The sequence below is a fragment of the Gopherus evgoodei genome, chromosome 5 (genome assembly GCF_007399415.2).
Source record: "Gopherus evgoodei ecotype Sinaloan lineage chromosome 5, rGopEvg1_v1.p, whole genome shotgun sequence".
Classification (NCBI taxonomy): Eukaryota; Metazoa; Chordata; order Testudines; family Testudinidae; genus Gopherus; species Gopherus evgoodei.
In genome coordinates, this window is record NC_044326.1 from 41,647,112 (window position 1) to 41,719,200 (window position 72,089).

Genomic DNA, 72,089 nt, shown 5'->3' on the forward strand with positions numbered 1-72,089 from the left:
ACATGTATGTTCCATGCAAATTCAAAGGTCTCAGTTCTATAAAGATCTACAGAAGTGGAGTCTTTTGCCCTTAACATCAGTGAATATCTGAACAGGCATAAGGGTCTCTCTACATGTTTTTTTCCCCCAAGATCCAGCCTAAGACTGTTAGAGGAATAGTAATTGAAGCTATAATTTGTGCTGGGCCTGCCTGTGTTTTTGAGAGATTTGTGATCTAGCATATCCACTATAAAATGTGTAAATGCAGTACCTATTAGGAATGATATTGCAATGAAAAATCATTCCTCTCTGAATACACACAACCCTCAATTTCTTAGTTGATACATTCCAAGCTCCCTTTAGTTTTGTTACATGTTCAATCTATGACCAGGTATACACTAGAAACGCTACATCAGTGCAGCTGCAGTGATTAAGCTGTAGCACATCTGGTGAAGATACTCTATTCAAATGGGAGAACACTCCTCCATCAGCATAATTACTGTATTGGTGGGAGAGCTTCTCCTGCCAACATGGTGCTGGTGTGGACAGTGCGTAGGTCATTCTTTCTTGCGTTGCTTGGGGGTGTGTGTCTTTTTTGCACTTTGAGTGATGTAAATTATTTATTTATATTTTAAAATACACAAAATGGCAAACAATTGTGTTTAATGCACTTGCTGGATAGAGTGATACATTGTTCCTGAAACGTATGCAAAGTAGTAAGACACAGTGATCAACTTGCATACATTTGAAAATGAGTGAAATGTGTGGGCATAATTCTCCCGCAACCCCATTTTTTTAAATACCTGACACTAACAGAGGGGGAAAAATGCTCTTCAAAAATATTTTTATGAGCCCAGGGATAAAAGCAATCTTTGGTATGATGATTTAGCTGTATCCAGAATGGATGTGACCTCCCTAAGAGACTAGGAAATCATTTAAACCCTTCCTTCAGTTTGCTGATGGAATTTTAACAAGGTGTTTCTAAAAGCACTCTCCAGCTGAGAAATGAGAGGAAACTGTTTGGCCAATGGGCTCTCTGAAGTTCTTTTTGTTCTGATTTTAAATTCCTTGATTGAATGTCTTAAATTAGTCCATCCAGAATGATAAAGAGCCTAACTGTATCTGATTAGAATGTTACTGATTATTTGGTAAGTAATAGTAATAAATAATTGTTTATAAGGGACATGAACATGTATAATAATCTTTGTGAAATACCGAGAGAATGGTTATGAAAGACTATGGAAATAAAAGCACTAATTGATCTTAATGGATTTTCATAGAACAGAGAAACAGTATGTTCTGTGTTTTAACAAAGTACTTGCTGTTTTGAAGATTCTGAAGTGTTGAGGCAGATGTATAAGCCCGTAGAGCATGGCAAATTTAAATATAATTTCTTGATGAAATACCATGGGTCTCTTCGAGGGAATATTCTACAGTGACAAAGCTATTGCCTTCATGATTATTATAGAAATTGCAATTAGAAGTCCAATTGACATAATTTATACAACTTATAAAGATCACTGTTATGCTGTCTGGAGTGGCTCACAACCACAAGGGCTTACCTCAGAGAAGATGGTCAGAAACAATACAGATACCCCAAAATTGGTGGCATGTTCTATAATTAGATTTCACCAACTAAGTAACAAATGTGAACTCCTGGATCACAGTAATGGGCTTATCCCTGGAGTCACAGAGTCCCCTTAGTCCCACTTGCCTGGGTGGAAAGATTGTCTGTCTGTACATGACCATTTATCAGATAGACTGGAGAGCCTATCCGATAAATGGTCACGTACAGACAGACAGACACACACAAAATCATAACACATTGAGGTTGTTTCCAGTCCCAAGAGACCAGTCACTTATCCCAGATCTAAATCCTACACCAAAGACAATGCCAGTAGCCAATCCTGTCATAAACAAACTACAGACTTATCTATGAGAAAGGAATGAGAATTACAGGTGCAAGGAAGCAAATAAACACATGAGTTACCATAAAGATGACAAATGTAGTAATCTGTCAATTCAAAATGCCTTGCAAGGTGGACACCCAGATGTAACCCTTGGAGATGTCTATCTTAGTTTAGAGTCTCTGGTCCCCTGAGAGTTCAAAGAGATGAAATTTTTTCTTCTGACCCAGTTTAATCTTTTAGATTTAGCCTTCCAGTCCATGAGACAAGCTCCCTTGCACATAGGATTGTCAAAGTGTGATAGGGCCATTCAGCAATCATTTGTACCATGATCCTTAAGGACTAGTTTAATCTTGATAGTCCTCCTTAATGGGCTGGAGGGGAAGAAGAATTCCCATGCCTGGATTCACAAGTTCAGAGCAAACATTTTCAAAGCTATAAATCAAAATTTACATATTTCTTTATACCATGGAATACAGACATTATAAAAGTGAGATTAATTCATGCAGCATTTTAAAAGCATTTCATAGAGTAAATACTAAATACATTCCTATAAGACTTCTTCTGAACAAAACTAACATACATTCGAGCTGGGGGTTATTCCAGCCTTGAGTTCGTCATTTTTTTATCTGGCACCAATTACGGAAGAATTGGCTTCTACTCTTGGTCACATTTGGGGGTAAAATCTAGACCAATGATAGTTGGTGTCACTGTAATGCTGGGTGCATTAAAATGCTTGCTGCTGTGACTCCCTTATCTGGATGCTCCCAGCAAGCATACAAGGTGCACTGAGTGCCTGTGCGATAAGCAGCCCTGGTTCAGTAGCTGTGACTCCAGCAGTCTGCTTGTTACACCACAGGCATATACTGTTCTCCACCAGCCTTGGTTACTACTAGCCAAGTGACTCCAACACACCTCCAGTCCCAAATTTCCCCAAACTGTCTACCCTGAAGCATCAAACCTTCTCCTGGACCACTCAGAGAAATAAAGTTTATTTGCTCCTTTAGAGATACAATACTGAGGAGTTTGCCACATTAATTGGAGTTAACAATTACTTCAATTCAAATACAGCACTGGGTTGGTTTAAATTTAAATGAAACAAGTTTATTAACAAGAGGACATAGGTTAAGTGATGTCAAGTAAAAAAATAAAAGGTAGAGATGGTTACAAGCAAATTAAAGTGTAAAAAGCTAAAGTCTAAAGCAATCTAGCAAGGAACAGTCTTTGTTTTAGATTTTGCTCACCAGTATTCTTGGTCCAGCCTGAGTGGCCATCTTTCAATCTGGACCTTCCACTGAAGTAGAAGGCATTTTGCCTTTTCTTTTTAGGTTCACTGCCCCCCTTTTTGAAGTCCTATAAACCTTTGAAAAGCAGCTCTCAAAGCTGATTGACCCTGCTTCAAGAAGCAGGAAGGTTTCTTGGTGGTGCAGTATGCATCACCTTTGATAGCTGAGTTACCACCACTTCTCCTTGTTGATCGCTCTGTTTATCTTTTATGTAAATGTACCCTCATTGTCACTGCCTGACAACCTGGCTGGTTAGACAAGCAAATACAAATTCTTTATAATCCAGCCATGCTGACGCCTCAATTACTTGTGAGCTTTGATGGTTCTGTTTACCACATATATAAACTGCATTTCCATACTCACTGGTCACCCTGCTTCATTTGTATTCAAGACCTGGGCAGACCTGTTTCTACTTTGTTCAAATACAGACTTTGAAACATAATATCAGAGGACATCCATAACTCCACCTGCAGCATTGTCACATATTCTACAATGATATTGACCAGTGTGTTAGTTTTTAAATTATACCTCACAAGGTAAAGTTAGTAAAAATATAATTGCAGTAGTGTAGACATAACAACCCACAGAGGCTGTGCGGCTTCCCACCATAGTCATGCCCTGGAAAAAAATCCTGGATCTGCCCCAAATCCCTCTTAGCTTTAATCATCAAGTCCATCCCCTTACACGCTCCCAAATCGTTTTCACTGAGGTGAAAAATGATCACATCCAGCACCTGCTACTGGGCTGCTAAAGAGCGTACAAAGGGATCAGCTGGTCCTGATACCCGAGAAATTCTCCAGGTTCCATTTTGTCTGCCTGATCTCTATTCTGAATACACAAGGGCCACTCCAACCTTGTGGAATATGCAGATCTTGACCATGATTGGTACTAACATAGAATGAAAAGTTCAGTTAATTGACAGAAAGCCAAGAATTTCTAAGACACCCAGCAGCTATTAGAGCACTCGAGTGAAGACGGACAAAGAAATTGGAAACCAACAAAAGAGCTGCTGGAAGAACTGCTGGAGAGAGAGACCAGAGGACTGACCAAGAGAACAGAAGATCTGCTGGAAAGACAGTTTAGAATTCAGAGGAGAGGTCTCTTAAAGAAAGCACCTTAGAAAACAGCAGACAGCAGCAGTAATATCAGCAGCAGGCACAACATTGGCAACACTGAAACCAGGGCCGGTGCTTCCACTTAGGCGACCTAGGCGGTTACCTAGCGCACCAGAATTTGGGAGAGCAGCATTTTGTGGCTCTCGGTGGCAATTCAGCGGTGGGGGTCCTTCCGCGCTCCATGTCTTCCGCAGCAATTCGGTGGTGGGGGTTCCTTCTGCGCTCCGGGTCTTCAGCGGCAATTCTGCGGTGGGTCCTTCACTTGCTCCGGGACCCACCACTGAAGTGCCCCGAAGACCAGGAGCGTGGAAGGACACCCCCCACTGCCGAATTGCCACCGACTGGGAGCGCAGAAGGGCCCCCGCCTAATGCACCAAAAACCCTGGCGTCGCTCCTGACTGAAACAAAATAACTAAGGAACAAAATGACAGAGCCAGAGAAACTGTTGGGAGTGAGCTGCAATACAGATGCTCCCTGGGTTACACAAACCGGATTTATGCAAATCCGCATTTACTGAAAAAGTTCCGTAAGTTCTGTAAGCTTTTTCGGGTGGGGTGGGGGAGGGGAGCACACATAATTATTGGGTATATGTTCCTGATTTATGCAAAATTCAACTTGCGTAAGTCGGGAAGCATCTGTAGTAAGAACTGGAAACAGAACTGACTGAGAATAAACTGAAAATAGCAGCAGCAACATTTGTAAGAATGCAGCAGAATCAAGGAATAGTGTAAATATAATAGTTTAACTATAAATTTACTGTATAGTATAGATGTGTATGCTTGACATGTGCCTGTTTTAATTATATTTTATGTAAAACTTAAAGTATAAATTAAGAATTGCTGCCAGCAATCTATTGTAGACCAGCCATCTACAATGGAGCACCTCGCTTAGAATTTAAAGTGTATACTATTGTAGTTTAGATGCTCTTTAATTTGCAATAAAAGATTTGTGTTTTAGTTAGGATTTTAGATTATACTGTATTAGGGATAATTAGTTACATCAAAAAAAAGATAATACTTTTTCCAAAACAAAGTGTGAGAGAGAATCAGTTTATCAGAAGATTATATCAGTGTCCTTCATGTGTTTCCTTAATACCCTTGAGACCCAAATCCCAGGAAAAGCAGATTAAGGGGGTGATAGGCAGGTTATTCAAATCCTAAATTTGGGGTAACAGCCCCAGTGCATGCCCCTCTGTGATATGCTCTTTTGCTCCCTGTGGAGTGCCCGTCCAACCATACTGACTCAGAACTGCCTCACTGTTGAGGTGAGCCTGTGAGCCAAATGCCCAATATTATGCCCATGCATCCAGTCACCCACTCGGGTACCCATTCACATGATCCTGAAGGAGGGAATAAATGCAAATTAGTACATAAGCCACTGAATTATCCTCCTTAACAATGGGCTCCAACCTTGTATGCATTCAAATGATAGGCTTGATTTGGAAGATTCCCATTCCAAGCTATACTGTGGATGTCACCAATGCATTCCTGAATGACTTCTCCAGGAGAACTTCAACAATGTGTGTTCTTTGATGTTGCCATGAACTGAAATTTCCTTCCTAGAGGTAACTCCTTTCCCTGAGAACAAATAGTGGCATCTACACTAAATCAGTCTGTACTGCTTAGATTTGGCCAATCTCATCCTCCCCTCCACTCTTCTATTATTTTGGTGCTACTTGCCATTCCTTAATTGGTTTGGTGACACATTATGAGTCAGGATGTCAGGTCCCTCTTTCCCCTATTGCAGATCCCCAATTTCAAAGCCCTATCTAAATCCTTGCTGTCATTAATCCCAGCAGCAACCATCCCTTCAACTAATCCCAGTTCACACACCCTCTTGTAGCATTAGGACACCTCATTGCTATCCTTTAATTGCTTTTTGACTCTCTGAAAGTCATGGGGTCAGATCTCTCTGAAAGATCCCCAAATTCCAAAGCCCTATCTAAATCTTCCCTTCTCTAACCCCTTGTTAACTTAAATAGTGAAGTGGAGTAAATTCCCTCACGTTCCCAATATATATATACTTGAACTTTCAAGATGCTAGTTGCTTTGCATTAAGACAAAATTGGTCAGTAAAGAACCAAGCTTCCAAAGGTATCACGACACCCAAATGGGCTCCTTTCTGGTTCCCTACACCAACTTTCAATTTCCACTTCTCTTACATTCTGATCGACTTAAAAAATGGCTTTTACCAATGTGGGCCCCTGCCTAATTCACCTCCTTCACCCCTGATTTATTGTAGAGGTGCTAGGACTGAAAAGCACTCTCATAGGATTATGTTCCCATCCCTTCCCAGATGGCACAAAAACTAAGGGAGTGGTAAATAATGAAGAGGACATCCAAGTCACTTGGTAAACTGTGTGCAAGCAAACATGCATTTTAATGCAGGTAAATGTGTACATTTAGGAACCAAAATGTAGGTCTTATTTACATGATGGGGGACTCTATCCTGGGAAACCGTGACTCAGAAAAAGATTTGGGAGTCAAAGTGGATAATCAGCTGAACACCCACAGTATGACACTGTGTCCAAAAGAGCTAATTTGATCCTGGGATACATAAATGGGGGAATCTTGAGTAGAAGTATCCCTATATATTTGGGACTAGTGCAAACACTGCTAAAATACTGTATCAAGTTCTGTTGCTCACAATTCAAGAAGGCTGTTGGAAAATTGGGGAAGGTTCAGTGAAGAGCCACGAGAATGATTAAAGAATTAGAAAACATACCTTCTAGTGATAAACTTAAAGAGCTCATTTTCTTTAGCTTAACAAAGTGAATGTTAAGTTATGTCTTGATCACAGTCTATAAGTATATATAAACTTACTTAAGGGGCTCTTCAATCTGGAAGAGAAAGGTATAATTCTGTAGTTTCAGAAAGCCTTTGATAACATCCCACACCAAAGGTTCTTAAGTAAAGTAAACAGTCGTGAGATCAGAGGGGAGGTCCTCTCAGTGATTAGTAGTTGATTAAATACAGGAAACAGAAGGAAAAAACTGTCAGTTTTCACAATGGAGAGATAGTGGGGTCCCTTCCCCCAGGATCTGTATGGGGACAAGGGTATTCTATATATAAGTTATCTGGAAAATGGAGTAAATAGGGAGGTGGCAAAGCTTGCAGATGATACAAAACTTATTCAAGATAGTTAAGTCCAAAGCAGACCACATAAAGTTACAAAGGGATCTCATGAAGCTGGGTAACTGGGAAACAAATGGCAAATGTATTTATCAACAATGAATTTCAAGTAATGAATATTGGAAAATATAATCCCAACTATACATACAAAATCATGGAGTCTAAATAAGCTGTCACCACTCAAGAGAGACATGGATAGTTCTTTGACAATATCTGTTCAAAAAAAAGCTAACAGAATATTGGGAAGCATTAGGAAGGGGATAAATTATAAAACAGAAAATATCATAATGCCATTCTATAAATCCATAGTATGCCCACACCTTCAATACTGTGTGCAGTTCTGGTCACTCCATCTCAAAAAGAGATATATTAGAAATGGAAAAGGTACACAAAAGGACAACAAATGATTATGAGTAAGGAACAGCTTCCATGTGAACACAGATTAAAAATATGTACTGTTCATTTTAGAAAAGAGATGACTAAATGGGGATATGATAGAGGTATGGTATGGAGAAGATAAATGTAATTTATTTACCCCTTCTGTCATGGGGTCTGACTCATGGCTGTGGCACCTCCTACTGGGCATTTCAGGAATAAGCTCAGTCCCAGCAGGTGCACACCCAGGTGTTGGTGGCTCTTCCATCCTTGCCTCAGCCTGCAGATCCATTATGGCTGCTTTCTCTCCATGTCTGCTTTGTGGCACTGCCCCCCAGCCATGTCACCATTTTGGTCCTCCCCTGCACAGCTTCCAGGGGACTCCTCCAACAAGAGTCCAGCCGCTGCTCATAGTTGCTTGACAGTCCATAGTCAGGCCACTCCTTCCCTGCTAGGACCTGCCCTTCCCCAGGTGCTGGTCTCTCTGTAGCTATCTAGGAAGCCAGTCTTCTCCCTAGGGCTCCCTGCAGCACACTAACTCAGGTTGCTTTGCAGCTTCCTTTTATATGAGCCAGCTGGGCCCTGACTTACTGGTCCAGACGCTGCCCTAATTGTCTGCAGCTGCTGACCTAATTGTCTGTTTCCCCTGCAGCCACTCCTTTGGCTGCCTGCTGCTCAGCCTCTCTAGGCTGGTTTTAACCCTTTCAGGACAGTGCGGGCATCACACCTCCACATAACACAAGAAGTAGGGATCACCCAATGAAATTAATAGGCAGAAGGTTTAAAACTAACAGGAAATACTTCACACAAAGCACAATCAACTAGTGGAACTTGTTGCCAGCGGGTAATGTGAAGGCCAAAAATATAGACCAGTGGTTCTCAACCAGGGGTACACATACCTCTGAGGTTACACAGAGGTCCTCCAGGGGGTTATCAACTCATCTAGATATTTGCCTTATTTTACAACATGCTATGTAAAAAGCATTAGCAAAGTCAGCACAAACTAAAAATTCATACATTGATTTGTTTATACTGCTTTATATGCTTTACACTGAAATGTAAGTACACATTTATATTCCAATTGATTTATTTTATAATTATATGGTAAAAATGAGAAAGTAAGTTATTTTTCTGTAATAGTGTGCTGTGACTCTTCTGAATTTTTATGTCTGATTTTGTAAGCAAGTAGTTTTTAAGTGAGGTGAAACTTGCGGGTAGGCAAGACAAATCAGACTCCTGAAAGGGTACAATAGTCTGGAAATGTTAAGAGCCACTGGTATAGATAAGTTCATGGAGGACAGGTCCATCAGTGGTTGTTAGCCAAGATGATCAGGGACACAATTCCACTATCTGGGTATTCCAAAACCTCTGACTGCTAGAAACTCAGACTGTCAGCAACTGTGATGGGGACGGTCATGCCTCGTGGTTGGAGCTAGGGCCAGAGCCAGAATCAGGAGTCCAGAGCAGGGCTGAACTGAGAGCAGGACTGGAGTGAAAGTATGGCTAGGAACAGAGCTGGAATGAGAGCAAAGCTATAACAGGCTAAGGCTTGGGGAGACTGTGACCACCATCAGGCAGGAAAGAGTTCCAAATCTTGGAGTGACATTGAGGAAACTGAGCTGCTGTTCCTCCTGTGGGGCTTATTTACCTGCTCTGGGAGTGATCAGACCAGTTCTTGGCTTATGGAGTGCCTAAGGCAGGGGTCAGCAACCTCTGGCACACGGTTTGCCAGGGTAGCACCCTGGCGGGCTGGGCCAGTTTGTTTACCTGCCGCATCAGCAGGTTCAGCAGACCGCAGCTCCCACTAGAGCCCAGCACAGGACTGACTAATTACCTTACAGGGACTGCATGACAGGGGATGGATCATTCAATAATTGCCCTGTTCTGTTCATTCCCTCTGAAGCATCTGTCACTGGCCACTGTTGGAAGACAGGATATTGGGTGAGTATGGCCTCTCTGATGTTCTTATTTTCATATTACAATTCAATATCTGAAAGTTGAAGCTGCACAAATTCAGACTGGAAATAAGATGCAATTTTTAACAATGAGAATAATTAACCATTGGGAACAATTTACCCATTATTTCTTAGCATTTCAGTTTGGTGTAGAATTGTGCTTCAGAATGTAAACTTCTTCTTAAGTCCATTTGTTCAGCCTCCCACACAGAGTTGAGAAGGAACCAGATTTTTTTTTTCAGGAAATTCCACAATTTCATATTTTTTTCCATTTTGAAATGGAACAAAACTAAACAAAATAATAAGAAAAACTTTCTCACAAAATGAAATTCCAAATAAAACAATAATAAATAATAAATAATAATAATGATAAATAATAATATTTGGGGATGATTAAAATATTTCATTTAGAAAAATAAGAAATGTGCTAATTTTGACTTTTTGAAAGTTTTTAAATATTTTGAAACATAAAAACCAATAATTTAAAATTATTTTAAAACAAAAAGTTCAACATATTTAATTTAGTTATTTTAATGAAATGTCAATAAAATCAACATTTTTTAAAAAAAAATCTTTTTTTGCCAGAAAACTGTTTCAGTAGGATACTTCTGAGAAATTCCATTTCCAAATGCAAAGCTGTGTAACCTTTCTCAGTCTACAGACTACTCAAAATAATAGATTGGAGTATTTTGCACTGCTACTACACATGACAATGAGTACTCTAAACTGGAGGTTTTTCTAAAAAGATATGCTCTAGTTCAAATAAGAAATTGAAGTCAAATGGCTTATGTAACAAATAATCACAATAATTGTTTCTGGCCTTGAAATTGATTAAGCTCTCCCTATCTGTGATTCAAAGTTGCAGGCCAATGGGGGCTGCAGGAAGCAGCAGCCAGCACATCCCTTGGCCCATGCTGTTTCCCGCAGCCCTCATTGGCCTGAAATGGTGAACCATGGCCAGTGGGAGCTGCAATCAGCTGAGCCTATTAATGCTGCAAGTAAATAAACCATCCTGGCCCACCAGCGGAATTCCCTGATGGGCCACATGTATAGTATAGTGAATGCTTACGGGAAGAGGGTAGGTTTAGAAGAGAAAATAAGGAAAGAGCAAGTAAAAAATCACTTAGAAAAGTTAGATGCCTGCAAGTCACCAGGGCCTGATGAAATGCATCCTAGAATACTCAAGGAGTTAATAGAGGAGGTCTCTGAGCCTCTAGCTATTATCTTTGGGAAATCATGGGAGATGGGGGAGATTCCAGAAGACTGGAAGGGGGCAAATATAGTGCCCATCTATAAAAAGGGAAATAAAAACAACCCAGGAAACTACAGACCAGTTAGTTTAACTTCTGTGCCAGGGAAGATAATGGAGCAGGTAATCAAAGAAATCATCTGCAAACACTTGGAAGGTGGTAAGGTGATAGGGAATAGCCAGCATGGATTTGTAAAGAACAAATCATGTCAAACTAATCTGATAGCATTCTTTGATAGGATAACGAGCCTTGTGGATAAGGGAGAAGCGGTGGATGTGATATACCTAGACTTTAGTAAGGCATTTGATACGGTTTCGCATGATATTCTTATAGATAAGCTAGGAAAGTACAATTTAGATGGGGCTACTATAAGGTGGGTGCATAACTGGCTGGATAACCGTACTCAGAGAGTAGTTGTTAATGGCTCCCAATCCTGCTGGAAAGGTATAACAAGTGGGGTTCCGCAGGGGTCTGTTTTGGGACCGGTTCTGTTCAATATCTTCATCAACGATTTAGATGTTGGCATAGAAAGTACGCTTATTAAGTTTGCGGACGATACCAAACTGGGAGGGATTGCAACTGCTCTGGAGGACAGGGTCAAAATTCAAAATGATCTGGACAAATTGGAGAAATGGTCTGAGGTAAACAGGATGAATTTCAATAAAGATAAATGCAAAGTGCTCCACTTAGGAAGGAACAATCAGTTTCACACATACAGAATGGGAAGAGACTGTCTAGGAAGGAGTATGGCAGAAAGAGATCTAGGGGTCATAGTGGACCACAAGCTTAATATGAGTGAACAGTGTGATACTGTTGCAAAAAAAGCAAACATGATTCTGGGATGCATTAACAGGTGTGTTGTAAACAAGACACGAGAAGTCATTCTTCCGCTTTACTCTGCGCTGGTTAGGCCTCAACTGGAGTATTGTGTCCAGTTCTGGGCACCGCATTTCAAGAAAGATGTGGAGAAATTGGAGAGGGTCCAGAGAAGAGCAACAAGAATGATTAAAGGTCTTGAGAACATGACCTATGAAGGAAGGCTGAAGGAATTGGGTTTGTTTAGTTTGGAAAAGAGAAGACTGAGAGGGGACCTGATAGCAGTTTTCAGGTATCTAAAAGGGTGTCATCAGGAGGAGGGAGAAAACTTGTTCACCTTAGCCTCCAATGATAGAACAAGAAGCAATGGACTTAAACTGCAGCAAGGGAGATTTAGGTTGGACATTAGGAAAAAGTTCCTAACTGTCAGGGTAGTTAAACACTGGAATAGATTGCCTAGGGAAGTTATGGAATCTCCATCGCTGGAGATATTTAAGAGTAGGTTAGATAAAAGTCTATCAGGGATGGTCTAGACAGTATTTGGTCCTGCCATGAGGGCAGGGGACTGGACTCGATGACCTCTCGAGGTCCCTTCCAGTCCTAGAGTCTGATTCTATGATTCTGATTCTGATTCTGATTCTAAGGTTGCCGATCCCTGCTATAACCTAATTGAACATCACATTCAAATCAGTATTACAAGGAACACCATACTGATAGTATTATTCAGTAAAACCCTCTGTTTTCAATATATTTTAAGATGCTGCAGAATTTCCAGCTTGCTGCACTGGAGTGCTGCACAGTTGGATTTCAATAGAACTTAGGTAAGCTTAATGTATAGTTCAGAGGACTTTAGTTATTCTGTCTGACTTCAATAAAAGCTATTCCTTTTCTGCTATTCTGAGTTTCAATACTTCCAGGGTAAGTGGAAAAGAGGATACGAGCTTCTGTTTAATTTTTTAATTTGAATAATTAAATTAAATTATTTATTTATTAATTATTTGATTTGATTAAGAGATAACAGAGTGATGCAACAAATAGATGGGCAACTTAGATCAGCTCTAAATTGTGCTAGGAGTGAATCACACTTTAGACTCAGGACTGGGGACCCGTATCATTGTTTTCATGCTCTCTTGCAGACTGGATCTTGTGTTGAACAGAACCTAGCCAGACCTGGGAATAGTGTCCTTGCTTTTCTATCAGTTTTTTGTTGCTCTTTAGCTGCTTGGGAAAGACTGGTACTATAAAGAGAAAAGTGTATCCATGGCAATGATCAGGCAATAACATTTCACAACACAAAGTAATTATTTTTATTTTTATATTTTCTGTTTCATAACAACAATAATGGTTTCTGGGCCTGGCAGATAATGACTGTTTGGGTCAAGTGGATTTCAGACTTTATCTTGGGCTTTCAATTCCCATACTCATTTGTTGGCAGGAAATGACTTTCCCATCAGTTATTATTGTCTAAATGAACTATTTCATTTTATGTTACTTGCAAAGTGAATGAAGCAATTTGTTTACATCGGTCAAATAAAGTAAAGTGAACAATAAACTCAGTGCTAACTTCACTCAATAGTCTAATGCAAGTTTTGTTCTTTGTGCCCACTTCACTACAACTTCAAACTTTCATTGGGACCAATGCAGCTAGATTGAGTTTCAGCATGTGCTTAAATCACTTCTCTGGTTGGAAGGTAGTAAATATTTATGATTGATTTAAAAGAATTAACTGTTTCTGTAAGATGAATTGTATGATTATCTGATTTGTTAAAAGTCTCTTCTCAAGTAGCTAAGAGTTGCAATAATGAAAAAAACTATTAAGTTAAGCAGTTTGTTCTTGCACATTTCCTTTTTGTGTCACTTATTCTTTGGTCAATATGTATGTCTTCCGCTACCGAATTGTTACTAGTATCATGAGTGGCATGAAGTTAGAACTTCACATGACTCTTTACCACTGACATACAAAGTTATTTGACAAAGGAAGAATAATTCCAAGTCAACACACCTATCTGATTGCTGATAGCCACTAATGTAACAAGTTACTAATGGACTGGGCATTCAACAATAGAAAAAGTATTTGAAATACACCATTTTTATGAAATTTGTAGTAAAACTCCTGAGTAAATCTGTGCAAATAATGATTTTTTTTTGGTTTGGACACAAATTTTTAAAAAAATTGGACTAAATCCAAAACCAAAACACTGTCTAAAATTTGATTTTAAAATGTTTTGGATATTTTTAAAATAAAATCAGGGGTTGAGCTCAGTCCTGAAAATTCAATATAATTTGAACTGAGTTGCAGGAAGGATGAATTTGTTCCTTTATGTTGCAGCATCTTTATATTGTGTGTATGTATGTATAATTATTTTAGCCTCTGCTTACTAAGTCTGCTTATGTTCATTGTATGAGAGCACTATGTCTCATTTCTTAGAGTTTAGTTATTTCTCGGGTTAATATTTCTACATTTAGCACTTTATCCCAAGCAGACACTGAGAGACAATCTGAGGGTAAAAAGGGAATACATCTGAGAGCCCTGATGATCTTGACAGTTGTCAGGATTTTTTTCCCTCATGAACAAAATACTTAGCCTGAGAGCAGAGAACCTCTACTGAGTGACAGTAAAGACAAGTATGCTGTTGCTTCTGAAAATGTTTTTCTCCAGTTGAATACTTAAACCTTAAAGGTCCCCGTGCTTTTCAGTTCTCCCACTACATTTTTTCATACTTCTAATACCGAAGTTTGTGAAGAACCATAGCAACTCTTTGTTTCTGCTGTACACAGGAGCTCTATTATCTTACTCCAGTATTTGATAAGCATTGCTGACATGTTAGAAACAGCAGTTTCTGCTGGTGTTGGGTATTTTCAGAAGGTTTGGATAAGCACCTGGAGGATTTTGACAGCATTGAAAACAATGGCAAAACTGCTGTAGGGGTCAGGAAAGGAAGAAATCTGTGAACTAGCCAGACTTTTTGAGAACCCCACTCAACTGGCAGCAGGACTCCTTTGAAGAAATTTAGCAATCTTCTCCCTTCTGCTGTTAGGACACATTGTAGCAAGGTTTGGATGCCACTGCCTACTAACAGCAGTTTTTGAGGGAAGGAATAACTTAGCAGGTCTCCTCCCCATAATAGGAGTTCTCAGAGGGAGGTTCCATGTACCACAAGGCAGCAGAAGCTCACTGCAACTCATTTTGCAGTTGGCATATTTGGTAGTTTCTTCAGAAATAACACTACAGTGTGCATATGGGAACCCAAAGTATGAGAGATTTGGCCCTTACTAGATGTACTCTGCTCTCTGGGATGCCATTACTAACCCTACAAATGACAACAGCATCTCACCAATGGGGCAAGGAGACAAACACATTGTTCAGCTTAGCTTGGTAATATCAGAATTCACATTGGGAGGAAGAGAGTAGAGGTACTTCCCCAAGCTCCAAACATAAACCAAGATCTGCTTGTTTGAGTGTGATACCAAAATTATATTATATACCCCTGGACTCTGCTGAGCTCAGCTCAGATGGGACCTTGTGCTTGGCTCGGCTAAGATCACCTTTAGTGAGGCCCAGATGTCTTCCTTGGATTGTAGTACCCTTCTTGGGACTCAGCTAATCTCCAGGCTTTGGTCGATTTGTCTCATGCAGAATAGCTGTGTAGAACACATACCATACAAGTAGCTGTGACAGCATCTCTCTCCTTCTGTTCTCCACAGCTTTCTGATTTAATGCCCAGCTGTGTGTATTTATTTAGCACCAGTGGACATCTCATTGGCCAGTATACTAGATGACTGCTAAATGACATCCAGTCAAGGGGGACGAGCACAACAACAAAATCAAAAAGGTGTCCAGGCAGCACCACTACCACAATGGCTTACTAGTGTAGCCGGACATGCCCCTCAGCCCCCATTTGCTCTTTCAAGTGCAGTCTGCACAGTTTCTTTTTCAAGTGCAGTCTGCACAATTTTCTGTTATGCTGTTACAAAGCCACAAGCAGCAGAAACTCCCCATTGATGTTAGGTGCTTGCTTAAAGCTGCATTGCTCTATATTACCAATTGTATTCATGCTTATCAATATGTAATCAATTAATGTAAGGAATGAACAGAGAGAGAGAAAGAGTGACAACCAATGGCAAAACAAAGAACCAAATATCCCCTTTTATGGAACCATGGTATTATCTTGGTAAAGGTATAAATCTCAAGATGGGTGACCAGGACAGTTACCAATAAGAAAATGTAACAGCACACTAAGCTTGGGACCAGACTGAAAGCAGTAGAGCCCTCCAATGGATCCAAAAGGACTTCAGGGACTCTCGTTGCCTCTCAGCCGATCTCCAGACAGCTGTTGCTTGGCCAGTCTAAGCTACCTGTAAAATCAAAAGCAATCAATGCCTGCGCCTGCAGCATGAATGTGTGTGTGTGTGAGTATAATTGCACAAGTAAGGGATGCCAATAAATCAACCCTCAGTGCTGCTCTAGTTCGACCTCTGTTTATGGTTATTTCTTGGTTGGTTGTCAGGACAGGCAACAGCCAGAAACTGGTTCATTCGAGTCTTACATACCATATTTCCTCTCCTACATCCTAGCTCCCCTCAAAAGGTTCAGACATGGTTTGAAGAATGTGAGAAGTTTCTAAACAGTTGGAACCAGTTGGTCTGTCCCTGCTTTCTTCCTGCCAGCTAAAAAAATGAAATATATTTTGCATTTATCATCTACTTACCTAATGTAGCTATCTTACTATTTATCTGTGTTTCAATATTGTATTCCTCTCTGTGGTATTTGAACATCTCACCTTGTACAAAGTTGGCTAAATACCAGAAACAAATTATTTGATTAATATTACTGCTATTAATGATATAAAGTATTCACTAAACCAATTAATACTATTCAGCCAGCAAAATAGGCTGAAGACTATACAAATTATTTGACTAATAAATGATTTAATGGAAAACTATAATATTCACTGAATAATTCATTTATCTAGAATTTGTCTAGTACTTAACCAGTTTTGTTCAGGAGAGTTCAAGTGTGTCAGTTCCTATCTGACTACATTACTTTATTATTCTCAGAAATGTAGTCACTTTTTAAAAATTATTAAAAACCATACTTTACCTTAATACAGTCAGAATGCAAGTCCTCTTTTTTAAAAAATAGAAAAAGAACCAACATATATGAGGTTGGATACAGAAAGAATAGTTACTACTACATGTTAGTGTGATATATACAAGAAAGAAAAAGAGAGTATGTAATCGGCTACAATAGTGTGACATCTCCAACCTCATGGAGATACTGCTCTCTCTGATCCTCCTTAACTCTTCCTAAGAAAGTCATTGGCTCCTCATCCTGAACCACCGATAACAATGGGAGTTTTATCATTCACTTCAACAGGACCAGGATTGTGCCCTCAGGAGAACATGGCAAGCTCATCAAGTATGAATGAGGAGGCTCAGGTAAAAACAAATTTCTACATTACACACCCTTCATTTCCATGTGACAAATTAATAAAAATCAAGCAACTACAAGAACTATCCCCTTCTGACATAAATGACATAAATGGTGATACTTATTTACAAGTTTGTGACAGAGTATACCTACCCCGTACCAGTCGCAAAGGGGTTAATTATATGTTGCAGGCTGAGGAAGCCCCGCTTTTCTTACCCTGCTATGCATGCTCAGTTTGGAGGTAGAGTATAAAAGGAAACAGCCCATCTTGTTTCGGAGGCTGCCAAAGCGGGAGGCTAGCAGGGAGCTGCTACAGGCCCCGACCCAAGAACCTAGGCATGTAGAGCCTCAGATGGATACCCAACTAACCCAGAGAAGGGACCATGCCATCAGGAGTTGCACCTGAAGGAGGATCCCAGAGGGCCCAGAGAACCATGGACCTCCACTGAGGAAGACAGGGTAGGAAGCAGCCATGAGGACTTAGATATTGCCCCAGTGGGAGAACCAGGGAACTGGTCAGTGTGTTTCAGGAGAATCCCTGTTGACCCAGTGGCAGACCACTCTGCCACTGTTAGAGCCCTGGGCTGGGACTCAGAGTAGCAGGGAGGGATTGAGCCCCCTACCCTGGGTTCTCTACACCTCTAAGTGGCCATGCAATCCCATAGGTGAGGTATTTTATTGACTCTGGCCATTAAGCCAGGCTAACAGGGTGGAAGGGCCACTTATTGACTCTGGCCATTGGGCCACGCTACCCTGAGAGGAAGGGTGTCATCACCTGCCTTGTAGGTGGGAAATTTCCTGTGATGTGGAACCATAATTGGTGAAGGGTTGTTAGGATTGGCTGGCGCATTCAGCCCAGCTTGCGCTAAGTCCAGTTCATGTTTTCTCTGTTTTTCCTTCTCTTCACTTTCTTTTTGTTGTTTTTCCATTTCTTTTTGTTGTTTTTCCATTTCTCGGCGGTAGGCTACCTCTTCTTCTGCTTGTTTCATTTTGTGGGCCACTTCTTCTTCTTGTAGTTTTCTGTGGTGGGCTGCATTTTTGGCTTCTTCTTGTTTTTGTAGCCTTTCCATCTCTTGTTTGTGAGTTGCCTCATCTCTGGCCATCTGTGTTCTGAGCAGTTCTATCTGTTTTTCCATTGCTTCGAGCTGTACTGCGTCTGGTTTTTGTGACATCCTGTTTTCTTGTGTTGGGGTGCCCTCCGGTGTTTGTTGTCTGAACTGAAGGTTCTCTGTTGCCTCCTGGGGTCTGCCTAGCAACAGTGCCTTTTTCCCTTTCTTCGTCTAGCTAATTTTTTCAATGTAAAGTAAACCAGAAAAAACACTTTATTTGCATGTATATAGTGCTGGTATTTGACTCCTAATGGGAGTGCTATTGTGTGACAAAAGACCCGTAACAGCTCCTTAATGGTTTCTTGCTTAATATGCAAGCCACAACTGCCAGAGAGAGCAGAAAAAAAAATTCTCTCTGGTTCCCTTTTAAAACCAAACTGTTTCTCTCTGCTAAAAAGCCCCTAGCAGAGAAAAGAAAAATATAATATTCCTACTGGCTTCTGGATTCTATCTTTCCCACAACGCTGCCACTCATGTCATAAACCTGTCCCAGATTTGGACCTTAGCATCCAAAATATGGGGGTTAGCATGAAAACCTCCAAGTGTAGTTACCAGCTTGGACCTGGTACTGCTGCCACCACCCAAAAATTTAGAGTGTTTTGGGGAACTCTGGTCCCCAAATAAACCTTCCCTGGGGACCCCAAGACCCAAATCCCTTGAGTTTCACAACAAAGGGAAATAAACCTTTTCCCTTCCCCCCTCCAGGTGTTCCTGGAGAGATACACAGACACAAGCTCAGTGAATCTAAACAGAGGGAGTCCACCCTCTCTAATTCAAGTCCTGGAAACAAAAGCACTTCCCTCTTCACCCAGAGGGAATGCAAAGTCAGGCTAGTAAATCTAACACACACAGATTTCCACTTGACTTCTTCCTCCCACCAGTTCCCTGGTGAGCTGCAGACTCAATTCCCTGGAGTTCCCCACTAAAGAAAAACTCCAACAGGTCTTAAAAGAAAGTTTTATATAAAAAGAAAGAAAAATACATAAAAATGGTCTCTCTGTATTAAGGTGACAAATACAGGGTCATTTGCTTAAAAGAATATTGAATAAACAGCCTTATTCAAAAAGAATACAATTCAAAGCACTCCAGCAACTATAGACATGTAAATACAAAACAACAAACCATCTTTGTACTCACAACTTGGAAACAGAAGATTAGAAAGCAGGAAATAGAAAAAATCACTCCTCATAGCCGAGAGAGTACAGGCAGAAGACCCAAGAACAAAGGACTCCCACACAAAGTTCCCTCCACCCAGATTTGAAAAAGTCTTGTTTCCTGATTGGTCCTCTGGTCAGGTGTTTCAAGTACTTTTTTCCAGGTGTAAGAGACATTAACCCTTAGCTATCTGTTTATGACAAACGGCCACTGGCTACTGACCATACTACAACGTTTTGTTGTTTGGGTCACAAACGTAGGACCTAAATGGATGCTATACTGTTTTTTTCCCTTCTTTTCACCGTACCTACTCCTCAACTACATTAAAATTTAAAATTATATATTGCAACTGAGGCTGGTAATATCAGAGAGCAGAGATTGACTCATGTCAATATCCTGGATACAGTTTACTTCACTCTTCAGGAAACTTCAATCTGGACTTTAACTTTGAAGTTTGGGCTTATCTGTTGCTGAAAGCATGTAGACAATACTGAAATAAAGGCACCACTCTATTTTACAACATTTTGACCCAAAGTAAGTTAATCTAAGGCTACCCTAGAAGCCCTCCTGTACCCAATTGTCAGCGCCATTAAATGCTAATTTCTGAATTAGGGTTACAGATCAGACAACACACACTTCTTGGTTAGAAAGGAAATTTGAGAAAAGGTGTTGCATTCAAATCCACTCGGTCTTATAGATGTCATATCCATATCCCTCTGTCTATGAATCTAGCCATTTGTAATATCATGAATCCAAATGTGCATGTCTCAGAGGAAAAGTTGAAAAATAAATACAACTTATTATTAATTTTGAGTGCACTGACCCCAATCAGAATTGCAGGGAGGGGAGGAAGGGAGAATGGTTCAAGCCTTGTTCATGAGTTATCAAATCTTAAAACTGGCACCACTTCAGAACTTGCTATAGTCACTGAAGGAATCATCCTGCATGGACACTCCAGGTGACTACTTGGGGCAATACGTAACTTATGTGGGTTCCACATAGACACCAGAGTCTTCCCAAGTTGGTCTCAAGGCAGGTTTGGGTCCATGTTTTCCCTGATCCACATTTGGGGAGAAGGACAAAAATATGTTTGGGTCAATCATTTTTAAAAAACAAAATTACCACCTACACAAAAGCTGCTCAGAAGTTCAGAATGGAGGAGGAGATGGATTAAGGGGCAGTGAACCGGTGAAGAGTCAAAAGTGGAAGAGAGATGTAGTATAGTTAGCCTTGGAAAGATTGAATTTTTAGCAATAAATATTGATAAATGTCGATTTCACCTTACACACAAACCAACAAAAAAAATTCCATGACTAATAATTGAAATTTACCAATAGACAAAGAAAAAAATGTTGCTTGAGAATGTAGAGTTTGATTTAATGCTATCCATTTGTATTTTGACTTATGATACTTAACAATTTGTGTTTTAAGATCTAATAGTTTGACTCTCAGCATCTACTATCATTAAATAATTATAGTCTGACCTCCATAATTTCTCACAACTGGGGAAATTTAAATCAATACAAATTAAAAAATGCTTAAAATCCATAATTGTGTGGAACTATGGCAATTTAAAAAGATAAAGAAATAAAATAATGCTTAAAATAAACATTGATATTATCTGCGAACATCATAAAAATAAATGGAATTTTGCCAACCCTGAGTTTATTACTCTATGACTCTACAGGTTATTCTTCCATAGTGGCAGATGAAAACAAATAGAATCCGTTGGAAATTTTCCAGTGGAACATTTTTCCATTGGAAAGAGCCAATTTTTCAAAAGGGAACATTTGCAGAAACATTAAAGTTTACCATTTCATTTTGAAAAAAAAAATCAAGACAAAGTGCTTAGAAAATGTTGAAACCTCTCATTTCAAAATGGCCTTCCATTTCAAAATTGATGTTTCTTCATTTTTTTAAGTAAACCTTTTAAAAATGTCAAAATTATATCAAAAATTTTCCAGTTCTTTCAGAATTTTTTTTCAAGGGAAATGTATTTATTTATTTAGTTAATAGGTATTGTTCTGTTTCAAAGCATTTTTTTTAATCCTGGAATTTAACACAGAACAAAAAATATCTATTTCCTGTCCTAATTAACTTATTCCATAGATGATGACTGGCTTCTGCCTGATTCTTTTCCTGTTCTTGAATTTATTTGGCCAGTTTGCTAATTATGATAATTATCATCTTTAAATATTTTTCTTATATAGTTAAGGTGCCTAGAGGCTTCCAAAGATAAGTGCTTAATATATTAAGTTTATTATCGTCTTCAATTTACACAAGAGAACATCAAGACACATTGCCAGTCTTCAGTGTGCTGTAACACCGCTGGATAATAAATATTATTGAGACATTCTTGGAAAATTACACAAACATAATTATAATTTAGAAGTGAATGATTGAATGCTGTGAAGGATAACTGCCCAAAATTGAAACAATTTTGGGCAATCATTTTAGCTTGAATTGCATTAAATTTTTGCTTATTATTCTTTCTTTTTTCAATCTTAAGGAGAGAACTATTCCCTGCCAAAGGCAAAAAGAAAATCTTTACTGTGAAAATTGCTTTCACACATGGAAAGATATTAGAGACACTGGTAACAACTGCATAGTTAAGACTGCTGAATTTATAGTAGGGGAAAACTCCTTGTTATCTGTGCAAAATAATGTATATCAGCACCACCAATCAAAAGCACCTACACTTAGAATTTCACATCCTCGCTGATTACTGGTTCCACTACACAAGATGCATCCTTGCCTCTCCGATCTTGATCCATTACCATAGTCCCTACCCCAACCTTCCCTATATGACCCTGCCTGCTTCCCCCAGCAACCCACAAACACTGTAAGCATCACTAGTGCTTTATCCATCTCACTGACCTTTGGACATGGATGAATGTGCCCCCAATGAGGCTGCAGGCACTAAGGAAAATTTGAGGTGAAATTCTTCCTTCTTCCTGGTGCTTGAAAGAACAGGTGAGGAGAGATGACGACTTGCAGCAAAAATGCCCTAGGAAGAAGAGATTTTTAGGTTTGCTAGGAAGGTGCTCTTTCTGACGGAGGATCTCAGCAGCATTCCCATTAGCTCACCAGTACAGGCTCAATGGAGCACCCCACAAACTGTCCCTGACCCTGTCACTTTGTATGGCCCTCTAGTTCCATGTATTCCCCTCCTTTCTCTGCTCTCTTCCGTGCCTAATCAGCCACTCACCCATTCCACTTCAAAGTATTTGAAAATAAACATTCTTCCTGTGATATCATTGTGATATTGCAGCCTATGTGGTTTTATAAAAATATGTTAATGAGTGAACATAATGTAACTGGAATATGCTTTATGCAAAATGTCTCTTGTAAGGTATCATTACAAAGCTTATAATCTACTAAGTGTGATCATTCTATTTGTATAAATGTACCACATTTGTATCTGAAACTAGAAATATGAAATGTAACTCTGAGGGCCTATTGTAATTATGCAAAGTATGGGCCATTAATGGTGGTTTGGAACCTTGATGACTCCCATTAACCAGGACAATTGTCTGCAGATGGATGTTTTTTACCTGTAAGTCTTCCTATACACGTATGTGCTGGCAAGTGGGCAATGAAGTCTTGCAGTGCCATGTGATCATGTCACCTGAACTGGAATCCATCTTTAACCTGGTGTCTTTCCATTGAGAATGAGGAGGTGAAAACCCAGAGAGGGACAAAGGATTCCTGCCTTATGCAAAAGATATATAAAGGGGTGGAAAAGAACAAAGTGAGGAGAGGAGCCATCATAAAGAATCCCCTAGCTACCACCTGAGCTGGAACAAGAGCTGTACCAGGGGAAAGAATGGTGCCCAGGCCTGGAAGGGGTCCATTTTGAGGAAAAAAATTACTGAAGCATCTCTGAGGGTGAGATTATCTGTATTCAGTTTGATTAGACGTAGATTTGCATGTTTTATTTTATTTTTCTTGGTGACTTACTTTGTTCTGTCTGTTACTACTTGGAACCACCTAAATCCTACTTTATGTGTTTAATTAAATCATTTTTACTTATTAATTAACTCAGAGTATGTATTATCATAGGGGGAGAAAACAACTGTGGATATCTCTCTATCAGTATTATAGAGGACGAACAATTTATGAGTTTACCCTGTATAAGCTTTTTACAGGGTAAAATGGATTTATTTGAATTTAGACCCCATTGGGAGTTGGGCATCTGAGTGTTAAAGACAGGAACACTTCTGTTTGCTTCCCTCACCCTTGTCCCCCAAGCTAACCTGAGTCTATTCTGGAACTACCCAATGAGAATCTTCCTCTAGGAACTGCCCCAGTGGCTGACTTTTAAAACTGGACAACCTAAGAGTTGTACACTTCAAATCCAGGCCACACCTCACAATCCCACTTAGGCTGATAAAGCCATTGTGCATTTTAAGCCAACCTGGTCATTCATTCATTCATCTACTCTGATGCTACAACACAAATACTTTCCAAAAGTTACTTTCCCATGTATTGCCAGAGGGATGGTATTTGATTGTGGATGAGAGAGGAGGTGATTCACAGAGCAAATTCTCTATTAAGATGTAATTCATGCTAAGAAAATATTTGAGAATCCCCTGCTTTGAAGATTTTATTAGTAATGATCTTTGAGAATACAGTAAAACAATGAAGTGCTAAATATGGGAGCCCTTTTATATTGTATATGAGTCTTGCACTGTTTATACAGTGATTTGAGATCTGTGGATTAAAAGAGCTATATGTGTACTAAGTATTAATATAATGTCCTTAATCTCCCTTTTCTAAGGTGAATGCTTTAACAGTTTCAAGAAACAGAGGTAGAAATTTATGATTCAAATGTCAAACACTTCGATACAAATGCTTTGTGTGTTTGTGAAAATGGACCAAAATGAAACATTACCACCAGTACCTGAGGCACAAGGGAGAAAATATCTTTTTAGCTTTGTTGGTACATTAAATCATGACCAAATTGTGGACTGGGAGACATAGTTCTTTCAAAAACAGAATGGTTATCAAGGAAAAAAAAATCAAGCTTGCTTTTTCATGCAAAAGGTGCCTGGTCTGATTTAGCAACTTGCCAGTAGCTTCTCCAAACTTCTTTGTTTTTTTAAGCCTTATGGTGTAGGCTCTAGAAAATGGAATAGCATATCAATATAGTCAAGGCTTATCACAAAGCTTCCTTTTCTACAATTTGATATAAAAGCAGTTAGCCTATTGAACTGAACAAATGACATGCAAGGTACATATTAATCAACCCCTGCTTATTAATAATTGGCAACTATGTAGCTTTTGGGAAAGAAGCGAAATATGCTGTTTATGTGAATATTCAAAGAGTTGATTCACATAGCATCAATGGGGAAAATTCCCCCTACAACTTATGAAGTACCTAGGAAGAGTTTTATTGTTTCCTTGTTGTATTCCATTTTAGCTCTAGAAAACTCACACAATGTGTAACATAAAATTCAGTGTTATTTATGATTTCCACTGTTTTAGCACTTACAGTCAAGACCATCATAGGTGAAACTCCATTTCTTATACTTCTGTCTCCAATAACCTCTTTGTATTTTATATTCCTTTCTCTGTGAGAGTTTATTATTTCAGAGTGTGGTAGAGCAAGACTCCCTGGAAAGCAAGGTTAACTTGATTAAGAATAGCTATGTGAAGCTGTATGTTTAATGGCACTTAATCTGGCCAAATGAAATAGGAAATATTATATCCATAGCCCTGATAAAATGAAGTTTAGTTTTCCTTCTTGGTCTTAAACAATGGATTTAAGAAAGTTTGTCAGTTCATGGTGGAATAATGCTAAATACAAATTGGAACAGTTGAATCTAAATGAATGTAGCTAGAGAAAAACTATAAAGAAATGTTATTTCCCAGACCACTGAAAAGTAAACCAGCAACCATTATAGGCTTGGTGAAATCCTTTGCAGCCATAGAGAGTCCCAAGGCTACACCACTCAGAGCAGGGTGTAATGGAATATCCAAACCCCACACTGGGCCCCAAAAAGTTTAAAAAGACACTGCTGGCTCCAGGATTCCTGAATATTCTCCAGCTGGAGAGTGGGTTAAAAGGGAGCTCAGGTGTCGAGGCAAAAGGTGGTAGATGTGCTGTAGGAGAAAGGAATCTTTATCTGGGAAGCCAGCCAGAAGGTTGAGTCTGAGAGGGGACCACTGAGTGGGTAAAGATCATAGGCAACATCTTCTCCAACAAATACCCCCTTTGATAACCAGCAGGATTTCAGGCCCCTGCTCATTTGGATTTTTTTCAGGGGGGGCATGACTGGATAGTAAGGACCATGCCACACACTAAAGGGACCGATAAGTAGGAAGTAGCCCTGGGATGTGAACTTAGACCTATGGTTCTCAACCTATTTATCATGGTGGACCACATATGTAGCTTTCTGTATGTTATATGGGCCACATCCTCATACAATATATACTACCTGTATGGCCCTAAGTATGTCACATAACTGTGTGTTGATTGGGCTGCAAGTGGCCCATTGGCTGAGAACCACTGACTTAGACCGACTGCAAGAAGGATCTGCTGATGATGCTTCCCAAAGAACCCTGGACTGGGACCTGGTAGAGAAGGAGTGTCTTGGTTCCCTACTACACCCCCATAAAGACTGAGGCCCAGATGTGGGTGGAAGGTGGAAGATTTTTGGCTTAAGGTTAGGAACTGGCACTCTCACCACCCTGAATGAGGCTGAGGGGGCTGAAGTTGGGTGTACTAACCACTAGGTTGCCTGGACTTCCAAGCCCTTATCACACATGGGTTCTCAATATTGTTCATAACGTAGATCACCTCTTACTGGAAAAATTGACTCATGCACACTTCCCCTACCATTCATAATTATTGCTTTTTTCTGTGATGAGTATAACTTCCTTAGAACATAAGAATGGCCATACTGGGTCAGACCAAAGGTCCATCTAGCCCTCTATCCTGTGTTCTGACTGTGACCAATGCCAGGTGCCCCAGAAGGAATGAACAGAACAGGTAGTTATCAAGTGATCTATCTCTGTTGTCCATTCCCAGCTTATGGCAAACAGCGGCTAGAGACACCATTGCTGCCCATTCTGGCTAATAGGCATTGATGGACCTATCCTCCATGAATTTATCTAGTTCTTTTTTGAACTCTTATAGGCTTGGCCTTCACAACATCCTCTGGCAAAGAATTCCACAGGTTGACTGACCAGTGTGTGAAGAGATACTTCCTTTTATTTGTTTAAACCTGCTGCCGATTAATTTCATGTTGCTGACCCTAGTTCTTGTGTAATGAGAAGGGCTAACACTTCCTTATTTACTTTCTCCACACAAGTCATGCTTTTATAGACTTCTATCATATTCCCCCTTCACCGTCTCTTTCCCAAGTCCCACTCTTTGAAAAGTCCATGTCTTATTAATCTCTCCTCATAAGGAAGCTGTTCCTTATCTCTAATAATTTTATTACCCTTTTCTGAACCTTTTCCAATTCCAATATATCTTTTTTGAGATGGGGCGATCACATCTGCATGCAGTATTCAAGATATGGGCATACCAGGAGTTTTATTTCAAGCAGTGTGATATTTTCTGTCTTATTATCTATACCTTTCTTAATGATTCCCAACATTCTGTTTGCTTTTTTGACTGGCATTGCACATTGAGTGGATGTTTTCAGAGAACTATCCGCAATGACTCTTTCTTGAGTGGTAACAGCTAATTTAGACCACATCATTTAAAATATATAGTTGAGATTATGTTTTCCAGTGTGAAATACTTTGCATTTATCAACACTGAATTCCATCTGCCATTTTGTTACTCAGTCTCCTAGTTTTGAGAGATCCTTTTGTAGCTCTTTGCAGTCTCCCTGGGACTTAACTATCTTGAGTAATTTTGTGTCATCTACAAATTTTGCCACCTCACTGTTTACCCCTTTTTCCAGATCATTTATGAATACAGTATGTTGAATAGGACTGGTCCTCGTACAGACCCCCTGGGAGACACCACTACTTAGCTCTCAGCTTAGCTTTGCAATGCAGCTTCGCTACTCAACACTCAAACCTAATCCCTACCAACTCAGGAAGCCTGGACCATCAATTCCTCAGGCATGCCAGAGACAAGGCTGGTCCTTTGTATCCTATTACCAGGTCTGCAGAAAAGAGTGTGAGTATGTTAGCTGAAGTAGTCTTTTAGAAGAGAGATGTTATCACCAGGAGTCATAGACTTGTCTTACTTCTTTGTGACTCTGTGTTTTGTACCATTTATTCTGCTTTCATTTATTTTAATAAAGATCTTAACAAGTTGGTATTGTCCTCAGTATGTGTCCTTGGCATAGACCCCAAGAGTCCTCTTATGATATTGAACTATGTTCTCTATCCCTGTAGTCTGAAGTGGGACAAGAACCTAAAATATCTTCTGATCAGATCAGTGGTGAGCCATAGTAAAACTAGACCATAAATTCAGGTCAACAGCGTGGAACTGGAAGCATTTCAGAGAATGCTACCACAGAGGTCCTGGTCTTCACTTTCTTACCTAGCACCCTACATTTGGTCTCCAGGACCTCTCTCATATCCTTCCTTATGTCACTGGCACCTACATGTACCACAACCACCAGCTCCTCCTCAGCACTACACATAAGTCTTTCTAGATGTCTCGAGAGATTTGCAACCTTCACACCAGGCAGGCAAGACACCATGCAGTCCTCCAAGACATTTCAAAGCCAGCTATCTATGTTTCTAATGATCAAATCACCCACTATTAATACCTGTTTCTTTCTAATAACTGGAGTTCCCTGCCCTGAAGAGGTATCCTCAGTGTGAGAGGATACTAAATCATCATCTGGAAAGAGGGTCCCAACTATGGGAGCATTTCCCTCTGCTTCAGCTGAATGTCCTCCTTCCCTGAGACTTTCACTCTCCTCAACAGCACAGAGGCTGTCAGACTGGGGGTGGGACCAGTCTACTGTGTTCCGGAAAGTCTCATCTATGTACCTCTGTCTTCCTAAGTTCTTCCAGTTCAGCCACTCTGGTCTCCAAAGCCTATACACAGTCTCTGTGGGCCAAGAGCTCCTTGCACCGAATGCACATATACTCCATCTGCCCATAGGGCAGGTAATCAAACATGCTGCACTGGGTGCAATAAACTGTATAGACCTCACTTTCTTGCTGGACTTCTGGTTACATTCTCTTTATTCCTGAAGCTCATTCCTTTGCTGTTGTTTTGTTTTTATCAAGAGGTGTTTTGGGTTTTAAGTTTAAAGAATATTAAGTACATCTAGCCCCCCCTCACACTTCCCCCTGTAAACTCCTTTGCCAAACTCCTGTTAGCTGTTCCTATTCAGTAGCTGCTTGTGGCAACTTCAACAATTGTTTTCCTAGAAAAAAATAAACATTAGTATTCTGAAATGTCTTAATTTGATGAATGGTTTTTAATGAATTAATCATTATCTAGCTTTCTTTATTTAAACTCTCCCATCCATCTATTCTGATTCAGTAAACGGAAACAAAACAGAGCCAGCAGAATGTGTACAGATAGCTTATTGAACTACTAGCAAGTGCGCTAGTGGATCACAGTTTTACCCCTCTGGGCTCACCTCCTGTCATAACTTTAGTCCCAGATTTGGACCTTAGCGTCCAAAATATGGGGGTTACCATGAAACCCTCCAAGCTTAGTTACCAGCTTGGAGTTGGTACTGCTGCCACCACCCAAAAAATTAGAGTGTTTTGGGGCATTCTGGTCCCCACAAAAACCTTCCCTGGGGACCTCAAGACCCAAATCCCTTGAGTCTCACAACAAAGGGAAATAATCCTTTTCCCCTTCCCCCCTCCAGGTGCTCCTGGAGAGATACACAGACACAAGCTCTGTGAATCTAAACAGAGGGAGTCCACCCTCTGTAATTCCAATCCTGGAAACAAAAGCACTTTCCTCTTCACCCAGAGGGAATGCAAAATTAGACTAGTAAATCTAACACACACAGATCTTCCTCTGACTTCTTCCTCCCACCAATTCCTTGGTGAGTACAGACTCAATTTTCCTGAAGTTTTCCAATAAAGAAAAAACTCCAATAGGTCTCAAAAAGAAAGCTTTATATAAAAAAAAAGAAAGAAAAATACATACAAATGGTCTCTCTGTATTAAGGTGACAAATACAGGGTCAATTGCTTAAAAGACTATTGAATAAACAGCCTTATTAAAAAAGAATACAAATTAAAGCACTCCAGCACTATATTTATGTAAATACAAAAGAAACAAACTCTTTGGTACTCACGACTTGGAAACAGAAGATTAGAAAACAGAAATACTTCTCCAAAGCTCAGAGAAAGCAGGCAGACAGAAAACAAAGACTCAGACACAAACTTCCCTCCACCCAGAGTTGAAAAAAAAATCCTGTTTCCTGATTGGTCCTCTGGTCAGGTGCTTCAGGTGAAAGAGACATTAACCCTTAGCTATCTGTTTATGACACCTCCACATCTGTAATATGGGAATGGTAACACTAACCCTTCCATGTGTGTTGTATCTCATAGAAGCTCAGGACTATGTTCAAAGTGCCTGCCTTGGGGGACGGGCACAGCTGGCAGGATCAGTTGGAGTCAATTTTGAAGTCTGTGAGAGGATTCTACTTCTTTTGGATGGATTGTACCCTTACAATCCAGAGTGCTGTGGGAGCACATCATTTCACTGTCCGAGGAGAAATCCAGGTACGAGACAATGACTGAGTTACAGCTTGGCCCTAGCATCTCCCTTTTTCCAGAGATGAAGTAAATAGTGCAGTTTTCTTCCCTCTCTACGACACTTGAACTACTTTGGTTTTATAGAGGCAGCAGGAACAGAAAGGAGACTTGGCTCCACCAATACCTCACCCTTGCATACTCAGGTCCTTGCTTACTTTTTTCTGGAATGGGAACAGGAATGCCATGGCCAGTTACTTCTTTATCTCACCTGGGTAGGGATAGGTAATGCAGGTTACTCATGGTGGGCGTGGGGGTTATGATAAAGTTCCTCCTCTACCTTGGTGGATCCTGCACTTATTGGCAGAGTTTCTCACCTCAGTGATCTTCCCTACAGTCTAGATCAACTCCTCCTGTATCTGATCAGGAGTTGGGAGGTTTGGGGGAAACTTGGGCCCAACCTCTACTCCGGGTTCCAGCCCAGAGCCCTGTGGATTGCAGCTGTCTATACTGCCTCTTGAAACCGTTGCATGACAGCTACAACTCCCTGGGCTACTTCCCCATGGCCTCCTCCAAACACCTTCTTCATCCTCACCACAGGACCTTCCTCCTGGTGTCTGATAACACTTGTACTCCTTAGTCCTCCAGCAGCACAGCCTCTCACTCTCACTCCCAGCTCCTTGTGCCTCTTGCTCCCAGCTCCTCACACACACTTCCTCTCCTCTGGCTCCTCCCTCCCTGACTGGAGTGAGCTCCTTTTTAAACCCAGGTGCCCTGATTAGCCTGCCTTGATTAGCTGCAGGTGATCTAATCAGCCTGTCTTCCTTAATTGGTTCTAGCAGGTTCCTGATTACTCTAGTGCAGCCCCTGCTCTGGTCATTCAGGGAACAGAAACCTGCTTCTTCAGTGGTCAGTAGATCTCCCTTCTCTTCCTCTGCTGTAGAGGGGAGGAAGGAGAGCGCTGCTGCTGCTGTTCCTGCTGAGCACTGGGCCCTCCCTACTGCTCCTGCCGCTGCTCTTCCTGGTGCTCCCTTGGCTGGGCCAGACACCCCCACTTCCATCCCTGACTCCCCCCTTCTCTGCTACCCTCTAGTTGGCTGGCTGCTGATCCCCTTACCCCCCCACCCTCAACTACTGCTGTTGCTCCACCTACAGCCCTGGGGGTGGGGGAGGAAGGCTGCTGGCCTGCTTCCCAGAGAAGAACGGGAGTGAGGGACCCCAGCTCTTGTCACTGAGGACACCATCTGAGCGGGGTCCCTCCTGCCTGGACACCAGACCACCACCACCTGGAGCTGCTAGGACTACTGTGGCTGTTGCTGGGGAGCTGTTGGAGCCCCGAGGAGAAGGAGGAGGAGAAGAGGACCACCCGCTGCTGGAAGACCACGTGAAGACCGCTGTGGAGGGGGCTTTACTGGACTGAGTCTTTTTTGAACTGTGCTGTTGTGGTGGGGGTTTGGACTGTATCTGTTGGAACAGTGGGGGTGTGGCATGGAGCCTGCCCCCGGTCCATCCGTGCTCCCCTTCACCCCCACCACCATTGTTGCCCCCTCCACCATCCCCTCTGGCTGTTTTCCTTCTGCTTCAGACTCCTGCCTCTGGGACTGAGCTTCTCGCCTGGCTCACCACGCCCACTTCCACCATTTGAGCCTGCAGCAGCGGCAGCAGACAAGCATTGACTTTTGCACAAGTACCCGTGGGTGCACCACCTCCCCCCACCCCCTGGACTGACCCCCTTTCCTTTGCCACATTTGTCCGCCCCACCTGTTTCCCTCTGTGGCCCTGATAGTCCTGCTCCAGCCCTGCAGCTAGTCCTGTGGTCCCTCCATCCCATTCCCAGCTCTCCCTCACCCCCCCACCCTGTGATCCCCCAGCCCTGATTGGTCCCTTCCCTTGTGCGCCCATTTCCCCTCCCATGTGCTTGTGCCCTTCCCCATTTGAGTTTGCCCATGTTCACTGCACTCCCCTATGCCGTTGGCACCCCATATCCCCTAGTGCAACTGGAGGAGCCGGAATCCCCTCTGAATCGGTGACCTGAGACCCTCCCACCCCTAGGTCCTTGGTTGCTCCCCATGCCCCTTTAGACTTTCCTTTTTGGCACCCTCCTCCCCTGCCTGCAGCCTAGCATGGAGGGGTGGTCGCCTCCTCTCCCTCCCCTCCCCTCACTGCTTGTCCCCCTCCCCGCTCTCATTATGGCAGGGGACGCGGCGGGGGAGACCCCTCGCGATGCTCCCACCGCCCCTCCTCCACCTACCCATGTCCATTCCCCAGGCCTCTACCTCGACTGCCGCTGCTGGTCCACCTGCCACCGCCCCCACTGAGACACCGGTGGCTGCGAGTACCGGGGAGACCTCCACTGCTGCCATGTCCCTTGACTCTTCTGATTTGGGGGAGCCCCCCCCAGCCAGTGGGAAAGGTCGGGGTGGGAAGAAGGGTAAAGGCCCCACTAAAAAGGCCTTCATGGCAGAGACTGCCTCTGCTGCTGCAGCCCCGCTACCGGCTGCGGCGTCCCTCCCTGCTGCTCCCTCCACCAGCTCCGTCGGCATCCCTCCCCCGGCCCCGAAGGCATACACCCATGTGGCGGCGGCCCCCCCGCCTGCCGCTGCTCCTCCGACCACTGCTTCCCCTACCATCTATAGCGGCTGGGGCCCCTTCCCCACCTTGACCAGGAAGCACGGCGTCCATTGCCTCCTGGTGCCCGCCTTGCCCCATGTGGAGACCTACATGCAGGCGTTGGCTAGGGTGGTCAGGCTCATGACCATCGTGGCAGAGGGTGGTCTTCTTCCTGGCATCAGAGGCCGCCGCCCAGGAGGCGGTAGAGACGGGCCTGGTAATGGGGGGCGTGTTCATCCCCCTGGAGCCGTTGGAAGACCTAGGGGTCCTCTTGATCCTAACCTCTGTTCCTCCCTTCCTGCCCAATGCCTCCCTGTTGCCCGCCCTTTCTGCCCTGGGGAGCCCCACCTCTGTCATCAGCCCTCTCCTGTTGGGCTGGAAGGACCCCGCCCTTCGTCACGTCCTCTCGTTCCGCTGGCAAGTGCGGCTTCAACTGCCGCCTGCGGCACATGGCGGAGAGGCGCTCGAGGGTCCTTTCTGGTCCCCTACCAGGGAGCCCACTACTGGGTGCATTATTCAATGGGGGACGCCCGGTGCTACCTCTGCCGGGTGATGGGGCATGTCCGGAGGGACTGCCCGTTGGCCCGGCATGGAGGAGCGTCTGGGACCCCCGAGCCCCAGCAAGGCACCGGCCCTGTCACCGCCAATACCCCTGGATGCCCGGCACCCGAAGCTGCCTCTCCTCCTTCTCGGTCCACCACTGAGGACGAGGGTGCGGCGGAAATACCACCAGGCATGGGAGAGGGATCGCCCCAGGGGGAATCCTCCTTCATTCCTGCTACCCCACCATTGCCCCCCTGAGTCCTTGAGCCATTGCCCTTGCCCCCCAACCCGACCCCTGCTAGCCAGGCCCCGGATGATGCCATGGAGGGCTGGTCCTTAGTGCAGGGGATGTGGGGCAAGTGGAAGACTTGGGCCCTGTTACATCCTTTAGATTCGGAGACCCTCCGGAAGAGCAGAATGGGGGGCACCGATGACAAGCTTTCTGCCTTGCCCCCTGATGACTCCTGTGGTGCTGGCTGAGGACACAGTGGCAGCACTGGAAGGTGACATTGCCCCTCCTCCTGGGTCCCTTCCCCTGGAAGCCCCCAAGGGAGCCTCTCGCCCCCTTCCCATCCGACGCCCCTGCGAGCACCGAGGTGGGCGTCCCCTTGAGTGCTGGCGAGGAGGACCCTGGGGTGGTGGACCATGATCTTTCTTCCATCTACGAGGAGAAGGAGGGCCTGGGTCTGACCCCGGTCACGCAGGGAGAGGACGACCCTCTGCCGGCGGTCCTCAATCTGGGCTACCTCACCCTGGTCCCCTTGTCCCCATGTTCCCTTCCCCTGACTGCTGCTTCTGCTCCCATCTCTGAATGTCCCCTGGAATCTTCCATCAGCCCGGCTGCAGGTGGCACTCTGCTGATGGCCACCGAGCCCATTGTGGCAACGGCTGGTGCCCCACTGCCGGGACCTGGTTCCCAGGGGGTGTCCCTCTTGGGTATGGAGCACTCGACCTCCTTCCCGGGTAGGGATCCCACTGATGACCATCTATCTCTGGATGCCGGGGCCACCGCACAACCTATGTGGCTGATCTCGGCATCGTTAGGGGTCTCCTTCCCACTCCCCAGATCCCTGAGCCTAACCAGGAGGGGCCACCTTCCAGTGGCCCAACTATTGAGGCTCTGGATCCTACTTCTGTCTCCCTCCCCAGTTCTCTTCCTGTTCCCCACCCTACTCCTGTCCCCTGCCCTATCCCTGATGCCAGCCCCTTCCTTGTCCGCTCCACCTCCCGTGATGCCATTGCCGCCCCTGGGGATACCCCGCAGGGAGCAGCTTTAGATGTTTTTCCCTGTCCCCACCCATCAGGGGCTGCTGTTTTCCTTCCACCACCCATTGTTGAACCGGGGAGAGGGGCAGGTCGCATGGTGTCAGTCCATCAGACGCCATGTCGGGGGTCTGCCCCCTGCCTGCCCACCTCGGTGGGCCACGAGGCTGTGACAGGGACCCCCTTAGGGGACGGTCATAGATCAGTGACCCCACCCCACCATGCGCTGAAGGAGGAGCTGTGAGAGTTCCTTGAGGACGTCTGTAGCTCCTGTAACAAAGTCCAACTTGTGCTCCAGCGATGGGAGGATTTCCATCAGGTCCTCCGGGCCACAAGGCCCCTCATGGGGGAGGGTAAGGGGACCAGGAAGCAGGCCGCCATGGCCTACCAGCGGATCCGCCTCTTCTGCTACTCTTTACTCACCTACGGGGTAGGTCACGGATTGCTGCGCGGCCAAACGGAGGCTCTCTCACAGCCCTCCTCATGGCACCAATCAAGTTTGCCAAATTAAACACTCGGGGCTGTAGGATGGGTCTCCGCAGGGGCCAGGTGCTCTCCTTCCTTCGGGAGGGCGGGTACTCTGTGGTTTTCCTGCAGGATACCCATACGGATCCTGCTGCTGAAGCTAGCTGGTGGCTGGAGTGGGGAGACAGGGTCTACTTTAGCCACTCTTGGTCCGCACGGCTGGAGTGGCGACCCTGTTCTCCCCCGATCTACGGCCCTAGGTGCTGGGGGTCGCTGAGGCTGTACCGGGCTGCCTGCTGCACCTCCGGGTCCGTATGGAGGGGTTTGTGGTCAATCTTGTCAACATTTACGCCCTGATGTCAGGCCCGGAGAGGTTGAGATTTTATCAGCAGGCATCTGCCTTCCTCGGCTCCCTGGATCCTCGTAAGTGCCTGGTCCTGGGAGGGGACTTTAACACCACCCTCGAGGAACGGGACCTCTCGGAGACCGAGCGGTGCCCAGCCGCAGTGGATGTCCTACAGGGGATCGTTGATCGCCATTCCCTGGTGGACGTCTGGAGCGACCACCACCCGGACGACGTCTCAACGTTCACCTTCGTCTGGGTGTAGGCCCATTGGCCGCGCCACTCCCGGCTGGACTGCTTTTACCTGTCGCGATTTCACCTTTCACGGGCCCACTCCTCCAGCGTTTGGCTGGCCCCCTTTTCAGATCACCACCTTGCCACCATGACAGCCTCTCTCTGCACAGAGAGGCCTGGGCCAGCCTATTGGCACTTTAATAATAGTTTGCTGGAGGATGCAGGCTTCGTGGCGTCCTTCCAGGAGTTCTGGCTGGCCTGGCAAAGGCAGAGGCATGCCTTTCCCTCGGCGTGGCAGTGGTGGGATCCAGGGAAGGTGCGCACCCGGCTCTTCTGCCGTGACTACACCCGGGGCGCCAGCCGACGAAGGGATGCGGTGATAGGGCAGTTGGAATGGGAGGTCTTGGAGCTGGTTAGGCGTCTGGCTGCCAGCCTCGAGGATCCATCCCTCTGCGGAGCATGCCGGGAGAAGTGGGAGGAGCTCCGGGCCCTCGAAGACCATCGATCCCACAGCCGCCTCCTTCGAGAGATAGATCGCTGCTCCTGCTTCTTCTATGCCCTGGAGAAAAGGAAGGGTGCCAAGAAGCATGTCACCTGCCTCCTGGCAGAGGATGGCACCCCCCTCACGGATCCAGCGGAGATGTGCAAGAGGGCAAGGGCCTTCTACGTGACTCTTTTCTCTCTGGATCCGACCGATCCTAACGCTTGCAGAGTGCTCTGGGACGGTCTCCCGATGGTCAGCACAGGCGACCGAGACCGGCTAGAGCTGCCTCTCACTCTGGCTGAGTTCTCGGAAGCCCTCCGTCGCATGCCCACCAATAAATCTCCGGGCATAGACGGGCTGACCGTGGAGTTCTACCACGTGTTCTGGGATGTCCTCGGCCCAGACCTGGTCACCGTCTGGGCCGAGTTTTTGCAGGGTGGGGTCCTCTCTCTCTCGTGCAGGCGAGCCATGCTCACCTTATTGCCGAAGAGGGGAGACCTCCGTGATTTACGGAATTGGCATCCCATCTCGCTCCTCAGCACGGACTACAAAATTGTTGCGAAGGCCATCTCGATGCGGCTAGGGTCCGTGCTGGCAGACATAATCCACCCAGACCAGATCTACACCATCCCGGGCCGCATGATCTTTGATAACCTGTATCTGGTCCGGGAACTTCTGGAATTAGGGTGTAAGGATGGTCTGTTCACCATCTTGTCCCTGGATCAAGTGAAGGCGTTCGACAGGGTGGACCACAGGTATCTCCTGAGCACTCTGTGAGCGTTCGGCTTCGGACCCTGGTTTGTGGATTTTCTCCAGGTGCTGTACGCTTCTTCAGAGCGTCTGGTCAGGCTCAACTGGACCCTGACTGAGCCAGTCAGCTTCGGGCGAGGAGTGCGGCACGGGTGTCCCCTCTCGGGTCAGCTGTACACTCTGGCGATCGAGCCCTTCCTCTGTCTCCTCCTTGGAGGCTGACGGGGTTGGTGCTTCAAGAGCCAGAGCTGCGGCTGGTTCTGTCGGCGTATGCCAATGATGTGCTCCTTGTGGTCCAGGACCCAGGTGACTTGGTGGAAGTGGAGGCTTGCCAGGCCATCTACTCGGCAGCCTCCTCCGCCCGAGTCAACTGGGTCAAGAACTCTGGCTTGGTGGTCGGGGACAGGTGGCAGGTGAGCTCCCTCCCACCCGTGCTTCAGGCCATCCGGTGAAGCACGAGTCCACTGCTCTATCTTGGCATTTACCTTTCTGCCACGCATCCATCTCCGCCTGAGAACTGTCATAGTTTAGAGGGCAGGGTGACGGAGCGGCTCCAGAAATGGATACGACTACTTCGGTGCCTCTCCCTTCAAGGGAGGGCACTGGTGCTCAATCAACTGGTCCTGTCCATGCTCTGGTACCGGCTCAACACCCTGGTCCCAGCCCCACGTTTCCTGGCCAACCTCCGGACAACGATTCTGGAGTTCTTTTGGCCAGGGATGCACTGGGTCTCTGCAGGAGTCCTCCACCTGCCCCTGGAGGAGGGAGGACAGGGCCTGAAGTGCCTATACACTCAGGTACATGTCTTCTGCCTCCAGGCCCTGCAGAGACTCTTGTATGGTGCAGGTAGTCCGGCGTGGAGTGTATTGGCGCATGCCTTCCTCTGCCGCTTCCGAGGGCTCCGATATGACCGGCAGCTCTTTTACCTCCATCCAAGAGGTCTTCCGCGAGACCTCTCCGGGCTGCCGGTCTTCTACCAAGACCTCCTCCGGACCAGGAAGCTCTTTTCAATGAACGGGTCCATGGCGGCCACTGTGGGGGCCAATCTCCTCGCGGAGCCCCTGCTACACAATCCCCAGCTTCGTGTGCAGGTGGCGGAGTCCCCCGCTGTGCGCCAGAGTCTGGCCTTGGTGAGAGTCACCAGGGTCGGAGACTTCCTGGACTACAACCAGGGAGACTGGCTGGATCCCCTTACGCTTGCTCAGCGCATGGGGCTGTCCAGACCTCATGCTCCCCGGCGCATACTTCAGGAGGTCAAGGCCGCTTTACTGCCTGCTGCTCGGTTTTACTTCGACCGGGTCCTGTGAGAGGACACACCCTGCCCACCCTTCACCCCAGGACCCGTGGACATTTTTATCGGGTCCCTGCCCTGTGGACCCAATCAGTCCCCTCACCCTTTCACTGCGAGCCAGCTGCACAATCTGCAGCCGGTTCTGTTCCAGGCCACACCACAGAAACACCCATACACGCTCGTGCTCCACACTCTCCACTACCTCACCCTTGCATCCCGCCCTGATACCAAATGGCGGGACGGTGAGAGGCCCCAGTGGGCCAGCTTATGCTCTGCCCTGGTCCCGAGGCCTGCCGGGGATGTCAGTTGGTGGCTCCTTCACGGGGCCATGAGCACGGGCGTGTACTTGGCACGGTTAACCCCTGTCCCCAACACCTGCCCTTTTTGTGGCATGAAAGAGACCCTGGGGCACATTTATTTAAAGTGGGCCAGATTGCAACCCCTATTCTGTCTCCTCTTGAACTTTTTATTCCTTTTTTGGTTGCACTTTTCCCCTCACCTGTTTATCTACGCACTCCCCGTCCGTGGCCCCACAAAGTCGCGGGATCTCCTTGTCAACCTCCTCTTGGCTCTGGCCAAACTAACCATCTACAAAACCAGGGAGAGGAGGTTGGCCAACGGGATTTCCTGCAACTGTGGGGTCTATTTCTGCTCCTCCATCTGTTCACGCATCCGGGCAGAGTTCCTCTGGGCGGCGTCCACTGGATCCCTTGATGCTTTGGAGGAGCAGTGGGCATTGTCTGGGGTTCTCTGCTCAATGTCCCCATCAGGTTCCCTTCATTTAGCCCTATGACCTCACTCCCAATCCTGTTTTTTCATTAGTTGTCCCCTGTACTTATTTGGATCCTCCCCTTAGGCTGGGGGGAGGTCCTTTAGAAGTGGGCGGGCTTTGCCCACCCACCTCTTGAATACCAATAGGACCAGACTCCTGTACCCCTCTGGCATGGGTCTGTCACAGGGTATAAGACCAGAACCTATGCAACAACTCAATTTGCTTAAAGAAAATGCTCAAGGTATTACCTTACATGTATATTAGGAAAAAATGTTGAGGTTTAGACTGAGCTTAAATGACACATGTTATCTAAATCTGACCTACACCCAATGGTCTTCCTGGTCAAGATGAAGAAAAGGAGAGTATTGACAGTTGTCTTCCATGGGGCTAAAATTAGGTAATAAATCCTGCTTTTACAGTGCTAATGTATGCCTATAGCCATACTGAAAGCATACTGGGTTTCAATGTGGTGTGTTTAAAGTTGATTAAAAGGCCCATGAGTTATATACAGGAAGTAAATATGGAACTGGATCAGGGATTGAGTTATACAATGGGTAGACATGAGAGCTGTTTTCCAGTCACCTAATCTCCAAATTTTTATATTTTATATATATAGTACACAGGCACATACACACATTATAAAGGCCTCTGAAGAGGCATTATAACTGAAACTAAATATTTTGGACAGAAAACTGGTCTCAAGGTATGTGCTTCCCTCTGTCATTTTTATTCAGATTATGGGCCTTCTGTGGCAATAAAAATCATAATGGTGATAGTTTTTCTGCACCATTATTTCATTTTAAGCTAGAAATGTGTTAAGTTGAGGGTGCAGCAGTAAATTTCCACAAGCACATTAGTTCTTTCCTAGAGCAAATGGCTTAGATGTTCCCTAAGTAGTGTCAAACTCAAGCACACTCAGTAACAAAGAAAAATATCTTAGCCAATAGCCACAGCTATAACTGGATATTATGTCTCCAATATAGAAAGTGGCAAAACAAAAACACAAACCAAAAAACACCTCCTACAACTGAACTCAAAACCTTGAAGATATATTACAAGATCAATCTACTTCAGTGGCACAAAGATAACACTTGAGATGGTTTTAGAGATTTGATGAAAATCAAGAAGCTTAAAAAGAAAAAAGCACAGGAGATTTGCAAGAGAGTTGGTTTTGTTTTTTGTTTTGTTTGAGTAACTTTTGTACATGTGTGTAAGGGATATATTTGAAAAGATGAAGTTGCAGCCATCAGTCAACTTTACACTGACAATGACAAAGGTCTTCAGTATTGAAGAAAAACACTTTAATAAAAAAGTGTGAAACTTTAAAGGAGAAAAGAAAGACAAGGAGTTGCAAAGAAATGTAGCCTGAGGCAAAATGCACTTCTAAATTTATTCCAAATCAGAGTGTGATGTGTGGGGGGGAAGAAAAAAAATCATTGTAATTAGACAACATTACTGGTTAACTTGATATGGTGCAAATGCAAATTGGGAATGTGATGAAGCACATGAATGTCTTTGAAGCAAACTTCTCTGGGTTTGGTCACACAAACTTCGGTGATATCAGTGGTCTTCAGAATATGATCCTAAGGCCAAGATCCTCAGAGCTTCAAATTAGGGCTGCTTACAATTAAATTTTCTGCATCAGTCCCCAATAGCCATTTGTTTCTGTGCACTGCAGTCCAGCCATACACCTGGAACATCTTCACCTCCAGCAGGATTGGGAAGAGTTACACAGAGTTGGCTGTGTCACCTCTATGCTGGCTGAGGGATTTTTGCACACTAAAGAATCCCCAGGAGCCCTGGTAATTGGTTTGATTGAAATCTATTTCATCAAAACAGATTTGACAAATTGGGGTTTCAAGAAAATGTGTTTTCTTTTACCCCTGCAAAGTGTCTGGCTTTCGCAGAAAATGTTGATAGTTTATTGAGAAAAACAAATGCCTGCATGATGGCCAGGGACTATTATTCTTATGATGCATCCTCTCCCCTCAACTGATCGGGGAGGAAGTTGTGCATCACAGGAGATGAAGTCCAGTCAGAGATCCTGGCCCATAAAAGGAGAATGGGACCACAAGGCACCTAAACTACAACTCCCATGAGGCACTGCAGCACTATTTTGAATATTCTAATTTTCAACTGAAATATTTATGGTTTGGGTATTTACTGGGGAAAAAATAGATCTCCCAACATGTTAGGACAACTTCCAGGATCTTTGGGTATGTCTATACATCAATTAGGAGGTATGATTCACAGCTTGGAGAGCGGCGTATATTCTAGCTCTACCTGAGCTAGTGTACTAGTGCTAAAAATAGCAGTTTTGCAGTGGTGCCTTAGGTTAGCTGCTCATGTACATGCCCAGAGGGTTGGGTAGGATTGTACTTGGGTGGCTAGCCTGAGCTACTGCCTGTGCGGCCATGGCCACACTGCTATTATTAGTGCACTAGCCTGAGCAGAGCTCATATGTATACAAATACCCAAGATGGGAATTTCACATCCTAGTTGCTGTGTAGACATACTATTAATGTGACACAGAGCAGTCCTACCAAAGGCCAGGAGATAGCCCTAAATGTTAAAAAAGCCAAAAAAGACAATCCAAAGTCTCCACATCAACATATAGAATTTTATTGTCCCTTTGTCCTGAGCAGTTAATCGAATAGTTGGAGTCTCACAGGGTGGCATCAATTAACAGAAAATAATAATGGTGAGTCAGATACTTCTTTGGCGCAATATTGCTTATTTATAAAGAATGAACATAAAATCTTGTTTCTTCAAAACAGACAGCAGGCAGTTTCCTAGCTTATATATCCAAGTCTGCCTTTCCAGAAGATGCTGTGCTGAAAAGAAACTCTCTCTTCCTGCATCCTCCAAGGACCATGTTCACCACTGCTTCTCTCATGATCTGCTAGTTTTGTCCTTTAAATACGCAGCTTATGAAGCAATCCCTTAACCCTTCTATCTGCAACCAGTCCCAGGGAAACTTCTTAGTCTATACAGCTTAGGCCTACTCAGGCTTTGCCATGTCGCCAATTGCCTTGGATAAAGTAGCTTCAGCTGTTTCCAGTTATTACACTCCATAGAGGAACTTAATTGCTCTCCCATTTAGCCCAAAATAAGGGTGGTTAGCATACCCATCAGTTTTAACAAAGGTAGTGATTGTCTGTAAATCAGAGACCCACTGATGGCAGCCATGAACAATTTCCAGCATAAACAATATCACTTTTTGCCCATCATTACTTTCTGAATTTGATTCTTCACGAGGTGGGGGGACAAGGCACATTTTCTCTCCTCAGAGTATTCAGACCACTCAATCTTTATTTCTTTTCAGATATAATCAAAGTTGTATTTGTTAAAATCATCTAGTCAAAAAAAGCACACCGCAAGCATTTCACTGTTCTTAAAGAAAAGCTCACCATATGGTAAAGGACAGGAGCTTTAAAAGCAACAATACATATCAACACTTCTAAATAAGATTCAGTGAATTAACTTGTGCAGGCAAAGGAAAAAGGGAGTGCTGGATAGGATAAATATAGACTGAAATCTGGTGGGAAAGAGTGCATTACACTGAAGACATTGCAAAGAAAGAATAATTCAAACCATAGGTTAGTGTGTCAGAAATCACTGTAAACTGCAACCTCTGAACATGGAGAATGGGGGCAACACTCCACATCGCTCAACTAAACAGAGGAGATTTGTAAGCAGAAGTTGAATAAATGCAGAAATATTAAACTAAACGGATAAAGGGACAAATAAAACAAAAAACACCAGCCACCAGTTAAGTACCTGATAACTTGACATGGGAATTATGTAGACCGAACAGAAAAAAGATAATGTTCAAGTTATTTATAGTTTTATGAATGCTAGATACAATCAGTACAAAATTCTCTAATGTTGACAATCTGTTATAATATGAAGAAGAAGATGATAGCCTCTGCGCATGTAGTCTTTTATTCCAGTATCCCACCTGAGAACTGGAATTACCTTCTAATGCAAACTTCCAGGGGGAAAAGACATACCGTCTGATCAAAAAAAATTGCAAACAATCACCACATCAGTCCTTCCTGGATACATGCTTTATAAGGAGTTTAAAATAGTGTTTAGAAATTTCAAGAATGATATTTATATAGGTATGAATGTAATATTATATATTACACAAAAGACTTTACATGTTAAAAAAATATTTCAAAGAGATTTTTGTTTATCTCCAAGAAATCTGAATTTCAGTGGACAGGTTTGGATCAATGTGTATTCTGGCCAGTCTGGGTTATCCTTGCACGAACACATCAGGAGAATGAGTTGTTGCTGTGGAAGCATAGTGCACAGGGAAAAAATGGGGCTACATGCAAAAAAGCATGTACCAAGCCCCTGGATCTTTGGCCTTACCTCAGGATGTTGCTATGTGATCTAGCCATAGAGGATCTGCAGAAAGTCAATGCCACAAATTTTGTGACAAAGTGCAAAAATGTACCTTGTGCTCCCTCTCACTCACACACAAGAACTCTGTTTTCTGTGATATCCTAAATTCAGGGCCAGAAACACTTCTAGAGTCAAATGCTGGCATGTTAACCATAAAGATAATACTCACAAAGTGCGACTAGTCCCTGTGCAGGTTGCAAGAGGGTAAGGGATGATGTAGAGAGCCTTCCACTCGCAATTGCAGTCCCTACACACACCTGAGTACAGGGACTGCTACTATCAGTGTCCTGTGGGGTAGTAGGCACTGGTAATTAGTTGAAGGGACCTGACCTCCCCTTCCCTACATACTAGCCAGAGGAAATGACTGTCTATTGAAGGAATGCAAGCTATACCTTCCTAAGGGATGACCCATTGCTCATGCTCATCCTTCAGACCAGAGACAGCGGAGGCAGTGTCTCTTGTGCCACTCCTAGTGCAGCTTAGTACTGCTCCCAGTGAGAAGTAGTGCTTCCATGGAACAATTTGAGTGGAAGTAATTAGCTTACGAATAGTCACAAACATTTAGGCCACCTTTAATACATTCACTAATTCGTAAAACCCGGATCAAATCAAGCAAATCACATAGCTTACTTTCCCTGCTTTAGTATTTGCTAGACATAAAAGGCCAATTTAAAATCAACATATTAAGACTGAGAGACAGTACAGTCTAGTGGATAGGACACTGGACTGGAAATCAGGACAACAAGAACCTGTTATGTGATCTTGAACCACTCACTTCATCTTTCTGTGAATGTATCCCACCCCTGCCCAGTCTGACTATAATATCTATTTATATTGTAAATTCTTTGGGACATGAATGGGCCCTTCCTATGTTTTTCTACCAGTGGAGTACCAGGTTTGAACCTATCGGTGCTACTATACTAATTATCATAAAACCCCTATATAAACCCTTAGGGTCCTTCATGTGCCCCCAAACTGCAAGAGCAAAATTATAATGTTTGCTTGCTTATTTTCACTTTACCTTCACTATGGATTTCTAGGCCAAAAATCCCTTTATATTAACAATGTTTATTTTGTCTGTAGATTTATTTTGTATATAATTTTAATAATGAGTATGTTACTTCTTATTTGTTCTTATTGCCAATTGCTGGGCTATTTGCTCAACAAATTCTTTGAGGTTTAAAATATCACTTAAAATATAATGTAAAACTTACCAATAGGGAAATATTTGTTTCCCTAGAGTTACCATGAAACAGAGTTACATGTTTGAATCTTTTAGACTGTAAGATATATATACTGTTTCTTTAAATCTGTAGCAGAAAACCATGCGGAAAGTGAAGAAGATCTATAGTGAAACAGAAAAAAAAAACCAGGGAAGCTTTAGGGATAACACTATTTTTCTTATTCCAATAAAGTCCTTTGAGCAGATTTAAAAGAATGCAGTTTTTTTCTCATAGTCCTGTGACATGCTGCAGCTATATCTCCAACTATTCTATCAAGAATAAAAGCATGTTGATTAAAGAGAGAAAACTCAAGGCCTGTCTCCCTGATTTCAAATCCTGATCTTTATTATCTAACAAACATTACAGTGATTGCTGTGATAATTAAAACTTTTTTTCATGCAAAGACTTGTCCAGAGGGACAAAATAACAGTGGTAGAATTTCTGTTAGAGTGTGAAAATAAATGGAATACTGTCTTCCACTTTCCTATTTATATAATAAGAAAACAATATATAGTACAGTGGCAATGCTTGGGGAAACACACACATCCTGTTAAATGGATGCTCAGTTAACATGAGAAGTTACTGGGAAGTGAGTCACACCAGGGTAGGGTGACCAGACAGCATGTGTGAAAAATCAGGAAAGGGTGGGACGGGGGGGGTAATAGGAGCCTATATAAGAAAAAGGCCCCAAAATTGGGGCTGTCCCTATAAAATCAGGACAACTGGTAACCCTACACTGGGGATGTAACTTAGTTGTGGTGGATTCTCCATAACTGATCATTTTTAAATCAAGATTGGACATTTTCTAAAAGATCTGCTCTAGGAATTGTTTTGGGGAAGGCCTATGGTCTGTGTTATGCAGGAGGTCAGACCAGATTATCACAATGATCTCTAGGACTCTATAAACTGACACAAGGGTAAAGATGTATTTTGGGGATTAAAATAATTTGATTACATAGTTTACTGTAATCCACTGAAGGTATATTTTTACTAGTTATTTCTGAGGACAATGACTAATACAAAGACTACAGCCTTAAGCAACTGTATGTCTGAGTATCATTATTCCAAGGTAAGTAATCTGAGTACTGTGTAGTTTACTGTGCATGTATGAGGAGAGTGTAAAAGATGTTGTGTTTCTATGTCAGTTCAGGCCTTCAAGCTTTTGGACCTCAGTGCTGCCCTACAAAAGGGTACATGTTTCTTTTTATAAATCCCAAGAAGGAGTTTTGACATTTCATCAGGAGTAACAAACTAAAAACAAGCTCCTTCTTCCTAATTTGGCTATGCTAGGGTTTTTACTTTAGGAGGCTTCAATTTAATAAAATACTAGTTCTCTAATGGGTTACTCCTACCTCCCAAATTTTAAAGGTGGAGTTAATCAAGTCACATCTGCCTCATTGAGTCAGCAGGAATTAAGCTACTTCTCCCCACACGTTGGGGAAACAAGAGAACGACCACCCTGTTACAAGGCCCTATTTAAAAGGTTAAACAATGCCATCAAATATAAAATATAAGTTATAGCTTAATAAAATGAGCTAAACACATTGTTATCCCAAATTTTGCATGCTTAATTTCCTAATCTTAACATTATATTTGCAAAAATTAGCAGATGTCACTCACTATAGAAGTGTTTAGGGTAATACTAAAGAACAGTTTAAGACTTATAGACTAGTTTGACAGTGAAACTATCATCTCTTTGATAAGATATGTCTACATTTAGAAATCTAGAGAAAAGCAGGTGGAATACAGAAAATACTTTGCTATAACAGGAATCTATCAGTATCTCCTCCCTAACCATTCCATCCTGCAGGCTTGATTAATTTCCAATTGGCAGTGCTGCTTATTTTTGAAATAAAATGAAATTGTTTAATAAAATACACATGTTGAAAGCAATCTGGCTTTTAACAGAAACAAAAGAAATGTGTTTAGAATATCTCAATTCAGAGATACTGAAGGAGTGCAGGGGCTGATCAATGTTTAAAATAGAAACCTGCACTTCCTCCAAGATCCCTAATTATGAAGTTGTTTTACTCCTTATCCATGCATGGTTGGGGTTTTTTTTGTTTCTTTGTTTTTCAGTTTCATTGCACTCTGATTCCTTTCAAAACTGGGCTGATCCCACAAATCATCAGGCTCAAAAGTGTGGTGGTGAGCAGGAATAGGAAGAGTGTCCAGTACTTCAGATTTCACCTGTGATTTCTTTGTTATACCCGAGAGATATACTCTTAGTTCCAAACGAATTAAATGGAGGCGATCCATCTCGTCGAAGGTCTTTTGAATGATAAATAGGACAAATAGTGAAATCCTAGCCCCACTGGATTCAATTAAGACAAAATTTCACTCCAAATGCTTAATTGTAGCTTGAGGTGATAGCTACTAGTATACCAAATGCTATGTGTACATTTCATCCTACTTTGAGTAGTAATACCCACAAACACCCTACACTATGGTTGCATATGAAGAAGGGAGGCTTTTTTACCCATTAAAGCTTATGCCCAAATAAATCTGTTAGTCTTTAAGGTGCCACTGGACTCCTTGTTGTTTTTGTGGTTACAGACTAACATGACTCTCTCTGTTACTTGACAACCTACACTCACACCTAGTAGGAATCATGTACATACACAAACCTCCACACATCATCATGGAATTAATTTTCCTGGAGTCATTTTTTAACAGCCAAGGCAGCTGATTTCTGATGCTTGAATTTGACAGAGTTAATGTGGCCCAGAAATATTGACAATGAACACAGATGACAACTACAGAATATATTCAACAGCACTGCAGGTTCCTTGGAGTTTTGTTATTCTGAATTGTAGAATTTTAAGTGGGGGTGGGGGGAACCTGAATGAAAAAGTCAAGTCTACTATTCACTGGATACAGACATGATTACAGGTAACAACAATTTATAGGACAAAATCATGCAAAAGGTCAGTAAGTTGTACCAAGCAACATGATTTTATTAACATTTAATAAAAATCAGCAGAAAAACACGAACTACAGATGTTACAGGAGTAGATTTTTTTTTTTAAGGGCCAGAACCTCAGCTGGTGAAAGTCATGTAAATCTCCATTGAAGATCCAATCCTCAATGCTTGCAACAAAGCCGGGACTACAGAGAGGTCGAAAAAAGAAAGCTCTGCTCTCTGTCAGTTAGAAAATCTGGCTCCTTCATTACCAGTATCCCACCTTGACATGCAATTTATTAAAGCACTTTCTCCCCCATGATAAACACCACTTAGTTACTTCTCTCTTCCCAGATGTTTAGCTTTCCCCCTAAATGAAAAAAAAAAATTCTTCTCATCATAATAGAAATTGGAGATAGCAGAAGAACATCAGTTTTCAGAAAAGTGAAAATCTGAGAAATTAACAAATGTAGGTATTACTGTCTACTACTAAGATATATTAGGACTCACCATATAACGGAAGAGCTCAGTGAAACCTAAAAGCCTCAAAGTACTCTATATTCTAGTTCCTCCAAAAAACAGTGCAAGGATTAAGTGGCTAGTGTACCTTTATGAAGGACTGTCAAAGAGAAGAATTTAAATATATATAACTAAATGCCTTATTTAAATATAAACTAATGAATTGGAAAAGAGACACCTGCACCACTGAAGTCAATGGAATTTCTGTTATTCTCTTCAGGGGAAGCAGTAGTTATCTCATAGCATAATCTACCCTACTTTCAGAAGTTTTTATCTTATATGTTTGTACTTTCTTTCTTTAGGGCCTGATTGTGACAGAGCTGGCATGGCTGTGCAAGATAGTAAGTGGGCACATTGTATAGCAATGACTTACAAAGCAACTGTGCAGTCCCTGTTTTTTCTTCACACAAGTGGCTGGAAAGAGGTTGGATGCATCAGGAGAGGGCAGAGTCTGGGGTCCACCCTCCATGCACATGAGGCAGTGTAGCTGTTCAGCTGCACTGGGGAGCACACTCTGCATTGAATAGAGATGTGCAGAATGTGCTTCCTTCCCAGATCAATGAGGAGGCACACAGAGAGGCTGTGACTCAGAAGGTCACAATCTCCCTCCAAGGCTGCTCCAGGGTCAGCACAACAACACACAGCCACTTTAGGATGTGCTTTAGGAGGGGAGGAGCAATCTGTCCAGTCAGCATAAGGCCAAAGATTGATAAAAAAAAGCATAGACTCTTTCTGCTATTTAAAGGGTTAATATATAAAGGTTTATAAATATATTGTGTAAGAGGCCTCAAAAGTACAAAGGAGAAAATAGAGAAAATGTGGTGAAATGAATAACTCAGACAGGTAGGATACTGAATAATAAAAATCTGCTTTCAACTAGAAAGATAAAATAAACATTTAGACAATAACTGTGGAGATAAAGTGTGATGAGTTCGGTAACAGAAAACCCCTTCAGACTGTCACCTGGTGTGCTGAAACTACCTCTGAGCCTGTTTTCTTTGCCAGCTTGGGACTCCAGAACCTGTCTTGTTGAGCCAGACAGGCTAGCCTGCTGCAACACAGACCCAGGGTCTGAACTATGCCCCCCTAAACTGCAGACTTAACTGAATACAGCTCAACAAGTACTCCTGTCTCCAACACCCAGACACCTAGCTCCCAATGGGATCCAAACCACAAATAAATCTGTTTTTCTCTGTATAAAGTGTATACAAGGTAAATTCATAAATTGTCTTCCCTCTATAACACTGATAGAAAGATACGCACAGCTGTTGGCTCCCCCAGGTATTAATCACTTACTCTGAGTTAATTAATAAACAAAAGTGATTTTATTAAGTATTAAAGGAAGGGTTTAAGTGGTTTCAAGTAATAACAGACATAACAAAGTAAGTGGATGGGTCACTACAAAAAGTAATTTTCCCTCTGTTTATACTCACAACTTCTTGTCAACTGTTGGAACTGAGCGACATCCATCTTGATTGCATTGGCCTCGTTAGCACTACAAAAGTAATTTTCCCTCACTTGACATTCACCCCTTCTTGTTAACTGTTGAGAATATGCCACATCCACCTTAATTGAATTGGCCTCATTAGCCCTGACCACCACTTCGTAAGGCAACTCCCATCTTTTCATGTGCTGTGATATATATGTATATATTGCTTATTGTATTTTTCACTCCAGGCATCTGATGAAGTGGGGTTTTACCCATGAAAGCTTATGCCCAAATAAATTCATTAGTCTCTAAGGTGCCACAAGGATTACTCATTGCTTTTTGCTTATACAGACTAACATGGCTACTACACTGAAACCTGAGAACAAAGTAACTTATCAAGCAAAATAAAGCAAAACATGCAAGTCTAAGCCTAATACATTAAGAAACTGAATACAGATAAAATATCACCCTCAGATGTTCCAATAAGCTTCTTTCACAGACTAGACTCCTTCCTAGTCTAGGCCCAATACTTTCCCCTGTTACAGTTCTTGTTAGTTCCAGGTCAGGTAGTATCTAGGAGATTTCTTATAACTGGCAGTACCCTTGTTCTGCTCTAACCCCTTTTAGAGCTTTGGTACAAGATGGAAATATTTTGTTTCTGTGGATCTCCACCCCTCTTTCTAAATAGAAAAGCACCAAGTTTAAGATGGATTCCAGTTCAGGTGACATGATCACATGTCACTGTAAGACCTTCTTCTTCATTACTGAGTAGCTGGAAGACACATACATAGGAAGGTTTGCAGGTAAACAAACCCATTCACAGTTCATTGATTCTGAAGCACCCTTAATGGCTTCCACTTAACATGTTTACATCTGTAACAAACATTTATATCTTATTCTCCTAACTCCAGACACAGAAATAATACATGCAAACAAATAGGATGAACATGCTCGGTGGATCATAAGCTTTGTAATGATACCTTACAAGAGACTTTTGCATTGAGCATATTCCAGTTACATCATATTCACACTTATAAATATATTTACATAAAAGATATGGAGTGCAATGTCACATTAAGGAAAACCTTAAAACAATGACTGATAAAGAATAGGCAAAGACTACTTGTAACATTTGCTGTTCAAAAGAAAAAAAATGAATTTGGATGATTTGCATACCAAGTTATGGAAAACTACTTTTTAAAGGGACTGGAGAAAGCTTACCGACTCTGAATCTTCAGAAATAAAATAATCCTGGCAACTATCATCCCATATTTGAAAGGTATAAGTATCAAGAAGGTTATAGTATTTCTGAGACTAATAAAAGGGGTTATGATTCTAATTAAGCAAAAATTTTAAAATGAGTGTTAAGCATTTTCACCCTTCGCCCTTCCCGTGGTTCTTGATACACAAACAGAAAACAGAAAACCAGAAGTCCAAAGTGCAGGCAATGCAATGTTTACTGGAATTAATCAGGCAAGAATATCCATAGCTCTTCATGCTTACAGAGTCTTTTTCCCAGTGTCCCCCTTTCCTTAGCAGACATAATTATACCTGCAGTGCATGCCTTTGGTCCCACCCATTACTATTTATGGTCATGTTCTGTTTTGGAGAGTCTTGGATCTGGGGACTTTTGTATCCCATGGGAGGGTAAGGTGGAGCTTCAGTCAGGGACAGGCATTTCTTTGGCTTTTTAGTGTTTCTTATACCTTCCCACTCATCCCCCTTGCCTCTCCCCACTGGTTACTTGACCTTGTCTCAGGAGAGGAGTTGAGGCAGGAATGTCCTTCAAGTGTACGCTCATATATTAAATGCCCACTCTACCCAGCAACACTTTAGCTCTGTCTCTTATCTCTCTTCACCCCATCTGTTTGTGGGCAGATGTAACACACAGTGTCTTTGTTTGTTCACAAATATTCATAATATAAACATATCAAAAGTAAAATGGGCAAACAAACCCCAAAATTCTATCTGAGGCAAATATACAGGCCTGAATACTACATCATCGCTTCTAACAGTAAAAAGAACGAGGAGTACTTGTAGCACCTTAGAGACTATTGAGTATCAGAGAAAATGTCCATATGGTAAGATCATTTATCTTGTCCAAAGGACTATCAAGAAAAATGACTAACTCCATCACTTTAGAAACTGCACTGGGCAAAACACTAACATATATGCAATAGGGAAGGATTCTTCAACAACAGGCACATGGACTGGTTGAACTAATGGGTCTTTTCTATCACTAGAGTCTGTGATAAATGAAGGAATGGAATTGCTTTATCTCAAAATAAGAGCACAAGGGTCTCATTCAAAGATAATAGGTGAAACCTAAACCCACTGAAGTCAATGGCAACCCCCACCCCGGACTTCAATGAGCTGATGATTTCACTCCGTTTCTCAGAATGCAGAAGGAGACAGGCCAGCCCTCCTGTCTATGCAATGGTATTGAACTACTTAAAAGTACCTAAGTGAATATAACATTCTAGATATTTATTTAAAATGCCTAAACTAAAAGAACTAATGAGAGTTGCCTGGTAGGGGAGGGAGAAAACAAGAAGCTCTTTGTGTGGTGGCCATTGTGCTCATGTCTAGCTGCAGAAAGGCTGGAACTAAGGAACCACCAGAATTCATCTCCAAGTATTTAACAGTATGAGGGAGTGACTATATGGTCCAAATAGGCACTGCTTTTTCTACAGGATTCCCAAACCTCAGTAGTACTACTGGGTTTTAGACAGTAGCAAAGTGCACAGCCCACACTCTCAGAGAACCAGGATTGCTAGTAAGTTACTTTTTTTTTTCTTCTTTTTGTTGCTGTCTTGGCCTTTCTCTCTATCTTTGTGAAAATGTTTAGTGTAAAGCTATGCTCCTAAATGCCATCATAATAGCTCCCCAGTTCTCAAAAATCAGCCATATGTTGGCAATGATCTACCTCTAACTTACTCACAATAAGCTACTTTTTCCTTAGAGCATTAAGAGTGCATGTGGAACTTTCTTGGCTGCTGACAAAAGCCAACTGGAAATAAAAAAAGCTATCTTCATGGGCAATCTGTGTCAGCAGCAACACTTGAGTTTGCTTCTTGCCAAAGATCACTCTTGCTGCCTGCAACGCTGTACATGGGATACCTGCTGTGGCTTCTGCTGCTAACTCCAGTGCCACAGATGCTCCTCAAAAACAACACGAAAGGCCAGTTTTGCTATATTGCTGCAGGAAAGCAAATGCTGCTACAATCACGGTGCAAGAACAACTCCTGTTACCTTTTCAAAATTGTGTGGCAAGATAAGTCAATCTCAGTATGTGGCATAAAGATGCAAAAGCAGCATCAAATTTACATTTACAAAAATAGGAGTCTAGTTATACACCCCAAAAGAAAAGATGTTCTTAAATGTTAAGCATCAACTACATAGAACACTTATCAGCTGGACAACAGGTTGGTTCTCTTGTATGGCTACATTTTAAAGTATTATTTCATAAGTGTAAGTTCTCCTGGTTTTCTGTGAACTAACTTCAACCTAAATGTTTTTTTGTCAAAGAATATTTATACTGATTTTAGCTTTTTCTTTTATTACATTGGTGTTGGATTACATTTTTGAAAATCCATTTTTATCCTTCTATATAAAATGCGAACGTTTTTCTTTTTTGAATTCAGTGTGGACCATATATTCAGCAATAGTGTGCATTATTTAATTATTTTATTTTGACAGCTATATAACAAAAAGATGCTGTCATCCAGCTATCTGTGTAATGTATCTTCAAATGTAGAGATATGTACCTGCATCTGTCACTTTATAGTTCAATTCAAATGCAGTGATTGAGAAGTAATTGTGTTATTTTTCCATGCAGACTTTATATTTGTTGTTTTTTGTGATCTTCCTTAATCTGAAAAAGATTCTCTAGCCTGAAAAAAAATCCAACTTTTTTTCTGTGTACATGGAAAAAATAAAAGCACTGTACACTATCATTAGTGTTCTGGAGCAATGGAATTTCAATGCAGTAATAATTCCATTTCTGAAAAGAAGTGTGTAAATTCTGTGTAGTCTTTAGAGAATCAGACACTTGCACAAAGGAGTGAAAGTGTTCACACAAACATCTGAAGGCCAGAGAGGCCTCTGAAATTATGGATACAAATTTTATTTTATGTATTTATTCTGTAGTATCAAGGTTGATGATTCATTCTATTTCCTATTTTGTTGCAGTAGGGATACCAAAACTTTATGATTATATTAGAATATAATCTTATACAGTAACTTTGGTCAAGAATTTTTTTAGAAAAAGTTAGGCTCCTAAATCCATATTTAGGCACCTTGTCAAAGACTACATTTTGAGGTACCCCTTTTGGGGTGAAATCAGGTGCCTTTCTTATTTTGTGCCTCATTGCCCAAGCAACAGCAGTCCTGTTGTGTGGTCCTGGAGTATGGAGTAATTGTGTTATTTTTCCATGCAGACTTTATATTTGCTCTTTTTTATATATATTTGTTCTCCAGAAATACTTCTTTGCAAGTCCACCCACTTCCCCAGGGCATAAAAGAATCCAGACATAAAGGAAAATTGTTCCATGGCCCTTCCCTCACACAAAGGAGGGGAAGTAATCTTTCAGACCCCACAGGAAATCTCAGCTGCCACCCCCTCTTGCATGGCTAAAGGCTAAGACTTAGTTCAGGCCAGTGTCAACAAAAGAAACAAACCAGGCCACCTTCTTACCTCAGAGGCTGATGGTATAATCCAGCTCATAACACAGTCTGGAAACCCTGGGATCTAGCTCTACTTCGTTCAGAAAGCTAGCTCCACTGGCCGGGGGAAGGGGGCAGGGCTGATAAACTGCACAGGTGTAGGGGTTGGAGATGATTTTGACCATAGAGGCTCTTTAACCACACTTTAAAAAAAAAACCCACTTATTAAGGCAAAGTGGTGGAGATATTTGCCCCAGACACCTAAATGAATAGCCTGATTTTCAAAAATGCTTACCAGACACCAGTTCCCACTCATTTCCCTCAGTATCACTGAATTCCGTGGAAGCCCCTAAGTGCCCAGCACTTTCAAAAACAGACAATTATGTAAGTGCCTAAATATGGATTTAGGAGCCTAATTAAGCACCCATTTTGAAAGTCTGCCCTTGCAATGCTTTACCCTCTGCTGTATACCATACAATACAGGAGATGCAATATGGCCAAATTAATGCTGCTGCGAAAATCATAGTTTTAATTAGATGATGTTTGACCTTTTTTAACTTGCAACTTTAACACTGCATCAAGATATGTGTCTGGTATTTAAGTCATATATCAGAGAGAACATAGTTGATCAGACATCTTGGTGATGGGCAAAGATTGACAATTATATAGCTAGTTTTAAAAGTGAGTTGCCAGGTCTAATTCTTTTCTGAGATGTCTATAAAAGCATCCAAACTCCCCAAATCCCCCAAATTCTAATAAATAGGAACAAGTCAGGTTAATAGATGTGCATGTACATTTAGTGTCCATCTTCTCTGATTTATCTGTTCTTTTCCATAATATACCTCTGATCGCCATAGAAAAAATGAGCAGGTATCTTGCACCTGTAAATGATGATGATAATCATGTGAATATCCTTAAGATTTCCTTCCCTCATCACTGTTACAAGTGCAGTGTCCATGAATTGCAAACACTTGCTTCAGAATCACTGTGTAGAAAAGTAACTGCTTCAATCTAACTCCAAAAGGAGAAGGCATCTATTTAAAATTTGAAATCCAAGCATAGCCATTTCTTTGCCATCTTTCATGATACAGTGCAGTTTAGCCTACAGCAACTTTTCTTAGTCTCTTTTATCAAATAATAGTACTGATACACTATGTGTCAAAAATAAATTGCCAACTATATCTATCATGCTTAAATATATTATAATTATGCAGTATTTTAATTTTCTTTACGTGATTGACAGATACCTGTAGTAATTCTATATATTAGGAATGGTATGTGTATTCTGTAGCTCTTTCTGCTAGCTTGTCAAAAAGCAAGCAATCTTAGAATGGCTGAAAACTTGACAAAATATCATCCAGAGTAGGGGGTTCTGACAATTGTTTGAACTATACCTCTTATACATTCCAAGAAACTCTTAAAATAGCTGACAGCCATGCATGAGTATGTAGGTAAGCAGAAGACAAGCAAGGCAGATGTACTGAAAAAAATACGTTATAGTAATTTCGAAAACACTCATTTTCAATGGAAAATGACAATACAAAGCAATGCTTTACAAATTCTCCAAATCCATTGTGATTTCCCTGCAAAAGACATTTTACTGACCTTTGCTGTTTGGAAGCTACTTGCCATATTTGTGCCATATACAAGAATGGGATGGGAAGTGAATGCCACTGATGTAGGTACTGTAGATATTTTTGAATACAAATGAGCACAATTCAAAACATTATAGTGAAATTGCTATGCAAATTGCAGTATCAGAGTGCAATTTTCTATAGAGAAGATAACGTGATATTTTTACTCAGCTACACATTCTCATTAACAATTCACTTGTGAATATCTGAGGTAATTCCTCTCTTCCATGTTACTCAGTCACTGCATCTCAGAAATAATATTCTGGCCAAACATTTCAGAAAGCTCCCAAAAAGCTATAAAATTAAAAAGAGCTGTGAAGAAACATCAGCACAAAGAGACCAGTACTAACAACTGTGGAAACTGTGTTAGTCACAATACAGTTCTAACACAAAAACCTCAAAAACCTCAAGCAGAACTGATGCAATATTTAAATAGCTGAGGATTATGCAAAATACAGGGTTTTTTTCCTAACAAAAATCACTTTTTATTTCCTGTAATGGTGGTTAAACTCTGCATAATTAAGCTGTGCCTGAGCAAACAACTGAAAGATCCATTCTCCTAAAGTTTGAGGTACTTGAAATGATCAATTCTTCATTAAATTCCTGGTGAAACTCAAACATTCCCAGTAGGGAATGCAAACCTATCATAATAAAGAGGCTACTCTAGATCAATTCTCACCTTTCCTCCATTTTTCAAAATACTAACTTTTTTACTATTTTACTAAAAATATTTGGACCCAGCAGAAAAGGAAATAGGTTTCAAAACTGAAACTAACATGAAAGTGAGTCTTTGCACTGGGGAGGGGAGAATGTTCAAACATTTAAAGAGACAGGACATCTCATCCCTACATCCTACTTTCAAAAAATTTCCAAATGCATATACCTTATCTTTACATGGCTAATATGATCCACTATATAACCTAATTAAAAGTTGCACATTGACTAGCACAGACTCTCAAATTGTAAGGGATTATTTTGCCCTGGAATAGCAACTCACTAACTAAACAACATGGAAGTTCATGTGCACAACTTGTTTTCACACTCTCTTGGGCTAAGGTGGTGATGGTGTTATGGTGGTGTCCTGAACAACAGGAACAATAAATGGTAAGGAGTCAGCTGGATCTGGCACCAAAGTTTCTCCCAACAAGTCTTCAAAATTAGGAGTTGTAACAGAAGGAGGTTCTATTGAAGGAACAGAAGTCCTACTGCAATATTCCTGGGCTCTGATACTTGTCAAGTCTGCAACTGGTCCATATGTCATTTCCACAAAATAACATTGGATAGTTTTATCTCAAACAAAACAGGTCCTGTGCATTTTAAAAGTTCTCTAAGTACCTGTTTCACTCCACAACCCTCATTGCTAGTCCACATATAGTCTCTTATTTGAAAAAATAATGACAATTCTCACATCATTGATCAATTTACATAGCTTGGGATTTGGCTACATGTGAGGCAATATCAGGATGTAGTAAGTCCCAACAGATATGCAAAGACTGCATCAAGAAAAGACTTGCAGATGTCTCCTGGGTAGTAGCATGTAGTGTGCTCATGTAGACAAGCAAGAAATTGTCTAATTTCTGCTGATGACTCAAAATAGCTCATAAACCATTTTTAGCTCTTAAACCTTGTTTAAATCCCATGCAAAGTGTTCTATTAGTCCATTTGTAGCAGAATGGTATGGAACAGAGCATATGTGCAGAATTCCATTTGAAGCTGGGAACCTCTGAAATTCTTCAGAACAGAATTGCAGTCAATAGTCACTTACCAATTGTAATGGTAAACCAATCTGTCTAAACAAGGTATGAAGCTGTCCAGTGGTCTTTATACCTGTAGTAGAAATCATTCTAAAAATCATGATAAAAAACATATAGCCTTCCAAAGGTCCAGCAAAGTCCATGTGAATACGTTTTCAAGGAGTCTGAAGCCATGACCAAGAGTGTAGATGAGCTGGGCCAGAAACATGCTGAATTTGTTGACACATAATATAATACTTTGCCTTCCTCTAAAAATATTTGTTGATCTCCAACCACCAGACATGACTCTAGACTATGACCTTCATCCATACAATGCCAAACTGACCTTTGTGAAGAGCTTCCAAAATGTGAGATTGAAGTGATTTCAGAATGATCATTTGCATTCCCCATAAGATGCAACTGTGATGTACAAATAATTCATGTTGACATGACACAAATTGTGTAAACTGAGGATTCTTTTAATCCAACACTGTACATTGTAGTATCATGACGTTCACAAAGGAAAGCACATTGTCCTTAGTGGTTTCTTTGTTAATGTCTGTGCTAGTGATGGGTAACCTACCCATCAAACTGAGATACAACACTAGTCCAAAGGTTCTTTGGGTTGACACAAACCTTGGGCATGGCAAGCATGACAGCCCATCAGCATTGCTATGGGGAGTCCCCTTTCACAACTGAACTGTAGAGGAATACTACATAGCAACGTAGCAATGCTTATGTCATGGTATAATTCCCCACTCTGAACCTTAGCGTCCACAAGATGGGGTACCAGCATGAATTCCTCTAAGCTCAATACCAGCTTAGAACCTGTAGCGCTGCCATCAACCAGGAATTCCAGTGCCTGGTACACTCTGGTCCCCCCAAAACCTTGCCCGGGGACCCCCAAGACCCAGACCCTCTGGATCTCAACACAAGGAAAGTAAACCCTTTCCCCCACCGTTGCCTCTCCCAGGCTTCCCCTCCCTGGGTTAACCTGGAAGATCACTGTGTGATTCAAACTCCTTGAATCACAAAACAGAGAGGACAATTCACCTTCCTCCCTCCTTCTCTTTCCCCCTCCCAGACTCTCCCTGAAAGAGAAAGTAATCCTGACACAGAGAAATTAGCCTCTCTCTCCCCCTTCCCTCCTTTCTCCCCACCAATTTCCTGGTGAATCCAGACCCAGTCCCCTGGGGTCTCACCAGAATAAAAAAAACAATCAGGTTCTTAAACAAGAAACTTTTAATTAAAGAGAGAAAAACAGTAAAAATTATCTTGTAAATTTAAGATGAATTAGGTACAGGGTTTTTCAGCTACAGACACCCTCCCAGCCTAAGTATACAAGTACAAATTAAAATCTTTTCAGCAAAATACCAATTTGAACTCCTTTCAACCAAATACACATTTGAACTTCTTCCAACCAAATACACATTTGCAAATAAAGAAAACAAACATAAGCCTAACTCGCTTTATCTACCTCGTACTCACTATTCTAGATCTATAAGGAACTGTATTAGGGAGACTGGAGAGAAACCTGGTTGCACATCTGATCCCTCTGAGCCCCCAGAGTGAATAACAACCAAAACTAACAGCACAGCACAAAACCTTCCCTCTCTCAAGATTTGAAAGTATCCTGTCCTCTGATTGGTCCTCTGGTCAGGTGACAGCCAGGCTTACTGAACTTGTTAACCCTTTACAGTCAAAGAGATATAAAGTATTTCTGTGCTATTAACTTTTCTTATCTGTTTATGACAGCTTATCATCGCATATGAGCAGCAGCTAAAGACAGAACTCCATGTTTTGGTTCAAAAATTGAAATTAACAGGTGACGATCTGTCAGCAAAGTAAAATGTCTACAAATATACACAGTCCCTTGAAATACATGTGAACTACTTATGCTAAACAATCTGTTCCACTTTGTATTTAGCTGTGATACTCTGAGTACATTTCCCAGACCTGAGGAAGAGCTCTGTGGGTTTGGGATCAGGTCCTTTACCATTAGACAACACTTCTCAACTCCCATTCAATCAATCCCTCAATCAAGCCAGTTACACTATGTTGTACTATGTTGTAAAGTTGTACTTACGTTTTTGACTTTTTCTTGATGACAGTGCTTTTAGTGGGGATTTTGTGCACTAACTTCTAAACAGTTGGAAACAAATTCAAATTGTAGGCATTTAACTCAGAAACGTTAAGGATATAATGTGAAGCAAAAGTCTCCAGAAACATATAATTTGTAATATCTACAGAAAGTTCATCTCTGTAGGTATTTTATTACTTTCACATGTATTTTTATCCAAAGCTTGTTGATTATAAATCAATCAGACTTCTGAAGCACTACAAGGCAGAAGGTTCAGCTACATTAAGTGGCTCTTTTCCATCAGGAGTATGATTATCTTAAAATAAACATACCTCTTGAAGTATGCTTCTTACTAATAGAGAAGGGTTTATATATATATGAAGTAAATTACTTTCTTCACTGGAAACTGCCAGATATAGTTAAGATATTTCACATGAGACGTTGCCAGAGATTAATTTAGAACATTCATGCATTGATCTAACAGACTCAGAATGCTTTTCCAGCATAGGCAGTTTTATTTTATGCTTTAGTGTTTATTCTGGTGATAAACAATGCTGCATTTTGTTTAGAAGGTGTAAATATACCACTTCTACAAGTCCACCACATGTAAAGGTAATCTGGGGAGGCTTCCCACTTCATATTTTTATTAGCAGGGCACAACTGATACACTCTTTGCATGCCGTCTGATGACAGGCTTATTTAATAATGAAAAATATTCAGTAGCCATTCATAGCAATGAGTATACAAATTTAAAAATGCTTGCCTTGAAACATGGAATGTATGACTCAAATATAATATTCTTCAGCTTTCATTGCATCATGAGCAGAGGTGTAAGCAAAAGTTTTATATTTCTTAAAATCTTCATATTTTATTGAATCAATGGAGCCATAATAACTTACATGAGTTAAGAATCTGCCCCATTATTTTCATTTACATAGTGTTAGCACTGTGCTAGGCACTTTACGTACATGTAACAAGATAAGAGTGCCTGCCTCAAACAGTGTACAATCTGATCCTGATCCTGCAGTCTAATCCATGAAGGCAGACCCACATGGTTTTCATGAATTCGACGGGCCTTCCCATAAGTGCTAGGATCTGTCTGTGCAAATCACACTATAAGACTGGGGCCCTGTGATGGGGTGTACAAACCACACTCTGGAATGAAAAGGGCTAAAGAGCTGCTCTGGGCCCAGGTTGTCCCACCCCACTGCACCTGCAAAGTATGCACGGGATGTAGGACGATCTTTAAAAGGGAGAGCAGAGTATCTTAGCTGGCAGATAGTGAAGGTGAACAGATCTACACTCTGAGTTCCTGGGAAGGAGCTCCACAGGAGCTCTTACTGCCTGAAGCCTGGTGATAGTGACCTTACTAAGCCAACAAGGAAAGGACCTGTGCTAAGATTTTGGGCTTGTCTACACTTGAAATGCTACAGTTGCACCACTGTAGTGCTTCAGTGTAGACACTACCTATGCCAACAGGAGGGGTTCTCCTGTCAGCATAGTTAATCTACCTCCATGAGAGGAGCTAGCTAGGTCAACAAAAGAATTATTGTGCCAATCTAGCGCTGTCTACATCGGTGGTTCAGTTGGCTTACCTACGCTAGTCAGATGTGTGGATATTTCACACCCCGAGCAATGTAGTTAAGCTGGTGTTTATCCTGGTATTTAATTCTTTACTTTGCTTGGTGGGAAAGGAGGGGACAGGTAAGAAGTAATCCAGGGAGGAAGCTGCATAGCACTCCAGGGTACAGAATTTAGCTGTTTACCGTTGGGCTCTGGATTGGAAAGCAGTGGAGAGGATGGGCTTGGGTTCTCCTACCACTCCCTAAAGAGGGACAACAATGAAAGCCTATCCTTTAGTGGAACCTAGTTGTAGGAAGACCCTGAAAATAAAAGGGGTCCAGGTCTTGTTGTCTGATCAAGGAGGGAGCCCTGAGTCCATACATAAACCTGAAGACTTCCTCATTATTGAACTTTTCATATATACTTTCAAAGCTCTGGACTTGAACATGTGTCTTGGCTGGAAGGGTGAATCACTGAAAGGACAGACCATTGTAGGGTGGAACAGTAGTAAGAAAGGAGAATGCCTGGGAAGAGAACAATCTGCCACACTTCTGCTTGAGCACTAGGTGGTGTTTGCAGTGAGTGTTCCTCTTCGCTGATCTATAAAAGAAAATACTTATGAAGAATGGATGATGAATTGGAGCACAAACTTGTATGATTATACAGTGAAGCTTAGCAAGCATCAAGTTAGTTCCATAGGTTTTGTTTGGGTTAATTCATCAACTTTTCACTACAGAAATGATTTACCTTGTATAAACCTGTTTCAAAGTTGTGTTTTAAGAGTGATCTTCAAGGAGTAGGGTGTGGCACAGCAGATCGGGTCATGGAGAAAGGGAGCAACAGATTTAAGGTACTGAATGGATGAGCAGACAAAAGAGAAGGTTAGTTGCATGGCTTGAGTAGAACAGAGCAGGAAAGAGAGAAGAGAAAAAAGATAGATTGGAAAATAGATTATCCAGAGCCTTAAGAGTGAATTCAAGATCTCATATGGAAATATTAACATGCAAAAAATACACACAAATCCATAGCAAACAATTAAATTGAAGAGATTTGTTTTGTTCAAATAGTTACTAGGTTAAAACCATCATGTGTCAAGGTATTCCTTCTGTACCTCCCATAGATCAAAATAACTGGAGAGTCACGTTGACTTACTGACAAAGCAAGTTGAGATCTGCTAACTCAAACTGGTTATCTGCATGAAGACATAGCTTTTAAATAGATTTAATTTAGGTAATACATACAAATTAAATACAATAACTCCTCACTTAAAGTCGTTCCAGTTAACATTGTTTTGTTACATTGCTGATCAATTAGAGAACATGCTCATTTAAAGTTGTGCAATGCTCCCTTATAACATCATTTGGCAGCTGCCTGCTTTGTCCACTGCTTGCAAGAAGAGCAGCCCATTGCAGCTAGCTGGTGGCAGTTTGGAACCAGGGTGGACTGGCAGCCCCCCTATCAGCTACCCGTTTCCCTAAGTTCCCTGTGCGGCAGCTGCCCAGCAGGCTATCAGTTGCCAGCAGTTCAGCTCTCCCTCCCCCCACTACCAAGTGCTGCTCCTGCCCTCTGCCTTGGAGCTGTTCCCTAGAGTCTCCTGCTTGCTGGGCGGGGACGGGGGGGAAGAAGGGATAATGTTAGGGTGTCCTCCTCCCCCCTGCTCCTGCACCCCATTTACCCCATCTTCGATAGAGCGGGAGGTTGAGGGACACACGACAGGGCTCAGGACGGAGGGAGCTTACTGGCAGCAGCTGCTGTCTCAACTTGCTGATCTACTTAAAAAGGCAGTGTACTTAGAGTGGAGTCAGTGTACTTAAAGGAGCAATATACATCTCTCTCACACACACACGGTGTGTGTGTCTCTGTCTCTGTCTGCCATGCTGTCTCCCCTCCCTCCATTTGTGCTGCCTTGTAGAGTGTAAGGCTACATTAACAACAAGTTAATCGTTGAGAGCTCATCCAAATGCTAGTTCATCATTTTGCAGTAAGGCATTCCCTGGGAAACATCCCACCCTCTGACTTCACTACCTCAACCAAACTTCACAATCATTATCGCTGTGTGCCAGTATTAAATTGTTTGTTTAAAACTTATACTGTGTGTGTGTGTGTATCTAATTTATCTATCTATCTATCATCTTTTGTCGGGTGAAAAAAATTTCCCTGAAACCTAATGCCCCCATTAATTCTTATGGGGAAATTGGATTCACTTAACATTGTTTCACTTAAAGTCGCATTTTTCAGGAACATAACTATAATGTTAAGTGAGGAGTTACTGTATATTCATTCACAAGCTTTCAGACAATGTGTTATAGCCTTCTCAATTATTAAATCTAAAAAGTAACTAACATATTACATAACTATATTTTTGTTGTGTCTGAAAATTGTATTCTGTTAATATATACAGTGGTTTGACTTATCTTTCAAAATGCTTACAAAATATTTTGTGATAGATAGTAGGCATGTCTAATCAAGTACTGTATGTGTGTATATACAAATTATTTGGAAAATCCAGAATAGTTTAATGTTGAATTTGTATGGTCTAAAATCAGGTTTCTACTAACTTACCTATACAAGTGGTATTAAATTTTAATCTTACTTTGCATGTGGTGCTTTGAGTCTGATAATTCTTAAGCTTTCTTCCTAAAATAATTTACAATAGATCTCTCACTTTCTAGTATGTATAAAAAATGGATTATTTCCCCCATCTGATATTTGTCAGACATTTCTCTTTTTAAATAATTGAGCTTTCTCAAATGAACACCGGCTTGCTTCCACAATATAGCAAGTAGTTTTAAAGCCAGTCAGCATTCTCTTGATTCAGCACAAAATATGTCAAAGAGAATTCCAAAGTGATCAGATTTAACTCTGCAGCCAGCTAGCCAGACAGACTCCAAAAGCAGAAGTATTACTTAGGGTATGGCTATACTCGAAACTTCAAAGCGCTGCCGCAGGAGCGCTGCCATGGCAGCGCTTTGAAGTGTTAGTGTAGTTGCATCACCAGCGCTGGGAGAGAGCTCTCTCAGCTCTGCTCGTACTTCGCATCCACATGGGGTTTAGCTTGCAGCACTGGGAGCCGGCTCCCAGCACTGCGGCACTATTTACACTGACGCTTTACAGCGCTGTATCTTGCAGCGCTCAGGGGGGTGTTTTTTTCACACCCCTGAGCGATAAAGTTGCAGCGCTGTAAAGCGCCAGTGTAGCCATGACCTTAGTGAGAAAACATTCCTACCAGAAAGAGAACCATAATGAAAATTCCATAATCAAAATTTTATGATTCCTTTTGGTCAATTTGATATAGCCTCAGATTTCATCCAGAAAGCTGAAGCTAATTTTCATCAATTTTTAAATTAATCTTCTTTTGTAGACAAAATGTCCTATATTATGCATGTTTTTCTTGTCTAAACAATAAATTAACCATTTAAAGAATTTGTTCTCTTATGATATTATTCTCGCAGGTTTTTCTAGTCTATTAGGAGGCTCATGATACTGTCTCTACTGCTGTTGCTGCCATTTCAATATCAATGGAGTAGTGTCTAACAAAAGAATACCTCCTGAAAAACAGAATAGAATCTGTCCTCACTGCAAAACATGAAAATGCATATTACTGAGTTGTGTATTGGTGTCATTGATTCTATCCCATTTCTACATTTAAACGGACTGCTTAAAAAATCCTAGCAGAGCTTATGGTGACAACAAGCAAGAAAGAAACTTCTCTGCAATTTAGATTACTCTTTACTGGAACAATGCTCCCCTAGCAACCTCAAAGGCCTGTTCTCTGACTTCTGAAAAAAATCAGTAGTGGCTCCTTTAAGACTCTCTTTCTCTCCCTCTCTCCTCTATGGAGTTGGGAGGGAGGGTAATGGGGGTGGAGGGAAGGAAGAAGCATCACCTGGGCTTGGGTGCTCTGGTAAGCCATTGGCCTTCTGTGCACCTAGGGAAAGGTATATAAGCCTTGATCCTTTGGCCAGAGACTCCTCTCACACCCAGATTAACATGCTAATTGCTGGTACCTTCTCGTGGGCAGTGTCTCTAGAGGGTACAGTACCCCAGCAAATCAGAATAGGGAGAGAACTTAGGGGAAAAGACCCTCTGAAGAAGCTGGGGAATGTGGTGATGGATCCTAATCTGATCCAGGAAGACAACAACTCCCTTTCCCCAGCCCCATAATCCTCATATGAGAAGAGAAGACTGGGGTCCCAGAACAACGGGGCTGGGACCAGCAGTGGAGAGATAAAGTGGAAGGAGGAGGGGCACTGACAGCAGTGCTCCACGAGGCAAAAATGATTAAAAAAGGGATGATGACCTGCACTGTCAAAGCATTACTGATCAGTCCCCAGATGAGTAAAACTGATAAGTTGCAGACTCACTTAACCACATCCCTTGCATCTTATCTTTCTATTTGTGTGTCTAGGTTATCAGTCGCAGAAACAATCCAGCCCTTACATTACAGATATAAATACTGCTCCCTTTTATGTGCATTCAGTTCCCACTGAATTAAATGGGAGTTGTAGAAGTAAATGTGAGGGCAAAACTTGGACTCCAGAATATAACCTTCATTGAGACTTAATTGATCTTGTTGAGAGTTGGACCAGTTTATCTAATAGGGGTTTTCAATCTCTAAATTCTATGAACTCTTGTCTTCTAATGTGAGAAAGATATTAGAAGGATGGAATATCTGGGTCAGGTTTAATCCACTAGCATTTACCCTGTAAAGGCCTGAATGGAATTAATTGAATCATATTTTATCAAATGAGTTATTTGACAAATAATATTTTAGATGATCTTTGCTCTGTAATCAGTGAGCTGTAGATATGATTGTGTGGCACTTTGCGTTTGAATCCTGCAGCCTGGGACGTTTTTGGAAAGCAGATTATGTATCCTTGCATCTGTCTGACATTGGCTGTCTACAGGTGCAACAGCCCACATGCACTTCTGTGCTTGCTAATAAGAGAAACAATGTTTTCCTCATTCCCTCCAGGGATGTGTGCTACTGCTTATCTGAAAAGCAATTTGAAATAATGACATTCCTCTGTAATCTACAAAAGGAAAACTCTTTTTCATGTATATTCAAGGCTAATTTCTTTCTTTACAATAAAATGTTTTTGTTGCTTTAAATCCAAGTCTTCCCTTGCTGGTGAAAGCTAGTAGGAAAAATACCAGGAGACAGATTTTCAATAGTGTTTAGGCATGTAGAGATGCAGAAAGTGATTTTTTTTTCAAAAGTACCTAATTGAAATCAATCTGATTTTGGAACCCAACTTGTTTAGATGTTTTTGACTTGCCTGCTAGTTGGCTGTCTAGCTTTGAATGCCTAAATATCTTTGTTGGCAGATAAGCTGGTTGAAAATTTTCCAGTAGAATAATTTTCTGTTGGAAGATACGGATTCATCAAAATCAGAATGTTCCGCATGTATACGTTGACTTTTATGTAATTTCAGTTGCAGAGTGAGGGAAGAATTGAAAGAAAGTGCTTCAATTCCAACAATTTGACAACATTAAAGAGGGGGGGCTTCATATTTGTTTCAAAAAAAGTTTTCATTTAGAAATTTTACACATTATAAAATTATAATATAACAACATAAAATAAAATGAACATATGTAAACAAAAAGAATATTCAAATGTATAAAATATGTTTTTAAAAATCAACATCAAAATGATTAACCCAAGTTTTTTTTCAATTTTATTTTGCATGACGTTTCAAGTTGATTGGGAATGATTTTTTTCCCAAAGAGTCAGAATTTCCTGTGGAAAAAAAATTCTGGTTCCCAACCAGCTTCAGCTGGTGGAGATAACCAGGGATGCTTTTAAGGAGGGTGGAGTGCTCAGAGCTTTTGAAAAATCACATTTGGCCACATCTGCACTATAACATTCTGCCAGTAGAGTAATGTCAGTTAGGGGTGTAATATTTATGACATTTCTATATAGGCAAAGCCCTAGTGTAGACACACTAACACTAACATAAAAGTGCTTTGGTCAGCATACCTTTCTTCACTCAGGGAACTGGTATAACTAGACTAGCAAAAACACTCTTTTGCTGATATAAACTGCATCTACACTAATAGGGCTTGCCAGTAAAGCTCTACCAGAAAACATTTGCTAGCGTAGACTAGGTCTTTATGACCTCTGTTGTTGAAAGCAGAACTTGATTTTGACAATCTGGCCAGTTGCCTATCTGCATCTGTAATTATCCATGTCTGGTTAAGGTTTTTGAGAGACAGATCTCCTTGACCTTTATCAATCTGCCTTGGGACCTGATTATGGTATTGACAACTCTAATTATAGCATTGGATTTTAACCTTTTTCTAGCAATAGACAAAAAATAGGTATTGATGATCATTACCAAATCCCACATCTGCCTTTGTACTGTGAATTAAGTGTGTTTTAATTTGTATGAAGGCATGGATGAGGGCAAAGAGTGCTCTGTTATAGTGACTTTATTCTATTCTATAAGGCAGGGATTGGCAACCTACGGCACCTGTGCCAAAGGTGGCAGGCGAGCCGATTTTTACTGGCATGCTGCTGCCAGCCGGAGTCCCGGCCGCTAGCCCAACTCAGCTCGCTGCCGGCCTGGGTGAACGGAACCCCCAGCCAGCAGCGGGCTGAGCGGGGCTGGCATCTAGGACCCTGGCTGGCAGGAGCTGGTGGACAGAACCCCAGACCGGCAGCGTGCACCCCAGGTTAGTAACCACTGCAGTAAACTGATAAGATCTGCATTTTAATTTAATTTTAAATGAAGCTTCTTAAACATTTTAAAAACCTTGTTTATTTTACATACAACAATAGTTTAGTTATATAATATAGACTTATAGAGAGAGACCTTCTAAAAACGTTAAAATGTATTACTGGCATGCAAAACCTTAAATTAGAGTAAATAAATGAAGACTCAGCACACCACTTCTGAAAGGTTGCTGACCTTTGCTATAAGGAATCCCAGAGAGTAGGTTGTTTTTCTGCCAGATACTTCTTTCAGTTGGGGTTCCACTTCTTGTTTAAAATGTATCTAGAACTGTGGGGAAAGCTAGTAAGGATGCAAGGGTTGAAGTGTTTTTATTGACACTTGGCTTTATATCTCCATTTCATCCAATGGAGGTGAAAATGAATGTCTTTTTCAGTCCTTAGTAGGAGTCAGGCATGAACGATAGAAATTTAATTTAGGCTTAATTCAAAGAAGCCTGAGGTGATGTTAGCAGATTGGAGAAAGCAACTAGAAGGTATAGCAAAGATTATATCAGACTCTCTAATGGTGTGTGTCAGCCTTCCTAGATAATGTTGGGAACTTCTTAGACTGTTAGATGACCAAGTGACCAAGATTACTTACTTCTATCTGGTTTGGAGACTGTGACCTCCTCTCTTAAATAAGTACTTCCCTATATTCCCCACCTTAGACAATCTGGAAACTGAAGCTGGTGAAGAATACAGCAGCCTGCTTTCTGTTTCATTGGATTCTGACATAAACAGATTTATTTGGATTTATTAATAACAGATGATCAAACATTTGCATGCATAGCTAAAAATGTATCCTTGGAAACTATAATGAGCAAAAATTACCCACAGCTGAGAGCCATGGTGGTAACAGACAAGTACCTTGTTTAATTCTTGTAGCACTTTAAAATAATTGTCCGGTTAACCAACGCTGTATTACAGTGCAAATCTTATATTAATACTTATGCCATGTACATTAATAGCTAATTGGTTCATCATGATTAATATTATTTCAACATATACTGTAAATTAACAAATAGAACATTTTAAATAGTTACTATCCTAATGCTGAATTCTAGTGATTAATAATCTGTTAATCTTTTAGTGTCATTGACTATCAGACTGTAATAATGCATGGTTACAAAATATATACTCCTTATAGCCCTGGACTATGCTAATGCATTTTCTAGCACAGACCACTGCAACAACACAAAACCTGGGATTAGACTGGTTATGGAGTCTGTATATTTGCATGACCTGGTCTTAATGCTGTAACACGAAATATGTCCTGCCTGTATAGTCAATATTTGAATGCCTTAAAGGAACAGTCAGTTTAGTTCTACTCAAGAGTCCTTTTCAAATAAGCATTTTAGAGTGTTTTTTTTAAAACAACTCAAAATATATAAGATTATTTCAATCTTCTCTCACCCAAGTGATACTTTTGTATTATTATTTAGTAGTACAACTTTATTTTTGATAATAATTTGCATGCACTTTGTACAAGGGTAAAGAGGATGAAAATCTAGGGTTTGTGTTACACAGCAGTTCAGACTAAATGACCTAATTGTCCCTTCTGGTCTTTCCCCTGTCTTCTATAATAGTGTTCTGGAAATTTATTTCTGTCTAAGGTAGTTATCTGGTTCACACAACCTTTAATACATTCATTCTCGCAATACCCCTGTGAGGTAGGGAAGTTCTATTATCTGGATTCAGAGATGGGGCACCAAAGCACAAAAGTGGGATCCACAAAGGGATTAGGTATCATATTGCTGAGTATCATGGCACCTAACCTGTAGGTGTTAGAAAATCACAGGAACAACACTGTGATCCACAAAGCTTCGGTTAGGTGCCTAGGCTCTCTATATGATGAAAGGGGAGAGATAGCTAACCAAGAATGTAATCCACAAAAGCAGTGGCTGATTAGCCACTGGGCCAATGGGGCCCATACTCAGGGGCCCCAGCCAGTTGGAGGCCCCCGAAAAAATGTGCCCTGACCTCCTCTGCCTGCCTGGCGCTCCTGCCGGGGAGTTGGTTCAGGGTGTAGGGGCTTGCCCTGCTCCGTCCACCTGGTGCTCCTGTCAGGGAGCGGGGAAAGCCCCCATGCCCCTGCCCTGATCCCCAGCAGGAGAACTGTGGGGCCAAGATCCCACACCTCAACCCCATTTCCCTGGCAGGAATGCATGAGGGGTTCCAACATGCTGTGGCCAAGGGCCCCACAAAACTGTAATCTGTCTCTGCACAAAAGCCAGCACAGCGAGCAACTCCTCATCTAAGCTAGCCAATAAGAGATACTGACAAGAGGAATGAATGCTAAACTCTGCCCATCTCTGAGATAGGGATTTAATCTCAGCTTCAGGGAGGCACCTATATCAGTTTAGAGTTCCATGACTGGGGAACCTGTTTCCTGGAATCAGGCAGTGTATGCATCTAAGCTACTTTTTTAGGGAGTGAATTAGGCACCAGACTCCCTACACACAAAACAGCCACGGGAGGAGGAAGTGGTGCCCACTTCATAACTTGTCACAGTGATTAGTGCCCTCAGCTGGGGTGAGAGACCTGGTTAAATTTCCCCCCACTCTGCCAGTCAGGGAGCAAGGATTTGAATGACCTCTCAGGAGATTGCTCTAACCACTGAGATATTCTGATGTGGGGGACTCTCAATCTCTCCTGTCAAACTCCAGATTAATTAACAAAAGAGGGATTAGAACAGGGTGACTAGACCCGAGCTGTCACCTATAACCACTGGACTACATAGTCTCTCTCTCTCTCTTTCTCTCTGTTCCACTGTGGATAAATACTTAAATAGTAATTGGGCCAGAGAGAGAATAGGAGAAGGGAGCATAGCCATGATTATAGTGTTCCTTTATGATGTTCCTGTCACCACTGTTGAGTAATTGGGTAGCCATCTTGGTTGCAGGTAAAGTAGTGATTTTTTTTAATAAAATCATTTCAGTTCTTTGAAAGGGGTTGACAAGGATGTGGCAGTCAACAAGCATGTGGACCAAGGGGATCCAATGGATATAGTGTACTTAGATTTTCAGAAAGCTTTTGACAAGGTCCCTCACCAAAGGCTCTTATGTAAAGTAAGCTGCCACGGGATAAGAAGGAGGGTGCTCTCATGGATTGGTAACTGGTCAAAGGTAGGAAACAAAGGGTAGGTATAAATGGTCAGTTTTCAGAATGGAGAGAAGTAAATAGTGGTGCCCTCCAGAGGTCTGTTCTGGGACCAGTCCTTTCAACATATTTATAAATAAATAATCTGGAAAAAGGGGTAAACAGTGTGGTGGCAAAATTTGCAGATGATACAAAATTATTAAAGATAGTTAAGACCCAGGCAGACTGCAAAGAGCTACAAAAGGATCTCTCAAAACTGGGTGACTGGGCAACAAAATGGAAGATTAAATGTAATGTTGATAAATTTAAAGTAATGCACATTGGAAAGCATAATCCCATCTATACAAATAAAATAATGGGGTCTAAATTAGCTGTTACTATTCAAGAAAGAGATCTTGGAGTCATTGTGGATAGTTCTCTGAAAACATCCACTCAATGTGGAGCGGCAGTCAAAAAAGCAAACAGAATGCTGGGAATAATTAAGAAAGGGATAGATAATAGGACAGAAAATATCATGTTGCCTCTATGTAAATCTATGATATGCCCACATCTTGAATACTGTGTGCAGATGTGGTCACCTCATCTCAAAAAAGATATATTGGAATTGGAAAAGGTTCAGAAAAGGGCAATCAGAATGATTAGGGGTATGGAATGCCTTCCTTATGAGGAGAGATTAATAAGACTTGGACTTTTCAGTTTGGAAAAGAGATGGCTAAGGAGAGATATGATTGAGGTCTATAAGATCATGACTGGTGGAGAGAAAGTAGATAAGGAAATGTTGTTTACTACTTCTCATAACACAAGAACTAGGGGTTACCAAATTAAATTAATAGGCAGCAGGTTTAAAACAAATAAGAGGAAGTATATCTTCACACAACGCACAGTTAATCTGTGGAACTCCTTGCCAGAGGATGTTGTGAAGGCAAAGACCATAACAGCATTCAAGAAAGAACTAGATAGGTTCAAGGAAATTGGTCCATCAATGGCTATTAGCCAGGGCTGGACAGGGAGGGTTTCCATAGCCTCTGTTTGCCAGAAGCTGGGAATGAGTGACAGGTGATGGATCACTTGATTCTTATCTGTTCTGTTCATTCCCTCTGGGGCACCTGGCACTGTCCACTGTTGGAAGACAGGATACAGGGCTAGATGGACCTTTGGTCTGACCCAGTAGGGGCCATTCTTATGTTCTTATATATAAAATAATTAT

General features: G+C 41.9%; 1 long non-coding RNA gene across 1 annotated transcript; it reads left to right on the plus strand.

Annotated features, from left to right (window-relative positions):
- Positions 1-26,794: 26,794 nt before the first annotated feature.
- On the plus strand, positions 26,795-47,882 carry LOC115652298. The gene is made up of 3 exons (XR_004000597.1): positions 26,795-26,877; positions 30,063-30,067; positions 47,871-47,882. It is a non-coding gene; the product is annotated as an uncharacterized LOC115652298 (long non-coding RNA).
- Positions 47,883-72,089: the final 24,207 nt, after the last annotated feature.